The sequence below is a fragment of the Nerophis lumbriciformis genome, linkage group LG01 (genome assembly GCF_033978685.3).
Source record: "Nerophis lumbriciformis linkage group LG01, RoL_Nlum_v2.1, whole genome shotgun sequence".
NCBI lineage: Eukaryota > Metazoa > Chordata > Actinopteri > Syngnathiformes > Syngnathidae > Nerophis > Nerophis lumbriciformis.
In genome coordinates this window covers 48,186,062-48,258,150 of record NC_084548.2, presented here as the reverse complement: position 1 = coordinate 48,258,150, position 72,089 = coordinate 48,186,062, and the positions used below count along the sequence as shown (strand labels likewise).

General features: G+C 39.4%; 1 protein-coding gene and 1 non-coding gene across 3 annotated transcripts; both read left to right on the top strand.

The window, feature by feature from the left end:
* Nucleotides 1–16,869: 16,869 nt before the first annotated feature.
* LOC133622420 (immunoglobulin-like and fibronectin type III domain-containing protein 1) lies at nucleotides 16,870–55,618 on the top strand. Of its 2 annotated transcripts, none has more exons than XM_061985172.1 (29): nucleotides 16,870–16,997; nucleotides 18,305–18,366; nucleotides 23,670–23,729; nucleotides 24,302–24,424; nucleotides 24,545–24,684; nucleotides 24,792–24,891; nucleotides 26,579–26,630; nucleotides 26,721–26,877; nucleotides 27,198–27,291; nucleotides 29,621–29,893; nucleotides 29,976–30,275; nucleotides 32,760–32,834; nucleotides 33,093–33,167; nucleotides 33,430–33,504; nucleotides 37,460–37,546; nucleotides 37,626–37,694; nucleotides 37,785–37,898; nucleotides 38,384–38,508; nucleotides 41,852–41,993; nucleotides 42,093–42,389; nucleotides 42,466–42,762; nucleotides 52,067–52,246; nucleotides 52,328–52,456; nucleotides 52,527–52,826; nucleotides 53,510–53,595; nucleotides 53,708–53,900; nucleotides 53,964–54,260; nucleotides 55,070–55,396; nucleotides 55,476–55,618. In XM_061985172.1, the coding sequence occupies exons 2-29, from the start codon at nucleotides 18,327–18,329 to the stop codon at nucleotides 55,478–55,480; spliced, it is 4,212 nt and encodes a 1,403-aa protein (XP_061841156.1). In that variant the 5' UTR covers nucleotides 16,870–16,997; nucleotides 18,305–18,326; the 3' UTR covers nucleotides 55,481–55,618. The 2 variants fall into 2 exon arrangements, with proteins under 2 accessions (XP_061841156.1, XP_061841145.1); XM_061985161.1 differs by having other exon boundaries at nucleotides 53,952–54,260.
* Nucleotides 51,489–51,561, top strand: trnam-cau (transfer RNA methionine (anticodon CAU)). Its single transcript has one exon. It is a non-coding gene; the product is annotated as a tRNA-Met (tRNA).
* Nucleotides 55,619–72,089: the final 16,471 nt, after the last annotated feature.

The following is a 72,089-nucleotide window of genomic DNA, read 5'->3' as shown; positions in this document are numbered from 1 at the left end:
TACTGTATAACAGTGCATAACAGGAACTTAACATCACAAAGAGGAAAGCCCATAAAAATAAGTTACAAAAGTTATTTAATAAGAAGCCAAAAAGTGCAAAAACAATAATGTTCATGTTGGAGGAGTTGTGAATTAGGTACACCTGCAGTCTGCAGGTGTACCTAATGTTGTGGCCCTGCAGTCATTCACAACTCCTCCAACACGAACATTATTGTTTTTGCACTTTTTGGCTTCTTATGAAATAACTTTTTTAAATAGATTCAATCTTGCACATGGAAAGTTTAAGTGTGGGCTTTAGTTGATATAACACTCCCGTCAGGGGTTGCCGTGCATTCTACGGCGGGGGTGCAGGAGGCGAGCCTCAGCCAGTGCGTCTTTTGCAGCCCTTTTATGATCGCTCAGCACAAGAAATACTTTACACACATACAGTTGTTGACAAAATACACTGTACATTATATACCTCAGCTAACTAAACTATGGAAATGTATAATATAGTTCATATAGCAATACGGTCTCACTGCACAGCAGGCCAGCAGTTAGCCGAGTCCGCAATCCATGTTGAGGCACTGAGTGACGTGCCTCAACTGGCTGCTGATCACCGCACCGTCTCTTCTCAGTATTTGAACGGCAAATGTGAAAATTCAGCGATTTTAAATAAAAATAATCTAAAACGGGTGAAGTTAAATGGAAAATAACTTTATAGTATAATCACTGGATACATATAACGATTTAATAAAAAAAAAATATTTTTACATTTTTTTCTTTCCATGATGGAAGGTGAGTCCCGGCCTCACCTGCCTCTAGTGACTGCACGTCACTGGTATACAGATACGAGGACACAACTTTGTTCTACTCACGTCTGTAATGACTGCAAGGAGGAAGTCAGGTGTCCTCTAGTATAGATCCCAGCACAACACACCCCCTGCTGGAGCCCTCCAGTACTACAATGGCTCTTATTAATGCTGGCATTACAATAACATTAGCTTCATATAATACAAATTATTGTGATTTACTGCTGCCATTAACAATACAAGAAATTTAAGATTGCAAATATAAAATGAAATAGAAATACAACCTAAGAGCTTACATACTATTTACAATCCCTGCATTCTACTAGTGCCTACATTTACATCCTGTCACACCAGCAAGCTTTTTTGTGAATTATGGATAAACACACTCCACGCCACCCTGAGAAAACTGATGTTTAAATTTATATGTAGACTGCAAGGGTCCGAGCAGGCACGTGCACACATAGGGCCCTATGGGTGCTTGAGCCTCTGCCCTTTTTTGCCTCGTCTTAAAAAGTGCCCTCTGCCTGTGTGTGTGTGTGTGTGTGTGTGTTTTTTTGTTTTTTGTTTTTTTTCTTTTCTTTAAATAACATTAATAAATTCCTGTCAGGGATGTAAAAAAAAACAGCGGTACAAAAACTCCACGTTTTCTTGTAATACCGGGTTGTTTGAGCCTGCCGCTTCAGCCAGAGAGGGAGAGAGAGGGCGAGTGAGTAAGTGAGAGGAGAGAGAGCCAACTGCGCCCCTGAGGAGACGTGACAGTGGAGCAACTTGAACCTGTGAGTTATGGTCTAGTCGCCGTCCACTTATTCAGCATCTAATATGGGTAATATTTTAGAAAAACGCTGTATTATTCTATTATTCAATGTGTCAGTTTCTGTTTTTGCCGGACGTCGGAGCACAGCGCATCAATTGAGCACGGCACATCAATTCCGCACAGAGCAGAGCGGATCGTGCGGGACAGAAAGTAGTGTACAAAATACAAAATAAAACACCAGGTTAATTTTCAAAATAAAATGCACTGTGTTTACGGCGGATCACATTTCTCTCACAGTAGAGGTTTAGATATAAAGTTTATTGTGACTTTGCTATTACTGTGTGGGTTAACAAAATAATAATAATAATAATAATAATGATAATAATAACAATAATAATAAGAAGAAGAATGATAATGATAATAATAATAATAATTATTATTATTATTATTAATAATAATAATAATAATTTCAGCATTCTGGGGATATAAGATGTAGGTTATCTGTTAGGAATATTACCATCTGTATTTAAACTTGATTCATGTTGATTATGCCTGCAGCACAATGCCAAAAAAAGAAAGGATACAGAAAAGGAAGGAGAAGGAGCGCCAGGAAGCAGCTAAGGGTAGCAAACCTCTTAATGCATGGCTAAAACCAAGTACTAGCATCATGGAAGCCCTGAATTTACATTGAGGAGCATATTTGGGTATGGGTGGCCTCCATCCTACAGCCCTCTACTGGCCCCTGGTCCATATTTTTGGGCCTGTATTGCGTTTCAGTTGTTTAGTCTGAGCATTAAGTGAGAAAGACCATAAGTTACAACTTGATGGTGTTTTCATCAAGTTAAGGGAAGAAGGACAGATTTTCTCATTGAATTTTTTTCCATTTGAGTATTTATTTTTGTATTTTTTTTCAAAGTTCATGTTGCACTGTTCAATGTTCAATATTAAAGTGCTTATCTTTAACAATAAATAGCCTAATAATAAACCAGTGTTTTGTTGCTTTTCATGTCTTCCAAGCCTATGATAATGTGAATTAACTCATTATGACAATAATTTGTTGACACAAAAGAAATGGCAATCACTTTTACCTACAAAGGACACACAGCTAAGTAGTTAGCTTCCTATTAGCAAATTTAATTTTACATTAATTTCCATATTGTGCAAAGGACCAAAAAAAATGTCCTGCCCTTTTCTGACTTTGAGCCCCTGCCCCTCTATAATCATGTGCAGGTCCCTGGGTCCGAGAATGATCTTATTATACAGATAACCAATCCTAGGTGTAGTTCTGTTAGGTCCCAATCCTATATATGGAAACATTGGTATCTGTGCCTTGTATAAAATGTGTCGACGCATTTTAAAAGTATATTTTTTATTGCAGCTTTTATTTATTTATTAGATGCCTTTTACTGAATATGCACAAGCACTGTTTTAATAATATATGATAATGCCTTTTATTCTTTGTTTTATGTACTGCATGTGTTTGTAAGTCTACTTGCTACTTGTGTGTGTGTTTTTTTTTTCTTTTTTTTTTTTTCTTTGAACAACATTAATAAATTCCTGTCAGGGATGTAAAAAAAAAACAGCGGTACAAAAACTCCACGTTTTCTTGTAATACCGGGTTGTTTGAGCCTGCCGCTTCCGCCAGAGAGAGAGAGAGAGAGAGGGCGAGTGAGTGAGTAAGTGAGAGGAGAGAGAGCCAACTGCGGCGCTGAGGAGACGTGACAGTGGAGCAACTTGAACCTGTGAGCAGTGCCGGCCCAAGCCTCCATGGGGCCCTAAGCAAAATTTGATTTTGGGGCCCTCTATTTCTGCCAATAATATTGATTGATCATTCACACACCTACTATAAACTCATTGCGGCTCTGGCAGTGTTGTTTACATTATCCTATTGTCAGCCTGGCATGTCTTTACAAATGACATGTCATTTATAAAGATATGGGGGTGGCCCAGTTTATAACATAAATAATACCAATGAATGAACGAATGATGTCCAGAGTGCCACATATGGTTCCTAATCTTAAAATGTAGAAAACATTCAGCTACAAGAGTGGCCTGGGGTTGAACAGTCCAAGTGATAAAGCTTTGCATTTACGGTAAAAGTGTCATCTTGTCTCATCAGTCTTGTACATATTAGTCTTTAATTACTAGTTTATATTTTTAGTTAATTGTTCATATCTAATGTTTACTTTGTACAAAGAGAGCGCAGTCTACTGAAGTTAAATTCTCAATAGTTTTCCCCTTTGAAAGACGCAAGGGAAATTCCTTCCATTTCACAATGTTGCTACAATGATCTTCACTGTTTTCATGCTGTTTCAGCAGTGCACCTATGTTGACCCAATCCAGCTGTCCCTCGGCTGCCAGTTTTTAGGACTTTTTGGAAAATAATTTGCAGCAAAAGCAATAGACTGCATCTTTACTTCTTGAATAAGTCAGCCAGCTACGCTTGACTTTTTCTCCATTGACTAGCTGTCTGTAGGTATAATGATAATGAAAACTTCGGCCATCATGCCGTTTGGGGAATGAAAAGTTCTCCTTAATAGACAGTGGTCCTCTGATCACCTGCTCAGTCCTGTCTGAATCTGAGAGGAAAGAAGGCCACTCAGCTGGGTCAACTGGCGGAGCTGATGATGGTCCATGGTGTGAAGGGGACGTTGTGGTGGAAGTTGCTGAGGAAGTGACCAAAGAAAGACAATGACTAAAAAAGAAGGACCTATAAGGTCATTAAATTGCACTGTTGGACATAATTATTAATCTCACAATGTTCTGCAGTACAATGAGCAATTACAAAGGGTGTTTTGCAGTTAACTTACTAGATAAATCAGCTGTGGTTTCAGACATGGAGGGGACAGTGGGCACAGAGGGTGCAGGTGTGTGAGAGAGCACTGTAGAGGATTCAGATGGACCTAAGATGAAATACATACATACATACATATAGGCACACATATTAATGAGATACTTTGACTATATTAATTTCCCTTCAAGTGTAATGTTTATACTAAGAAATTAAATGTATACCGTGACAGTCTTTTCCTCACCTGATTCATCACTCACAGTTGAGCCTGAGGATGTGGACTGGCTCCGGGCTGATTCTGTGCCTCCAAAGTATTTTAACAATGCTCCTGGGGAAGTTTCACATAACTTATGAGTTGATGTAAAAAATAATGTTTATTTTACTCAAATAAATTACCGTGCTCTGCTGCAAACAATTTGTGCAAACAACATATCTCACTAGTAACCTGATGCTAAAAACATATTGCTAGCACCTGATGCTAAAAACATATTGCTAGCTAGCTAACGTCACCTAGCTAAAGCTAATTACAGCTACAAATCTCTTTGATAAACTTTTTATTACCAAGTCATGCAAACATACCTTTATCATGGCATTTTTTCTCCTCTTCCACTTTCTTCTTCTTCCTTTTTTCTGCACCTGAAGGATATGTCCTTTTTTGTGACATTGTTTTGCCTCTATCTGCGCTTTTGATGCCCAGTGCGCACTGGCATTGCACGGCGGGCGGCAAACGTCACAGGTGCAGCAGAGGCAGTTTTACATTTAAAGAGAGGCAGGAAGAATCACTAGGCCTAGATCAGCAGCAGCACTCTGTTGACCTAAAATTGTGTTTTTGTACAATAATATATCTTTGATCATTTAGAAATCATCAGTCAGACTCGTACATGCAAAAAATAAAAAATAAGAAATTTTTGTTAATTGCTTTTGGGGGCCCCCTGGTGGCCGCGGGGCCCTAAGCAAGCGCTTAGTACGCTTATGCCTTGGGCCGGCTCTGCCTGTGAGTTATGGTCTAGTCGCCGTCCACTTATTCAGCATCTAATATGGGTAATATTTCAGAAAAACGCTGTATTATTCTATTATTCAATGTGTCAGCTTCTGTTTTTGCCGGACGTCGGAGCACGGCACATCAAATCCGCACAGAGCAGAGCGGATCGTGCGGGACAGGAAGTAGTGTACAAAATACAAAATAAAACACCGGGTTAATTTTCTAAATAAAATGCACTGTGTTTACGGCGGATCACATTTCTCTCACAGTAGAGGTTTAGATATAAAGTTTATAGTGAATTTGCTATTTCTGTGTGGGTTAACAAAATAATAATAATAATAACGATAATAAGAATAAGAATAATGATAATGATGATGATGATGATAATAATAATAATAATAATAATCCATCCATCCATCCATCCATCTTCTTCCGCTTATCCGAGGTCGGGTCGCGGGGGCAGCAGCCTAAGCAGGGAAGCCCAGACTTCCCCTCCCCAGCCACTTCGTCCAGCTCCTCCCGGGGGATCCCGAGGCGTTCCCAGGCCAGCCGGGAGACATAGTCTTCCCAACGTGTCCTGGGTGTTCCCCGTGGCCTCCTACCGGTCGGACGTGCCCTAAACACCTCCCGAGGGAGGCGATTGGGTGGCATCCTGACCAGATGCCCGAACCACCTCATCTGGCTCCTCTCGATGTGGAGGAGCAGCGGCTTTACTTTGAGCTCCCCCCGGATGACAGAGCTTCTCACCCTATCTCTAAGGGAGAGCCCTGCCACCCGGCGGAGGAAACTCATTTCGGCCGCTTGTACCCGTGATCTTGTCCTTTCGGTCATAACCCAAAGCTCATGACCATAGGTGAGGATGGGAACGTAGATCGACCGGTAAATTGAGAGCCAACGGATCGATACAGCGTCCGCATTACTGAAGATGCCGCACCGATCCGCCTGTCGATCTCACGATCCACTCTTCCCTCACTCGTGAACAAGACTCCGAGGTACTTGAACTCCTCCACTTGGGGCAGGGTCTCCTCCCCAACCCGAAGATGGCATTCCACCCTTTTCCGGGCAAGAACCATGGACTCGGACTTGGAGGTGATGATTCTCATCCCATTATTATCATTATTATTATTATTATTATTATTATTAATAATAATAATAATTTCAGCATTCTGGGGATATAAGATGTAGGTTATCTGTTAGGAATATTACCATCTGTATTTAAACTTGATTCATGTTGATTATGCCTGCAGCACAATGCCAAAAAAAGAAAGGATACAGAAAAGGAAGGAGAAGGAGCGCCAGGAAGCAGCTAAGGGTAGCAGACCTCTTAATGCATGGCTAAAACCAAGTACTAGCACCAGAATTGAAGAAAGACCACAGACCTCAGAAAGTGTCACACCTGAGAGAGAGGCAGAGACCTTAGAAGCAACACCTGAGAGAGAGGAGGTGGAGAGTGTAGAAGCAACACCTGAGAGAAAAGAGGCTTTAGATGCAACTCCTGACACAGAGGAAGCCATAGAAATCCCGGTAAATGTTGGGGAGGAAGAATCCACAGGAAGGGAGGCAGATGATACTACTGCAGAGGAAGCCATAGATGAGGGGGAAGTTGAAGGAGATACAAGTGATGTAGGAGAAGAGGTCTTATCAAATATTGCAGTATAGTATAGTTGTATAGTTAGCTTCCTATTAGCAAATTTAATTTTACATTAATTTCCATATTGTGTAAAGGACCAAAAAAAAATTTCCTGCCCTTTTCTGACTTTGAGCCCCTGCCCCTCTATAATCATGTGCACGTCCCTGTCTACTTGGACGTTGGAGTCTGCATTAAAGCTTGATTGATTGATTGAGTAGTGTAGAGAAGTTGTGTCTGGAGGTAGAACAGATTGTCCAGAAACCGGAGGTGCATGATATGGTTCAAACTCTGCACCCTGCATTCCAGTCACTGCTGTTCTGTCCATGGACAAGACACTTTACAGCCTCCAGTGCACACTGGGGTATAAATGTCTATAAATGTTTGGAGTGAGAAGTCATTGGCGCAAATTGGCAGCCACGATTGCATAAATCTAATCCAGGGCCGCTGTGGCTACAGATTGTAGTTTACCACCACCATTTGAGAATAATTAATGGCTTCTTGTTGTGAAGCGCTTTAGGTCTCTGGATTAAGGCACTATATAGAGCCAATCTTTTCTTATTACTATTATTTCCTAAAAAAAATAATAATAAAACACTCATGTCATACAGAAGAGCTTTGTGTCAGGAGGTGGAATGGTGCGTGACACCAAGATACAGGGACAGAGCCGAAGAGCAGGCAAAAAGAGTTATTCAATGCTAACCAAGCAGGTGCGGACATTTACAGCACAGAAATGAGGTCAAAAGGGGAACAAACAACACAACAACTTTAAGCAACGGCACAATTGAAAAAGCCAAAACAAATACAAAACGCCACAAAGCGTGCACACTGTGTATGCTTCTGCTGCATTGTGGTAAATCATGTTTGGTTTTAAAATGTAATCCTGGTAAGTAATCTGGTTTTATCAAATATACTGGTATTCAGTGTTGGGAAAATAATTTCCAAAAAAATAGTAAATTACTAGGGGTGTGGGGAAAAAAATCGATTCGAATTCAAATCGCGATTCTCACGCTGTATCGATTCTCATTTTTCAAAAATCGTTTTTTTTTTTGTTTTGTTTTTTTTAATTAATCAATCCAACAAAATAATACACAGAAATGCCATAACAATCCAATCCAATTCCAAAACCAAACCCGACCCAGCAACACTCAGAACTGCAATAAACAGAGCAATTGAGAGGAGACACAAACAATTCAGTCAAGTCAATTATCAACAACAGTATCAATATTAGTTACAATTTCAACATAGCAGTGATTAAAAATCCCTCATTTACATCATCATTAGACATTTATAAAAAATAAAAATAAAAAATTAGTAAAAATGAACAATAGTGTCACAGTGGCTTACACTTGCATCGCATCTCATAAGCTTGACAACACACTGTGTCCAATATTTTCACAAAGATAAAATAAGTCATATTTTTGGTTCATTTAATAGTTAAAACAAATTTACATTATTGCAATCAGTTGATAAAACATTGTCCTTTACAATTATAAAAGCTTTTTACAAAACTCTACTACTCTGCTTGCATATCAGCAGACTGGGGTAGATCCTGCTGAAATCCTATGTATTGAATGAATAGAGAATTGTTTTGAATCGGAAAAATATCTTTTTTGAATCGAGAATCGCGTTGAATCGAAAAAATCGAATTATAATCGAATCGTGACCCCCAAGAATCGATATCGAATCGAATCGTGGGACACCCAAAGATTCGCAGCCCTATTAATTACATTTATTTGTTACTTCTTAAAAAAGTAATTTCATTACTAATAGAATGAGGGGGCGACTTGTGCAAGGTGTACGCTGCCTTCCGCCTCCCTGTAGAAAATTGATGGATGGATGGATGGATTAATCTTTAATATATATGTAAGTGATTACTGCGAAAAGTTATTAATGTGTTACTTTTTTTAAACGTTCATACATCTGCTGTTGAGAGATGTTTCATGAGAGAAGAGCGTGTCAGTGTGTGTTTTTAAAAGGCGCTGTCTGTTGCCAAGTAAAGCGTGATGTCAGCAAAGGGACGCTTATTGGCTGTTTTAGCACAGCATTAGTCTGCAGACTGGAAGGAGATTGTTGATGTCAGCACCCATGGAATGTTTTCACTGATAGTTAATAAAGCGATTAAACTTGCGTCAATGGCTGTGTCTCTCCTTGTCCACAAACGGAATACGGTAGGATGATTATTGTTGATGATTGCCACTTTATTGAATGTTCATTATCCCCCTGTGCATGAGGTCGATGCCACTTGCACTAGTATAGAGCTACTTCCTGAAGTTAACTTGCTAGGATTCTAACGCTGAGCTGTCCCCGGCATTGTAATGTACATAATAGTAATTAATGAGATTTCCCGTTACTCGAAAATATAACAGCATTAATTGGTGATGCTGTTAGTTTTTCTGAACACAGCTGGCAATGACCAGTTACCCTATTTTTTTACCCTAATTACGTAACGCCGTAACATGTAATCAGTTACTCCCGAGGCCTGCCTGACTTTTCTATAAACATGTGGAGGAAATAGTCAGAATAGTTATTTCTGATCATTTAATGGTGGGGATTTATCCTTTATTGCTGGTGAAGGCTAGCTATGGCTATCTTTACTCCTTGTTTATGAGTGACTGACAAGGCCTCAGCTGATGCACTGATAAGGTTTCTCTTCTGAGAGCAATTTACACGAGAGAGATGCGGGCCAATCGAGTTAGCACCTCTCTGTAGTTCCCTTGAGCTGGAATGAAAGCAATGGGCCATGACATTTCATCAATATATGGAGGGCGAGCCAAAGAGGTTTAATTCTTAATACGGTGGGTTTATTTGGGATCAAGCACACTCATGAGGCTATTCAGATGAATTTCAGGTTTGCTGCACGTGGAAGGACAAGGATGACAGGACACTGGCATCCTTGGAGTCATGTGTTTGCAGATTCAACTGATGTGCAATGGAGATGGGGGTGAATATATTGACAACCAGCAATACGCTTAGCTTTCAGAATCCAGCAACCAACACATTATCTGTAAAGTGCATCTCAAAGCAAGTCCTGAACTGTCTTGGTGAATCACTTTCCAATGAGACACAAGAGCACATTGAAGCTTGTTTCCCAAAATTCCAAATGGTGAGCTTCTTAGCTGGCAGCATACTTTTGTTGACCCTAACCAAAGGCCGGGCAACGAGCAAAGATCACTATGAACACATTTAGTAAGTCTGATCAAAAATAATAATTAATTTCTACCCTTTTTCTTAATTTACACCCTTATTTTCTTTTTAGCATAGCACAAAACAGGTGTCTTGCAACAATCCAATGCATTAAAGTACCCTGACAAAAAAAAACTATTTTACTACAGATCTGACTGCACAACCCTTTCCAGCCAAGGTTTCAAAATGTAAAAATCATCGTTTTAACACAAGAACAAGAATACAATAATTAATTATTACACCATCTGAATTAATCATGCAAGCATATTTTTATGAGCAGTGTTAGGAATATTACTTTAAAGATGATCTATAGTTACTAGTTACTGTCCCCAAAAGGTCAATTAATTATATATTAGGCATATGCCATTGAGAGATATTTCATTAAGTCACCGAGTGTTAGTGTGTGCCAGTGCCTGTTCATGAGTGTGACGTCTGGGAGCGGTAGCAGCATTATAGAATAGGATAGGATAGCAATTTATTGTCCATCCATCCATCCATCCATTTTCTACCGCGTGTCCCTCTCGGGCTCTCGGGGGTGGCTGGAGCCTGTCCCAATTGCATTCAGGGGGAAGGTGGGGTACTACTTGGACAAGTCGCCACCTGATCGCAGGGCCAACACAGATAAACAGACAACATTCACACTCACATTCACACACTAGGGCCAGCTTGGTGTTGCCAACAACCTATCCCCAGGTGCATGTCTTTGTAGGGGAGAGGAAACCGGAGTACCCAGAGCGAACCCATGCAGTCACGGGGGAGAACATGCAAACTCCACACAGAAAGACCTAGAGCCCGGGGATCAAACCCAGGACCTTCTTACTGTGAGGCACACGCATTAACCCCTGTCCACCGTGCTGCCCCACTTTATTTTCATTGCACTTAAAAAGTGAAACAAAATTGAATTTTCAGCGCAGACCCAAGAGCAGACATACATTGTACAGAGCCTCACTACATCATCAACCCTCGCCGTTTGCCAGCAGTTACGTATTAAGGCAGATGCGTCAAATGTTTGCTTACTGTTCAGATGCCGTCACACGCGATGTTCTCCCTTTATTTTTTACGCCTGTCTTTAATAAGAAGAATATCGCCAGCCTTCCCAGGAAGGTCTATTCAGGTGTACTAAAGAGGAGGCTATGCCGGATAGTCGGACCTCGGATTCAGGAGGAACAATGTGGTTTTCGTCCTGGTCGTGGAACTGTGGACCAGCTCTATACTCTCGGCAGGGTCCTTGAGGGTGCATGGGAGTTTGCCCAACCAGTCTACATGTGCGTTGTGGACTTGGAGAAGGCATTTGACCGTGTCCCTCGAAAAGTCCTGTGGGGAGTGCTCAGAGAGTATGGGGTATCAGACTGTCTGATTGTGGCGGTCCACTCCCTGTACAATCAGTGTCAAAGTTTGTTCTGCATTGTCGGCAGTAAGTCGGACCCGTTTCATAACTTTTATGGACAGAATTTCTAGGCGAGTCAGGGCGTTGAGGGGATCCGGTTTGGTGGCTGCAGGATTAGGTCTCTGCTTTTTGCAGATGATGTGGTCCTGATGGCTTCATCTGGCCAGGATCTTCAGCTCTCACTGGAGCGGTTCGCAGCCAAGTGTGAAGCAACTAGGATGAGAATCAGCACCGCCAAGTCCGAGTCCATGGTTCTCGCCCGGGAAAGTGTGGAGTGCCATCTCCGGGTTAGGGAGGAGACCCTGCCCCATGTGGAGGAGTGAGGGAAGAGTGGATCGGGAGATCAACAGGCGGATCGGTGCAGCGTCTTCAGTAATGCGGATGCTGTATTGATCCGTTGTGGTGAAGAACGAGCTGAGCCAGAAGGCAAAGCTCTCAATTTACTGGGCGATCTACGTTCCCATCCTCACCTATGGTCATGAGCTTTGGGTTATGACCGAAAGGACAAGATCACGGGTACAAGCGGCCAAAATGAGTTTCCTCCGCCGGGTGGCGGGGCTCTCCCTTAGAGATAGGGTGAGAAGCTCTGCCATCCGGGGGGAGCTCAAAGTAAAGCCGCTTCTCCTCCACATCGAGACACACACGTACAGAGAACATACAAACTCTGCACAGAAAGGACAAAACCAGGATCCAAACTTTTTGGCTGTAAGGTGAAAGCAAAAACCAACAAAAACCATCCTGCCTGCAGTGCAGTGTACATGACTGCGGGATAGAACATAAAGCTAAAAAAAACACAGCAGATTATAATGAGAAAATAAGAGGGAATGTTTAAATTAAACTTAACAGTGATATCCACATGATGGCAGCACCTGTGGAGCATAAATATGTTGCCAATTGTCAGAGGATACTGGTGACAGCAGGTAATTGTAAGCATTATGCTAGTCCCAGTAAAGATTTACTAGTAACAAAATAAATGGATATAATTTGACTGGCCAATGGTGCTAAATGAGAGGTATAAGTGGGGTGGGGACGATGAGTGAATTGTACTAAAAATTCTTATGTAAATCACACTTGATGGAAAAGTGAGTTCAGCAGTTGTTCCTCAACACCAAAGTGGTGGGCGACCAACAAGCCGAGAGACAGCGCAGCCAATGTTGCTAATGCGTCAGAAAAACAAACACGTTTCCAAGCAGAGGACATACCAGGAATGAAATACAGTAGGCTCGCATGAAGAAATGTGATCGGCAACTGAGAAAACAAAGACTTTGAGTGGGCTGTCCGGATGCTATAAGTGGCACCTTACATTTTACAAGCATAACACACTGTATACACACACAGTGAATTAGTATGTGCTGAATTCTGACACATGACCTTGGGAAGACAAATGCCGCCTTGTTCTTCATTTGATCTTCCCTTCACAAAAAGACAAATGCCACAACCTTGATTATGTAATACATTGTAATACAAGACGAGGACCCAAGAGCTTTGTTCGCCATGTGTGATCTTCCCCTAGCAAGGGGGCCGATTCAGGCTCCAACTGTGAATTTGTTCGGACATCATTCCACCTTGAAGTTGAATGAGGTGCAAGACATACAGCTGCATTCTATTATGAGAGCCACACTCCATGCAAAATAAATAGCAGGGTTGGCTTGGGCCAAAGTACCTGAGAGTCACAAGTCAAGGTCACTGAAAACATTCCTAAAAAAAACTAACATGTGTTGGCGATAACAGCTTGACAAGATTGTTATATTTTTCTGTAAGCTCTCATTGATCGCTTCGAATTGGTCCCGGGGTTAACCGCGGTAAACTAATTTCCACAAAGTCATAATTTTTGTTTATAAACTACTGTATTTTACGAACTATTTAAACTACACCTACTAAATTTGAGAAGATAAAAAATGTTTTCCATAAATTAGCCGCAGCGAACTATAAGTTGTGAAGTGAGTTATTTACATTGAAGATTCGGTAAATGTTTATTTACATATTTTAATTGTTTCCAAATGATGTCTGTAACACGGCAGTAAAACGTCTGATAAAAAAAAAAACAGAAGTCATCATCATGAACCCACTAACTGCGGAAGCTAGTTCTCCAATCAGCTAAACAGACTCAATAACTCCATGGTGATGTTTTGGTGAATTATAGAGGATTTTGTAAAACTGAAACAATACAAAGAGAATGCCATTGTACGTTGAAAATACTAACAGACACTCCTAAATGCTAATGCTAACGACAATAGCTTGTAGCTGAGATAGGCTCCAGCGCCCCCGCGACCCCGAAGGGAATAAGTGGTAGAAAATGGATGGATGGATGGACACTCCTACAAACATAACACATGGGACGGTATAGTAGGCGTAAACAGTTTTAGTTATATTGTATAACTTACAAAAGTTGTTTGGAGTGGAATTGAGAATCCTTTTGAGTAAAAACGCTATGGATGACTAGTAGAGAGAACGGCCCTTGTACTTCCGGTTGAAAGCACTAAACAGAAGGTAATGCTGTAGACGTTCACCCTGCAGCACCTGCAGTGAGCAAACTCATCCAAAAGATGGCGCCATAGCACAATTAATAACACACCTTTTCAGTGTCTCTGCTTGTGTTTAATGAATACTATTTGCATTACGGCTGTTAGCGAAGAAAAATCCATAAATTACTGTAGCAAGGCTTGGATTTGGGTTCGTCTGGGACCACAGGAACTGGCACAACCATCCGATGCAGCGTTTACAATTCTTTTATTTTCTTTCTCCCAAAGTCTCTTTCCGCTTTTCAGCGTCTCTCTCGTGGTGTCGCTCTCGTCGTCTCCAGCCCACACCACCCCCTCATGGTCTCCGACGCTGCTAATAAAAGGAACAGGTGATTAGATAACTCGTTCCAGCTGAGATATCCACTCACCTGTCTGCCGCTTCATGGCCGGCCCCTGCACACACCCCACCCGCAGGGAACGCGTGAACCACGCCCCTCTCCACAATTACCCAAACCATTTCATAAGCCTCAGGCAAAAAGTAGCAGTTTATAATCCCGAATTTACAGTAATATTTCCATATCTAGAGCATGAAAAAACTCATTTATAACCTTAAAAATTTGTTTTTCCATTATTAGAGCCCTCTAAACCTGATCTAACATCCATATAGTCGCCTTTATACCAGTTTTACCCAAAAATAGTGGCCTTGAGTATGTTCTACTTGCCGGTAGCTGGAGGATGTTCTAAGCATCATTGCTCCGGTCAACTTGATCGTTGCGGCAAAGATGGTGCTGACATTAGTAGTGTCGTTAGCATTAAGTGCTAACGACTCTGCTCTCTATTTAAACACTATCTATTGTTATCACTACAACTTAAAATACATACTAAGACAAATACTGTACTGCAATACATATATGACATAAATAAGACTTAATTTAGACCAGAAATACGTAACATTTGCTTTTTCAAAAAGAAACGGGGGGAAACCTGTGATGATAGATGCAGCAAAATTTTAAGTGCGTTGTGGCGCGGGACGACTGTCCTGTGAAATGTATAGATGTTAATAGTAGGGATGTGTATCAACTTCCGTACTTTTATAGCTACCGACTGAAGTCCATTGGTAATACCAGTTACTGATTAATGAAAAATCAAACAATACCATATTTTGACAGCTTTGTTGCACGTGAGGTCACCTCGTCCTGTTGCAAACTTGGCACTGGCTAAAGCACGTGGCTGGTAAACAAGCAGTCAAGCACTCAGAGCAGACTCAGCTAGACTGCATCTAGGTAATGTTACAAATGTTATTGCCAACAAAGCAAGAATAAGGTGCTCAATAGTACGATAAGGCCTCACTTTTGAAAATGTGCTGGTTTGATGCAAAATTACATTGGATTTGCCATAAACATGCTAAAGATAAGCATTAGCAATTTTACATGGTGATTTCAACATCTCCAAATTTGGTAATCAAACCTAAACTAAGATGCACGTTACAATCAAACAGATGGTGTGTATTAAATGCAATACTTACAGTATTAACACTTTGTAGGGCTCAACAAAATAAAAAACTGGCACATTCAACTTTATGCCAAAGATTACTTCCTGGCTAAGTAAACAAACGACACTGCTATCTAATGTCTTGGAATTAAAACGGAATGCAAAAACTACTATGTAAAAGAGTACAGTAGAGTTCTTGCAAATGAGACACAAAAGTGTAAGAAATTAAGATAACTGGACAGCACAACTTAGTGTAAAACTAAAAAAAAAATTATTGGATTTTTTCTAAGTACTTTAACGAGAAAGGCTAAAAAGCACCTCCTTTTACCTTCTCGCGTTAAGGTACTTAGAAAAAAAAAACGGAAAAAAATAAATTATTGGATTTTTTCTAAGTACCTTAACGAGATAGGCTAAAAAGCACCTCCTTTTACCGTCTCTCGTTAAGGTACTTAGACAAAAAACTAAAAAAAAAAAATGATTGGATTTTTTCTAAGTACCTAAACGAGAGAGGCTAAAAAGCACCTCTTTTTACCTTCTCTCGTTAAGGTACTTAGAAAAAAAACGTTAAAAAAAAAATTATTGGATTTTTTCTAAGTACTTTAACGAGAAAGGCTAAAAAGCACCTCCTTTTACCTTCTCTCGTTAAGGTACTTAGAAAAAAAAAAACGGAAAAAAATAAATTATTGGATTTTTTCTAGGCTAAAAAGCACCTCCTTTTACCGTCTCTCGTTAAGGTACTTAGACAAAAAACTAAAAAAAAAAAATGATTGGATTTTTTCTAAGTACCTAAACGAGAGAGGCTAAAAAGCACCTCTTTTTACCTTCTCTCGTTAAGGTACTTAGAAAAAAAACGTTAAAAAAAAAAGTCTTGGATTTTTTCTAAGTACCTTAACGAGAGAGGCTAAAAAGCACCTCCTTTTACCTTCTCTCGTTAAGGTACTTAGAAAATAAACAACTCATCCATCCCATGTATTTGAATGGGATTACACATTTTTAATTATCATGTATTAACACATTTGAAGACTCACAAATGTACTGAAAAATGGTACCCAAAAACCAGGAATTGGAGCCGTGTCAATTCAAATGTGAACAGTAGCCAACACTCGTTAACGTTAGTGAATGCAATTATTGAGGAACCTGCCCATTGTACCACGAATTGTAGCAGAATCGGTATACTGTACACATAAATCAGATGAACACTCCTGTCAACATGAGTATGCTGAAAGATGAGCCCACTGTCATCAGCAACTGCAAACCATACCACTAAGTTGTAATTAGTAGCCCTTTCTTCTCCTCCTTAGGCATTTCATCCTTCCTTACCTCATCTGACGCCCCCACATACCCCCGCCCCTCTCGCCCTTAATAATAAGTCACCCGCTCGGAGCATCCCAGAGCCCAAACGGGGGAAGCTTCTATTTGACCAACTTGCAAAGTTGTTTTCCCAGAGGATTTAACATCCAGTAAGAGCCGAGAAGTAGAAGATCTTAACACCACCCCAGTCGGCAAGTGGATACATCTGTCATAAGGTAAAGCACCTGACTGACTGTGGTCAGCCTTCTCAAAGATGGCTTGGTAAATATTTTATGTTAAGAATAATATGTTAGGTGCATCCATGATGTAGGGGGGTTACACACATCAGTGATTTGATGCAAGAATTCATGGTGTGCTTTATCCTGTTGTTATGCTGAACTACATTATCTGTCAAGTCAATTCATCACTATAGAACTATACAAGTTGTATCAAACAGTTTACTTTTTAATTGATCTTTAACTGTTACATCAGATGTCAGCCCAAATCACCATATTTTCTGATCGTATTCCCAGTTTTGTGTCATCTAAATACATTTACGAATGTATAGACGTTGCCTCCGGTGTAGGAAAATACAGCAAAAAGATGAACAATAATATTTATTTTGATCAGTCCCTTGAAGCCATACAGTATGCTTCTCAGCATCTGACTTCTTAGAATGGAACTCTATAGGTGACAAACGTGTGCAGTCAGATGTGTGTCACCATAGTCACCACAGGGTCAAAGCTAACAATAGTTGCAAAGGTGTGTAAGACATTGCTGCTCAATGACTTCATTCCTGTTTTTTTTTAGTCTTGAATATGACAACTATGTTCACAAGTTTTATTTAAAACCTTAATACTTGGTGGTGTACAGCAATTAATTCCTCATTAGGCAAAAATTCTATCATTAACCGAGGACCAAACCTTTACGCATTTGTGAGCTGCCGTAAACATATGGCATATCTAAAGGTGAAGCCAATTGGAGGGAGATAGTCACAATAAATTATTATTCAGGTGATGTAATGACCTTGGGCCACAAGCTGCACACATACAGTATTGTTTTTATTTATTCTAAAGCTTATGGTATCCTACCCCATCATGGAAGCCATAGGCGCCGATCCCGTGGGTGCTTTGGGGCCCGAGCACCCACAGACAATGCCGAGCATGGCAAAAAACATGCTCAGAAAAGTAGCGTCAGATTGACCGCCCGTCCGAGCACCCACTGGCAGAAATGTAGATCGGTGCCTATGATGGAAGCTGTTTATGTGACATTTGTGATACAAAGCTAAATAAACGCAAGGTCTAAGTCAGCCTGTCCCTCCACCACTTCTATTCTAGGTGGAGCACTCGTAAAACAGAAACAGCTTATGGCCATTACAGTAGTTGTTAATAATGTATTTTTGTCTAGCACTCTGGAGGCCCGAAAAAAACAGGTTGCAGAACAGAAGTAAAAGCTTAGCGCAGTTAGAATGCCAATAATGCATCACCATGAAAGGACACATTTCAAGAATCTTTGGTACTCATGTTTGTGCTCTTTTTACAAGGTATTGGCAAACTCTCGGCAAGATGTCGAAAAGAACAAAGGGCTCGGGGCGCACGAAACACTGTAAGTATTAAAACTCTCAATGTTTTTTGGGGGGTGGTATATTGCTAGAGTAAGTGTCTCAGAGTCTATGACAAAGCGCTATTGTTGTTGATTAAACCACAAGTAGAGTAAGTAATAATAGTATGTTATTCAGTCGTCAACTCCTTAGTATAGTTCCTGATCTGAAGCTTTAAAATGAAACTGAAGTCAAAGTCAAAGTAATACTCTCTCTGTATTTTGCCATGATATAGCCTCGTAGCATCTGTGCTCCAATTGATGTGAGTGTTGCCAAAACTGGCAAGCCTTTTAGCCAGCTTGGGCCAGCTGAGTGGACACTTCTCTCTCAGGCTTTAACAATAAACCGATGATGAGAAGAAAACATCCCTGGATTAAGGATGCCTGCAAACTGCCCTTTACTGTGACCCCTCCACTGCCTCAATTTGTTTAGGCCTTGCTGAGCTTTTACACGCTATGCCTGACTGACTTCCACTTCCTGTCTTTCAACTCATGTACTTTATATATTTTTCTTCTGAGATTTTTCTCCGGCTGATTCCATGATCGTTCGCTCGTTTGGAAACAATGGCAACTGGTGCCACGTGCTTGGCAGCGGTGCTATAAATAGCCTCGCGCATGGCATTCGGAATGGCTTGATAGGAAGTTACGGGAAGCAGTGTCGATTGTCATTGTTGTTACGCGATTTCGTGAATAAAACTTTTAAAAAAATTATTTTTTTTAATTAATGAAAAACCGTATTTTTTATCACTGCAACCGTAACCCGGAATAGGTTGATGAAAACCGTACTAATTACGGGAAAACTGGAGTAGTTGGCAGGTATGAATTAACCACATACCGCTTGTCCCAATAATGATGTACTATTATGATTTATATTATCCATTTATGATAATCCTACATGAATCTCTACTTTATGTTATGTTCTGGTGGCCTGGAACCCCAAGATGCGGAGATAGCAGGCATAGAGCAGGTATACACATGTAATCATTATCAAAACAAAAAATGCATGAGAGTACAAAACATCATGTGCAAGGCAAAACTGAGTTGGCACAAAACAATGATCCCTCACTGACTGCAGGGCGGGCCGGCATATAAAGATGCCTCATTGGCAACAACAAACAAGTGTGTTTAGGCACACGCACCACTGCGAGAGCCAGACAGGAAATGGAAGCAGAATAAGAGCACTGACCAGGAAATAAATACAGAAACTAAGGAAACACAAGCTATTTAATCCCACCTTTATAAAGTCAAAAACCTAACAAAGGTTTTTACATTTGTTTTAAAAGGGACCAACTTGTTTTACCTGGTGGTAACTGCTTATGTGTATTTGGGATCTGCATTAGTTCCAGAAATTTGAAATCAAACCGTGTAGGCGTTGCAGAGATATTTATAAAACAATCTTGCCTTCCTTCGTACTTCCTCCAAACGGTCCATTTGTTTTTTTGTTCAAGGGTGACGTTTTGTGCAAGTGTGACGTCGGTGGAATATCAATAAATGGTAGACATTTAGCCAAAAATCCTTGCGTGACTCAGCCAAGTTAAATGTATGTAAGTCCGGCTTTGCCACAACGTCATGTTGTCGATGAGAGTAAAATGCTCTGTTATCTGTCACTACACTAAGTCACTGGACTCATCTGAAGTAAAAAAGTGCCTAACTTTTAACTTATATGATGTATGGCAATGTAACCTTCCACTGTGAGGAAGTCGCTTCAAGTGTGCAAAGATTAGCCATACTTCCACCACAGACCTTCACAAAAAGATGGATTAGAAAAAAAACCTTACCTTTAATAGCGGGCTTGGTGATTACTATTTAATGCAATGGAAGAGACAATGAAACGGTAAGTAATAACAGTAGGTAAGAAATGTGTGAAAGATACGTAACAATGTTAGCTTGAGTTGTTGTGTAACTAGCTTAGCCTTGGAATGTGTAGAATGGCATCAATGTCCACCGGCAGAATAAAGAATAATCTTCCTAAAAACTACTTTTAATTTGACCCATGTCTACTGTGTTTGGCAATTGACTAGTTTGTGTTATAATCCAGACCTCGCGAACTATTATGTAGCCTGTAGCATAGCTAACTGTCTTAACTGGCTGGAGGCCTCTATTGTTTAAAAATTATTCGAAACAGCAGTGCAGTAAAAGTATTACCATGATATAGAATAGAAAAATATTTTACTGTCAATATACACATGCATACATCCAGGATCTGTTATTGGAGAGATAATGACTCGGTAGAAATTTAACCTTGCGTTTTGTACCAGAAATTTTCGGCCATGCTTCCTTACTTTGTGTCTGCCGGGTCGTCTCATCATTCAGCAGACAAAAAAAAAACACAGTAAGCCACTGGTCATATATTATCCAAGATGTTGTGTTGTGGTGAATGTGAAGTAAAATTTAGATGGCTGGTGGCAGGGACGTGCACATGATTATAGAGGGGCAGGGGCTCAAAGTCAGAAAAGGGCAGGACATTTTTTTTTGGTCCTTTACACAATATGGAAATTAATGTAAAATTAAATTTGCTAATAGGAAGCTAACTACTTAGCTGTGTGTCATTTGTAGGTAAAAGTGATTGCCATTTCTTTTGTGTCAACAAATTATTGTCATAATGAGTTAATTCACATTATCATAGGCTTGGAAGACATGAAAAGCAACAAAAAACTGGTTTATTATTAGGCTATTTATTGTTAAAGATAAGTACTTTAATATTGAACATTGAACAGTGCAACATGAACTTTGAAAAAAAATACAAAAATAAATACCCAAAAGGAAAAAACTTCAATGTGAAAATCTGTCCTTCTTCCCTTAACTTGATGAAAACACCATCAAGTTGTAACTTATGGTCTTTCTCACATAATACTCAGACTAAACAACTGAAACGCAATACAGGCCCAAAAATATGGACCAGGGGCCAGTAGAGGGCTGTAGAATGGAGGCCACCTATACCCAAATATGCTCCTCAATGTAAATTCAGGGCTTCCATGATGCTAGTACTTGGTTTTAGCCATGCATTAAGAGGTCTGCTACCCTTAGCTGCTTCTCCTTCCTTTTCTCTATCCTTTCTTTTTTTGGCATTGTGCTGCAACATGAATCAAGTTTAAATACAGATGGTAATATTCCTAACAGATAACCTACATCTTATATCCCCAGAATTCTGAAATTATTATTATTAATTATAATAATAATAATAATAATTATTATTATTATTATAATCATTATTCTTCTTATTATTATTGTTATTATTATTATTTTGTTAACCCACACAGTAATAGCAAAGTCACAATAAACTTTATATCTAAACCTCTACTGTGAGAGAAATGTGATCCGCCTCCGCCGTAAAAACACAGTGCATTTTATTTTGAAAATTAACCCGGTGTTTTATTTTGTATTTTGTACACTACTTCCTGTCTCGCATGATCCGCTCTGCTCTGTTCTCAATTGATGCGCCGTGCTCCGACGTCCGGCAAAAACAGAAGCTGACACATTGAATAGACTAGACCATAACTCACAGGTTCAAGTTGCCCCACTGTCACGTGAGGTCTCCTCAGGGGCGCACTTGGCTCTCTCTCCTCTCACTTACTCACTCACTCGCCCTCTCTCTCTCTCTCTGGCGGAAGCGGCAGGCTCAAACAACCCGGTATTACAAGAAAACGTGGAGTTTTTGTACCGCTGTTTTTTTTCCATCCCTGACAGGAATTTATTAATGTTACTTAAACAAAAAACAAAAAAAAAAAAAACACACACACAGGCAGAGGGCACTTTTTAAGACGAGGCAAAAAAGGGCAGGGGCTCAAGCACCCATAGGGCCCTATGTGTGCACGTGCCTGGCTGGTGGCAATCACCGTTGTCCATATTCCATACGGTCTGAGCAAAACAAAAACAAAGGAAGAAAGGCTAGTCAGCGTGAGGGGCCTAGTAAAAAGGGCTTTATTTGCATCTAGCAACTGTGTCTCTCAAAACCAACCGTTTTTAAAGGAAGCCAAAAATGGGCATGAAGATAGATCTTTACAGCAAAATCTATTCCAATTTTGACCAAAAAAAATCATTACATGTTATTGTCCATCCATCCATCCATCCATCTTCTTCCGCTTATCCGAGGTCGGGTCGCGGGGGCAGCAGCCTAAGCAGGGAAGCCCAGACTTTCCTCTCCCCAGCCACTTCGTCCAGCTCCTCCCGGGGGATCCCGAGGCGTTCCCAGGCCAGCCGGGAGACATAGTCTTCCCAACGTGTCCTGGGTCTTCCCCGTGGCCTCCTACCGGTTGGATGTGCCCTAAACACCTCCCGAGGGAGGCGTTCGGGTGGCATCCTGACCAGATGCCCGAACCACCTCGTCTGGCTCCTCTCGATGTGGAGGAGCAGTGGCTTTACATTGAGCTCCCCCCGGATGGCAGAGCTTCTCACCCTATCTCTAAGGGAGAGCCCCGCCACCCGGCGGAGGAAACTCATTTCGGCCGCCTGTACCCGTGATCTTGTCCTTTCGGTCATAACCCAAAGCTCATGACCATAGGTAAGGATGGGAACGTAGATCGACCGGTAAATTGAGAGCTTTGCTCAGCTCCTTCTTCACCACAACGAATCGATACAGCGTCCGCATTACTGAAGATGCCGCACCGATCCGCCTGTCGATCTCACGATCCACTTTTCCCTCACTCGTGAACAAGACTCCTAGGTACTTGAACTCCTCCACTTGGGGCAGGGTCTCCTCCCCAACCCGGAGATGGCACTCCACCCTTTTCCGGGCGAGAACCATGGACTCGGACTTGGAGGTGCTGATTCTCATCCCAGTCGCTTCACACTCGGCTGCGAACCGATCCAGTGAGAGCTGAAGATCCTGGCCAGATGAAGCCATCAGGACCACATCATCTGCAAAAAAGCAGAGACCTAATCCTAATCCATCCATCCATCCATTTTCTACCGCTTATTCCCTTTGGGGTCGCGGGGGGCGCTGGAGCCTATCTCAGCTACAATCGGGCGGAAGGCGGGGTACACCCTGGACAAGTCGCCACCTCATCGCAGGGCCTAATCCTAATCATTACATGTTATTGTGTATAGACCAAAATGAATTGTTTTAAAGATAGAAAAAAACATATGATTTGACCCCTTTAAAAAGCTAGTTTCGATCAAATCCATACAATAATTACTTTCTTTACTGAATGTAAACATACTAAGTGTGTGTCAATGAGGCGGTGACATTGGATTTAGGGTTGGATGGAGGTCTCTTGAGAGTCTCGTGTATGGGGACCCAGGATTTGGTGGTATGCCCTTGATCGTACTGTTCTAATATATTTTTTTACTTTGTTGGTTCTTGTCAACAGGTTTTTCCCTCGTTCATCAGTACATTCAGCATTTTAATGAGAAAGCCGGCAGCAAATCAGGTAACTCTTTCTTTGTATCAGAAGAATATTCTTCTACAAGACCATAATCACACGTCTGATAATACATACTGAATATGGCTGTCAAAATGACCCAGGAAAAAGCACAGAGGCTATGTCATCCCGACAAGACTGTTTCGCAGGTTTCACTACGCCGGTATTGAGCACTGTATAACGGATAAACCACAGAAACCTCAACTATATATATATATATATATATATATATATATATATATATATATATATATATATATATATATATATAACATATATGACGCTATCGACCCATCAGCATCAAGTATAGGGACTACTGTTAACACATACACACCCCATCAACATTGGATTTCAAACCAACAGAAGTTGTTAAATAAAGAATAAAGGGGCCTTTAATTAATAATGTTATGAAGTTATGATGCTAATGTACAGTATTCATTAAACATTTTCACCTTCACTTTCACTTTTCACACACAAGCACACACACACTTTGTTAGACACATCATAGCTTTGATTGTTTTCTTGAATTTTTTTTGTTACTGTTGATATTCATATATTAATTCATTGTTGTTTTTGTTCAGCTTCTATTCGGAGAAGATCTAAAATCCCTGGGGTGGTCATCACACAATATACAGTGAACATACCAGAGGGAAAAAGCGTACCTGATTTCAAATGTAAACTAAATGAAGTAAATGTGCCAGAGGGTGAGTTGTTCAGACAACGTTGAGACAAACATGTTTCTCACAGCAATAGTCCAATTATAAATTGCAGTTACAATTTGTTGCAAAGAAAACAAAGAGTCAACACTTCTACCTGTTCTTTAGGGAAATTAGCTGTTTTCAAGGCATTGATTGTTGGAGAGCCAAAACCTGCGGTGACATGGAAAAGAGTAAGGGGCAGCATTTCAGAAGAGGGAAAATATGAGACTAGATATGATGAATCAACAAGAGAGCACATATTAGAGGTGAGTCAGTCAGCAAGTTGAAATGAAAAACCCCAATTATGAAAATCTGTTTAAATTCCATCTGTGTGCATCAGTAACTTGCAATGCAATGTTGTTTGTTCTTCTAGATTCAAGCAGTAATGGGTAGTGATGCAGATACGTACAAGTGCATTGCAGAGAATGAATATGGAAAGGCTCTCTGCTCTGCAGCATTATATGTGACAGACAGTAAGTGAATATTGTGATTATCAATTTCGTTTTGGAATTTTTTGGAATTACAAAAGTGTACACACTTTTTCCGTTATTCTCCAGCAACTTTATAGCTACACTTGAAACCAGGCATTGTCAAACTGGGGTCCGGTGATCTCCAGGGATTCTTAAGAAAGGCTTAAGCAAGTTAATTATGTTATTGTGTAATCCACCTGGTCCAGCCCATGCTTGTCTGCCCGGGGCTCAAACCTGAGCAAAAACAACAATTCTGAACCAAAAATGTCACTTCAATTAAGCTTATTTTTTATTCTTATAGGTTTTATTTAGAACAATGTAAAAAATGTGTCATGTGTCTTTTGGTGATTGCAAAATAATCAGTTAAGCCAATGCTTCTTTAATACTGTTACAATGCTTTGGCTTGTAATTTTAATAAGCATGTAATAATAACAATAGTGTTCATGTTAAAGTTTTTAAACAGTTTTTAAAACAAAATGGGTTGATTTGGACTGTCTTGCTGCTGTTCATTTTATTCAAGCTTCAAGATTTGTTACTTCAAAACATACTTGCCAACCTTGAGACCTCCAATTTCGGGGGGGGGGGTGGGTGGGTGTGGTTGGGGCGGGGGGCGTGGTTGGGGGCATGGTTAAGAGGGGAGGAGTATATTTACAGCTAGAATTCAATAATATATATATATATATATATAAGAAATACTTGATTTTCAGTGAATTCTAGCTATATATATATATATATATATATATATATATATATATATATATATATATATATATATATATATTTATTTATTTATTTTATATATATATATATATATATATATATATATATATATATATATATATATATATATATATATATATATATATAAATAAGAGAAATACTTGAATTTCAGTGTTCATTTATTTACACATTTACACACACATAACACTCATCTACTCATTGTTGAGTTAAGGGTTGAATTGTCCATCCTTGTTCTATTCTCTGTCACTATCTTTCTAACCATGCTGAACACCCTCTCTGATGATGCATTCTGCTTCGTCTCCTTGTTGTGTGCGCAGTTGTGCACTGCACTCTCTAAAAGCCGTAGATGTTATTGTCACATATGCATGTACAGTAGATGGCAGTATTGTCCTGTTTAAGAGTGTCACAACATTGCTGTTTACGGCAGACGAACTGCTTTACGGTAGACGAAAACGTGACCGCTGTTGTTGGGTGTTGTTACGCGCTGGGAGGACGTTAATGAAACTGCCTAACAATAAACCCACATAAGAAACCAAGAACTCGCCCTCGATCATTCTACAGTTATAATGTGATTGGGCAGGCACGCTGTTTATATTGTGGGAAAGCGGACGTGAAAACAGGCTGTCGACACGTCACTCAGGTCCGCATGAAGCTGGAAGGGGCGTGGCCTCCAGCTCCGCCTGAATTTCGGGAAATTTTCGGGAGAAAATTTGTCCCAGGACGTTTTCGGGAGAGGCGCTGAATTTGGGGAGTCTCCCGGAAAATCCGGGAGGGTTGGCAAGTATGCTTCAAAATTAGAACTTTTCTAAAGTTAATTTCTATGAAATAGGTTTGAAGTAACCACTTAGGTTGAAATGTTTAGAACTATAGTTAATTCCGAAAGCACTTTTTAAATCAGCTTGAGTATTACAACCCCTGCATAAAATTGTCTATTCTTCTGTGTCCCTAGTTGTAACCGACCCGTCAGATTTCAGGAAAATGCTGAGGAAGACCAATTCGAAGTAAGAACGATTTTGTATGCACATTCCTTTATGGCAATTAAGCGTCAGCGGTGCTAAATAATATACTCATTTAATTACAATACTTTTTAGTATTTTTGATGAAAAAAAAGCAGATAAATTCAAAGAACGAGATGAGCGATACCGGGACACCTTGCAGAGGGACTATGATGGACTAGGACCTGAAGACATGCATTTGATCATGCTGAAGAAAATGGAAGAAAAGAGGCAGCGAGCATTAAAGGATCAGGTATGAAATCAGACAAACTACATACATGTACTTTAAAACTTGTTGCCAGGGATTTTATATCGATGAGACCCCCCTCAGACACAAACTGATTTTCTGTACAATGTTTTGTTTTCTGATCAACCCAGACTATGTTCACTCACTCAGTGGAGGAACTAAACATTTTGCCTTGACACAACTGAAGTTAGCTGAGCAGGTTTAAAAAATATGCTTTTGGCAACGACTCTACAGTATGTGCCTTTACCAACCCTGCTGTTTGCTTCATGCTAATGCATTAGTATTTTTTTCTCAGGCTTATACATGATTTATTTTGTCTTAAACAGATTGAAGTAAGCACCTCCGAGAAAGATTTTCTGACGAAAAGTGGTTTTGTAAGAGATGGAAGTGCAAAGGCAAAAGACGCTGAAGACTTTGCAAGTACGTTTACACAACTTAACATGAGAATTTCTTGGACAATGTAATACTTTGGAACGGACTTAAGTAAAACATGATTGCACACTATTGTGTTAAAGCAGTGGTCCCCAACCTTTTTGTAGCTGCGGACCGGTCAACGCTTGAAAACTTTTATTTATTTATTTTTTATTTTTTTATAAAGAAATACAATCATGTGTGCTTACGGACTGTATCCCTGCAGACTGTATTGATCTATATTGATATATATTGTGTTTTTTATGTTGATTTAATAAAAAAATTAAAAAAAATATATATATATATATTTTTGTTTTTATTTCTTGTGCGGCCCGGTACAAATCGGTCCGCGGACCGGTAGATTGGTGGTTGGGCACCACTGTGTTAAAGGACACAACTTTTAAAGGCCTTGAATCAATGGGCTCAAAGTTCACATAGACAAAAATTTTAGGACAATTTTAGTAAATGTAAGATTCTCTAAATGGAGACCGAATACATGTAATGTATTGTTTATAAAAGCATGATCCTTAAACACTTAGGGCCAAATCCACAAAGAGGCCAAATAACATGTGCTCAATAGCATGTGCAAACTATAAAATTGTATGTAATATTAGTAGGCATGCTGAGGGTGATCTACTAATAAAAAGTGCAAAAGTGGTGCAGCACGCCCTGTTTAAATGAGAATTGTGCGTGTCACCATGGAGACAGTCATTTCCTGCATCATGCTCCAACCTGTGGTGCATTGCTATGTTGTTGACATGCAGCACACAAACATAATCTGTGCCACCTTTTCTGGGCAATATAGAAGCGCAATCTAGACAACAGAACCTATTTGTAGCACGCCGAAGGTGCATTATGGGAGACCGCACTGTTTTTGAAACAACACCGGCAGTAACTGGTGCGCTGGAATGACCCAAATGCAAGTAAAACGTCATTAAATGCAAGTAAAACGTCATTATATTGGCATTTATGTCATACATTAGTTCCAAAATGGAAACGCTGGACAAACGATACACCTAATACTATTTTTGATAGAAAAGTACTTTATGTCTACACGATTCTCTCCATCGTCTGTCACTGCATGTATGTATGTGTGTACCTTCAAACATACTAAATATAGATGGAAAACATCGGCCGCAACACAGTTTCAGGCTTGATAAATCATATTGTGATCACTAAATGATTGTATTAGCATCTCCTCCTCCTACTATTGCGGATGTTCTGATAATCTGCATATATTCTGCATATATTGTACATGAAAACAGGCATGCTAAAGTGACTACTATATTACACTGTTTTGCTCATTTAGGAGATGCAATCCTCTGCGCACGAACTACGCAGATCAGCTTTGTGTGGGTTATCAAATGTGCACGAGTTTTAACAACACACGAATCTTAAATGAATCAGGCCCTTTGTTTATAATATCTCGAGAACTCAAAAATGCAAGATTGATCATTTAAAATGTGTTAACTATTCCAATGTGTAATGTGCCATACATACATTCACGCTGGGTCATGTCAATAAGAGTAAAAACACATATAAATACAACAATTAAACAATAGAATACCATTAGTCAGTTTAGCTTTTTACTAGAGATGTCCGATAATATCGGCCTGCCGATATTAGCTGCCGATAAATGCGTTAAAATCTAATATCGGAAATTATCGGTATCGTTTTTTTTATTATCGGTTTCGCTTTTTTCTTTTTCTTTTTTATTAAATCAACATAAAAAACACAAGATACACTTACAATTAGTGCACCAACCCAAAATACCTTCCTCCCTCACTCATTCACAGTCATTCACACAAAAGGGTTGTTTCTTTCTGTTATTAATATTCTGGTTCCTACATTATATATCAATATATATCAAAACAGTCTGCAAGGGATACAGTCCGTAAGCACACATGATTGTGCGTGCTGCTGGTCCACTAATAGTACTAACCTTTAACAGTTAATTTTACACATTTTCATTAATTACTAGTTTCTATGTAACTATTTTTATATTGTTTTACTTTATTTTTTGTTTAATGTTTTTAATTTATTTATCTTATTTTATTTTATTAATTTTTTTAAAAGTACCTTATCTTCACCATACCTGGTTGTCCAAATTAGGCATAATAATGTGTTAATTCCACGACTGTATATATCGGTTGATATCAGTATCGGTTGATATCGGTATCGGTAATTAAAGAGTTGGACAATATCGGAATATCGGATATCGGCAAAAAGCCATTATCGGACATCCCTAGTAAAAACACATATAAATACAACAATTAAACAATAGAATACCATTAGTCAGTTTAGTTTTTTACTCATTTACTATGATGTGTGATTTCAGTTCCCAATCTGGACTTTCTTGTTAAACTTCAAGAAGCAGTAACAGAAGAACAAGACACTGCACTCTTTGAATGTGTCCTTACCAAGCCACTGCCCAAGATCACCTGGATGGGCAATGGCAACGTTCTTGAGGATGGTGAAAAATACAAAATCAGCGTGTCTGACCACAAAATGGTCCACAGGTTGTTGATCAAAGACTGCACCGGGGAAGACAAAGGTCTCTACTCAGCTGTGGCTGGCAGTACATCATGCAAGGCTGCCTTAGATGTGGAAGGTAACGGCATCAATATTTGAATGTGATCTGATCATTCTCCAGAAATAAGAGGAAATGTGAGTGTTGATGCTTGTGCCTTTAGCTGACCTTGAAGCGGTGGGCAAGAAGAAAACTGGAGGGGCAGGTATAGACCTTGAGCAAGTGGTCAGACAGCAGCAAATCAAAAATCGAGAGGAAATGGAGAAACTTTTGGAAGCTGTCAAAGCAAAACATGACGCAGGAGAACTGACAGAGCAGAAAACATTGTCCACTTATGGAAAAGATGGAGAGCTAATTTCTTTGACTGGACCTGTCAAATTCAGCAGGGGTGACAAAGACCTGCATGATGCAAACATGAATGGCAATATTCTCAAGTCAATGCTCACTGCATTCAGTGTCACTGGTAAGTACAATTGTATATTATGTACATGGCCGTCGTATAGGGGGGAAAGGTAATGACAATTCTAAGGGCCCACAGCCCGCTAGGGCCCACATACACTATGTTGCCAAAAGTATTTGGCCACCCATCCAAATGATGAGAATCAGGTGTCCTAATCACTTGGCCCTGTGTATAAAATCAAGCACTTAGGCATGGAGACTGTTTCTACAAACATTTGTGAAAGAATGGGCCGCTCTCAGTGATTCCCAGCGTGGAACTGTCATAGGATGCCACCTGTGCAACAAATCCAGTCGTGAAGTTTCCTCAGTCCTAAATATTCCAAAGTCAACTTTATTATAAGAAAAGTGAAGAGTTTGGGAACAACAGCAACTCAGCCACCAAGTGGTAGGCCACGTAAACTGACAGAGGGGTCAGGGGATGCTGAAGCGCATAGTGCAAAGACTTTCTGCACAGTCAGTTGCTACAGAGCTCCAAACTTGACCTTCCGATTAGCCCACGTACAGTACGCAGAGAGCTTCATGGAATGGGTTTCCATGGCCGAGCAGCTGCATCTAAGCCATACATCACCAAGTCCAATGCAAAGCGTCGGATGCAGTGGAGACACGTTCTCTGGAGTGATGAATCACGCTTTTCCATCTGGCAATCTGATGGACCAGTCTGGGTTTGGAGGTTGCCAGAAGAACGCTACATTTCGGACTGCATTGTGCCGAGTGTGACATTTGGTGGAGGAGGACTTATGGTGTGGGGTTGTTTTTCCAGGAGTTGGGCTTGGCCCCTTAGTTCCAGTGAAAGGAACTTCGAATGCTCCAGGATACACAACTCCATGGGATGGCACTTCAACTTCATATGTGAGTAAAGGCAGGTGGCCAAATACTTTTGGCAATATAGTGTATGAATAACCCCCAGCTGCCTCTATGACAAAATGATTATGCATAGACTGAACTAATGCATACTCATACTAATGAATCTGAATTAAAACAAAGACACAAGTCAAACAATATTCAAATTGTAATAATTGCAATAACCCCCTTGGCCCCTTCTTAAAAAATGGTTGTTCCACACCAATGTTCCCTCTAAGGTACCTGCCTGTGCAAATGCACACTTTTCCCATTGCGCACAAGAAATCTACACAGCGCACAAAATCCAAATCCAAAATCCAATTTAAACTCTCAACAAAATAAACACATATCACATTATTTTGTTCCATTTTCAACAAGTGGTCACAACACATAAAACAACGACGACGTTAGACATTTTAAGAAGGAAAGGAGGTGATCTGCATCAACAATCATTTTATAGAGCAAAACTGATTACTGACGGACGTAACCACACTAAAACAACATCAACAACAAAACTATTATCTAGCAAAACTGATCACTTTTTGCCTTAATCTTACCAAAACAAAATATGTTGTATTGAGAGCTGCCACACTCTTTCATTTGCGCCAAAAAAACACACACACTTGGCTCAGGCAGTGAAGCGTTCACAGCCACAAAAAAAGTTGGACAACTCCAACTTCTTCTCATGATTTTTTCTCATTGAAATTAAGTGAGAGCGAGCAAACCCCAGAAGGATTACGATGCCCCCCAAAAAGCACAAGTCCGGACACTAAATAATAATTAAAAAGAAGGCCAGGACATTAGAAATGTTTTTCTAAGAATGGTGAGAGAATAAAACTACTTAGAATGGTTAAAACAATTAGCCTACTTGTTAATTTATTTAATGTCTGTAACATTGCCTTTGATGGGGCGCAGACTGGACTCTGGAACCTACATTAGCTGTCATCTTGCCGCGCTACACTCTGGACAAGTTGGCAGTTCAATTAAAGAAAGTTGCCAGTTCATTAAAAAAAAAGTCACCACTTCATTGTAGAGCAATGGTGTTATTGTGTGTTTCACACAAATCACTGTTGGATAGTGCTCCAGTATACACACATCCAGAGGCTGCATTGAATTGTATTATGACACATTGAAGTTCTACTCAGTAATTAATAAACATTATTATTGATCATTAATAATTACTGAGTAACTTAATAATGGCCTTCGTCAGATGCTCATAATTACTAATTATTAGCATCTAATGAAGGTCAGGTACAATATCATGACATGCTCAATGGTGTCTTGTAAAATGTGTTATTAGTGGGACATTTGAATAGTCTGAATACAAAAAAGTTACATGTTCAAAGAATGGTTGTTTGTTATTTGTTTTTGTAGCAATACAAAATAAAATATACCATGATGACAGACAACAACAAAGTAAAAAGACTAGTTAGTATTTTGGACAGTTTACATTGACTTTTGGTTTAAAAAAAAACATGTGTTGTCTGGGAAACTGAAGCTGTCCCCCTGGGGTTATGGTGCTAAGAAGACCATTTAGATTTTGTCCAAGAATAGGTTAGTTTTTGCATACATTTTTCTATAAAACATAACATTTAATGCTTGCAATATATATAATGGAACAATAAACCTTTATGCTCTGCTGCTCCAGAATCAGCAGTGGCTGCTTCATCTGAGTTTGAACCCCCAACAGACGCTCACCAGCAGTCCATTGATGCCTTTAATGGTGAGTGAGTGATGTAGACACTGGTTGACTGTTTTGGTTTACAGTTTACATTGACTTTTGGTTTTAAAAACATTTGTTGTCTGCGAAACTGAAGCTGTCCACCAAGGCTTATGGTGCTAAGAAGCCCAGTTAGATTTAGTCCAAGAATAGGTTAGTTTTGCATCAGTTAGTTTTGCATCAGTTTTTCCATAAAACATAACATTTAATGCTTGCAATATATATAATGGAAAAATAAACATTTATGCTCTGCTGCTCCAGAATCCGCAGTGGCTGCTTCATCTGAGTTTGAACCCCCAAAAGACGCTCACCAGCAGTCCATTGATGCCTTTGATGGTGAGTGAGTGATGTAGACACTGGTTGGCTGTTTTGGTTTTTCAGTTTACATTGACTTTTGGTTTAAAAAACATTTGATGTCTGGGAAACTGAAGCTGTCCACCTAGGGTTATGGTGCTAAGAAGAAGCCCATTTAGATTTAGTCCAAGAATAGGTTGGTTTTGCATCAGTTAGTTTTGCATCAGTTTTTCCATAAAACATAACATTTAATGCTTGCAATATATATAATGGAAAAATGAACCTTTATGCTCTGCTGCTCCAGAATCAGCAGTGGCTGCTTCATCTGAGTTTGAACCCCCAACAGACGCTCACCAGCAGTCCATTGATGCCTTTGATGGTGAGTGAGTGATGTAGACGCTGGTTGGCTGTTTTGGTTTATTAGTGAACTACTGTAACACTGGCAGTGACTAAGACATTAATTAACACCTTGGCTATTTCAATTAAATGCTACATTTTGTATACCTTAATTTAAACTTGAATTGAGATTAGATGAGGCTTGATATTTGTTTTATAACAAAGTATTCCATGCTCTCTTTATTTCACTTGCACATTTAGGTTAAATGCTACGAATTTAAGTGTGGATTATCTTGAGCCAGGACACTTATCATATCCGTGCTTGATTGTTAAATACAATAAAATACCCACTACCTATTGGTTGAGTGGTTAATTGAAAATGCATTTGCAATCAGAGGTGCACTAATGTGTTGCAAATCAGTGAAATCAGAATAAGACAACTAATAATGCATAATTTACATAATATTACTCTGACTTGTTTAGTGGTTAATCCTAAAAAAGGAAATACATTAGGTATTATACACCACTGACACCAGGCACCGTCAAGAACACTAAAAAACAAGAACATTGAAGGTGGCATTGAATGGGGTAGAGGGGCCAACACAGATACTCTTTCAGTGGGCCCAGAGTTCCTAGTAACAGCCCTGATTACGCATATCATATTTTTCCACTCAATAAAAAAGATTTGCACATGAATTCTAAGGCCCCTTCTACACTAAGGTTATCCAGGGTAAATCCCACCTAACCTTATCCTTGTCCACACACACACAATGGTCATTTAAGACCCCCTCAATCTCCCTCCGTCCGCCGGTGCAATGTGACCTAGTACGCTTGCGCGGTAAATGTGCACGTCATAGTCCCCTCCAGTGTTGCTTTGTGTGCAAGTTCTTAAAATAAATGTAACTTATCTGAACAATATCCAGTGTTGTAGTATTTCAATTAACTGGAATCCAGTGTGCTGTGGGGTCCTATTGTAGTGAATTACACCTGAGACATCATGAATTAATCAAATGTTTAATGGACACGTGAAAGTAAACAATGTGATAAAGAACATTTTACATCAATCAATCTAGAGATCTAGTTATCTGGTCAGGGTACTCATTCTTTTGTATTCACCTTCATTGTCCATTTGTTTTTGGTGACTTTATATACTCTGGACCTAGACGTTGAGTCCGCGACATACATGGTGGACAATAACTGATACAGTCTGCTTTGCCAGTCCAAAAGCATTCGCTGTTTTCCGTAGTCTTTCCTCAACATCCAGGTAATACAAAGCACACGCTACCTTTCTTATCACAGCCTGCATTCTCGTTGTCTCTCCTTCGACAAATGGACAAAGTTTTTCGGTAAGTAGAATCACAGCTGACCTGGACATTCGAAAGTTCTCTTGCCGTCTGAGAAGTGTTGTATCTGAAATAGCTGCAATCGCTTTCTCTTAAGGTATTCATGTGTGATTTCCACAAGTGTCTGTACATGTAGAAGAAGGAGAAACACGGGCATGTCTGGATGACTCACCTTCATATTTCCAGTGGTTAGCTCCGTGCTACGAAACCACTTTATTATGAAGCTGGCTGTGGCGCGTTCTTTTTGGTGTCACTTCCTGTGTGGGCGCGGTCTTTCTGGCGTCACTTCCTCTCCGAACTCACTTCGTAAACGATCAGTGAGTCCATGCAAAGCTAAGTGCTGGAGATTCAAGAATTACACGGCTAACTTACCCGTGTAAAAAATTGTCCCAGGAGGGGAACCTTAAACGATGCTTTAGTGTGGCTGAAACGGGGCTTATGCTAAATAATTATTTGTTTAATGAGTTATCCGGCTTAATGTAGACAGGGTCTAAGACACAATTTCACTGAGCCTGGTCAATACATTACAATATATCCTAGTAATCCTTAATACCAAAAAATACTGTCCTTTATGAATGAGCAGTCTTGGGATGACATTAAACCAATTTGATTGGACATTTATTAAGTGTGAGGCTATCGAGCCGTCCATTTTCTATACATCTTGTCCACATTAGTGTCAATCAATCACAGGGCACATTTATCATTCTCACTCACATTCACGCCTATTAACAAGTTAGTCTCAAATGACCCTAACATGCTCCAAAACTCCAAGCTCTGCAGAGACAAAGATATGAACCTGAATCTTATGTGGTTATGAGACAATGTTAGGGCGTAACTGCATTCTAGTTTATAAACTTTTGATCTTCTTGGAAAAAAGTTATAACGGACTGAACCAACTAGCATTTGGCTAAAGAAAATATGTTGGCCTGAACTAAGGCCATGTCTACACTAAGTCGTTTAACCCCTTAAACGAATAATTATTTAGCCTAAGCCCTGTTTCAGCCACACTAAACTAGCGTTTAAAGTCCTCTCCTCAGACAAATTTATACACGGGTAAGTCAGCCGCGTAATTCTTGAATCTCCGACACTTAGCTTTGAATGGACTCATTGATCGTTTACAGAGTGAGTTCGGAGAGGAAGTGATGCCAGAAAGACCTCGCCCACACAGGAAGTGACGTCAGAAAGAATGTGCCACAGCCAGCTTCATAATAAAGCGGTTTCGTAACACGGAGCTAACCACTGGGAGTCATCCAGACATGCCCGTGTTTCTCCTTCTTCTACATGTACAGACGCTTGTTGAAATCACACATGAATACCTTAAGAGAAAGCGATTGTAGTTATTTCAGATACAACACTTCTCAGACGGCAAGAGAACTTTCAAATGATGAGGTCAGCTGTGTTTCTACTTAGCGAAAAACTTTGTCCATTTGTCGAAGGAGAGACAACGAGAATGCGGGCTTCCGTGGATGTGATAAAAAAGGTAGCGTGTGCTTTGTATTACCTGGCCGTCGAGGAAAACGGCAATGAGGGTGAAGGCAAAAGAGTGAGGAGTGTCCTGACCAGATATCTAGATCCCGAGTTTGTCATGTCTGTGTGATCATGTTTTGTTTTAGTTATGTTCGGTTTTGTTTTTGGACTATTTGTGCACTCTTGTTTTGTCACCATGACGACCGATTAGTTGCACCTGTTTTCACGTTCGGTCTCACACACCTGTTGTCAATCATGTCTGTAGTATTTAAGTCCATTGTTTTCAGTTAGTCTGCCTGGCAACATCACATGTTATCATCACTCTGCTTCATGCCTTGTTCACAGTCCCATGCCAAGTAAGTTTTTGTTTCATGTTTATAGTTTTTTGCCTTTGTGCAAGTCTTTTGTTTTCATTAGCCAAGTTTTGTACCTCCGCCATTGTGCGCGCCTTTCGTTTGTTCTTTTTTGATAGTGTTAAATAAAATCATGTACTCACATTCCCGTCTTGCCCGCGCCGACTTTCCGTTGCCTTCCGGGAAAACAAACCCCAAGGACCAAGTCGTGACAGAGTTTGATTGATGTTAAATGTTCTTTATCACATTGTTTACATGTCTAATAAAGATTTGGTTAATTTATGATGGCTCAGGTGTGATTCACTACAATAGGGCCCTACAGCACACTGGATTCCAGTTAATTGAAATACCACAACACTGGATATTGTTCAGATAAGTTACATTTAAGAACTTGCACACAAAGCAACACTAGAGGTGACTATGACCTGTGCATTTTCCGCGCATGCGTACTAGGTCGCTTTGCGCCGGCGGACGGAGGGGGTGAGGGGGTCTTAAACGGTGGCATTGTTGTGTGTGGACACAGATAAGATTAGGTGGGATCTACCCTGGATAACCTTAGTGTAAACGGGGCCTAAAGTAATTATCGTATTTTTCGGACTATAAGTCACAATTTTTTTCATAGTTTGCGACTTATGTATGTTTTTTTCCTTTTTTATTATGCATTTTTGGCAGGTGCGACTTATACTCCGGTGCAACTTATACTCCGAAAAATACGGTAGTGTGAACGTTGGTTTTTCAGCATTCACACTATCCATTTTTGGCACCAAGTCGGTTAAGTGTCAATGCTCCTCTCTGGGTCTTCCCACCATTAAGCTAACAACCTGTCGTTGCACAGATGGTTTTAAAGCAGGAAAATCTGAGGGAAATGAGGGCGGCGATGCAGCAAACAAGCATGATGAAGAGACGGAGCAGGACGCACAAGGTACACGCAGACAATATCACCGCTCTTATCGCGGGCCGGTTCATGTCTTGTGGATCGACTACTTATTTCGTCTGTACAGAGTGGAGCGACGCACGTGATGGAAAGTTAAATGCGATCAATGCAAAGCTCACGGAAAGAAAGAAAAGACGTATGTTTTAAGAAAAAAAATCAGAGAGCTTAATAACTTGTTCACCATTTAACTGTTTGTGGATATAATATGCCATTTATTCCTTTATAGTTGAGAATTTATTTAACGAAGACAGCGAGTCTACGGAGGCTGAAGAAGCGATTGGCATTGCCACACAACCCAGACGTAAAAGAATTGGCCCACTGATAGAAAATGTGGTAATTGGTAAGTACTTAAAAGGCTACCATAGAAGACATAGTCAACAAAGGAAGAATGAATGCACTGATTTGGATTAATTGACCTCCTTAATTGTGATTAGATATACACTCACACGTGCAATCCAGCTGTGTTGTATGTTGATTGTACCAACAAAAGACAATCACAGTGGCATTATTCTCTTGTTCTAGAAGTAATGAATGTTTACAATCAAGCCTGAAATGATGCTTATCCCTGGCAAATGTTGACTTGAAGTTACTTTTATTTAACTGGCATTTTTTTTTATCTTTCAGAAGATAAAAATGTAATGTACAGGAAGCATCATTGTGGAAAAAAATAATTTATTGGATTTTGTTGACATTCGGACAAAAACTTCAAGTCGAAATTTGCCAAGGGTATGAATAATTTTAGGCTTGACTATAATAGGACATTAGCCACTCTTCAGTTAACGAATAGAGTGGAAATCTACTTCACTAACTTCTCACTGTTGTTAGATCCCGGTGTTCAATTTATCTGGGGCTTGTCTGACATCAATGCCATCATCGGTGAGAATGCAGAGCTAACGTGTAAACTCAGCAAAGAGGACTTCGAAGGAGTCTGGTTCAGAGACGACGAAAAGGTCAGTCATGGGGTCACTTTTCACAATAAATATTTTTGTGTGTTAGAGTAGCAAACAGGAAAACAATATATTACATTATTCTCGGTCTCCAATCACATTGACATTTGATATGTTTAGACCGGAAAAGGAGGTAATTACCAAAGACTTATACTGAATAATCACAATATCTAAACAGAGGGGTCCCCAAACTACGGATCCTGCCTGCTACCATGCCAGGGGACGTCCATGCATCCATTGTTCTACCGCTTGTCCCTTTCAGGGTCATGGGGGAGCTGGAGCCTTTTCCAGCTGCACTCCAAAGTAAAAAAAAATGATAATAATAAATAAATAAAAATAGATATAAATATCTTAGGGCTGTCAAGTGATTACTTTTGTAATCATATTAATTACACTCTAAACCTGTGATTAATTATGATTAATCACTGGTTATTTGCTTGCATAAATAACATTTGCTGAAGAAAATACCCCAATATTTGGGTACAAATGCAACTTTGTCGTCAGAATGTCACACAGGAACGCAACTGCAAGTCATTGATTTGCTCAAAACTTGTTGAAAATAAGTAAAGGAAAATTGTGCACATTATAAAAGTCTTTGCAGTTTGCAATAACTTGCACCACCTCTTAAAAGACACACATGTCACAGATATTACACTATTGTCTTGTGGCGTTTGTGTTTGTTGTGACTTTTCTCGACCACCGTTGATATCCGCCATTTTTGTTTTATTGACGGCGCAGATGGGGAAATAGACTTAACGTTTAAAATCATTATTGTTAAAAGTGCTAAACTTCATATAAAGTCTGCCGTTCTTAAATCCAATGTTTTCCTTTTTCTAGTATAAATAAAATTGATCGATACCATTTTAAAACGATCTTTGATAGATACCTATCTCTTGGAAGGCAAAAGAACACAGATTGATTGAGGAATAAAAATGGTTTTATCGATGTAGCGATCAATTGTTACACCCCTATGTATATATATATATATATGTATATGTATATAAATATATAAAGTTGGGACAAGCGGTAGAAAATGGATGGATTGATGGACGGCTATATACTGTATATACATATATATATAAATATATATATATACATATATATATATATATATATATATATATATATATATATATATATATATATATATATATATATATAAAACCGTATATATATACAGATATAAATGTGTGTGTGTATGTATCCATCCATCTTCTCTCTCTTTCTCCCTATACATGCATACATATATATGTATTAATACTATATATATATATATACATATATATATATATATATATATATATATATATATATATATATATATATATATATATATATATATATATATATATATATAAAGTTGTGACTAGCGGTAGAAAATGGATGGATTGATGGACGGCTATATATACATATATTCATATATATATATATATATATATATATATATATATATATATATATATATATATATGTATACATACATATATATATATATATATGTATATATATATATATATATATATATATATATATATACATATATATATATATATATACATATATATACATATATATATATATACATATATATAGATATATATGTGTGTGTATATATGTATCCATCTATCTTCTCTCTCTTTCTCTCTATACATATGCATATATATATATATATATATATATATATAAATATATATATATATATATATATATATATATATATATATATATATATATATATATATATATATATATATATATATACATATATATACACATATATTACCATATATATATATAGCTATATATGTGTGTGTATATATGTATCCTGTCATGGCGTGGACTGTGAGGGTGTTGTTTTCCCGAGATGCAAGAATTGGGAGCGGACGTGGCGTGAAGGTAAAAACATCATTTAATTTTACTATAACAAAAAGAACAAACTAAAGGCGCGCAAGTACAAACTTGGCTAAGAAAACAAAACTAGCACTTGGGCAAAAACCATGAACATGAAATAAATAACACTTGCTAACTGTGACATGAATAAACAAACACTTACTTGAAAAGCATGGCACTATGGCATGGAACACATAATCAGTGGAGTAACAGGCAGGGCCGGCCCGTGGCATAGGCCGTATAGGCAAATGCTAAGGGCGCCGTCCATCAGGGGGCGCCACGCCAGTGCCACAAATGTTGGAGAAAAAAAAAAAAAGAAAGAAAGTTGGTACTATTATTTCTAAATACAAAAAAATAATCCCACGTTAATTAAAATGCAAAGTAAAGCCTATTTAATAGAAATATTATTTGTTACAACATTACGCCCCCCCCAACCCCCCTCCTTGTATCATGACTCTTTTTGGACGTCACCACATCAAAAAATCAACACAAGATGTCAAAACGGCCAAAACTGTCAGGTGCCCAAGGAAGAAAAAAGAAAAGAAGAGGAGTAGAAACGAGAAAAGACAGAGGTAGCAGGTAGGTAACGTTAGCCTACATGAAATTATTTGTCTGTTACAGAATGTGATAGTAACCTGGCTTGTTAGCATTAAGCTAATGTTACATGATTCGGCAATTGCTAATCAATAAATAGCTAGTTCTGTTTTAACGTCGGGTTAATATTGTGGAGGGGGCTACATTGTTATGGAAAATAATAATGTAATGTTAGGTAATTACTGTACTCCCACCTTACATTCCTCAGGTATTATCTTTTAAGCAGGTGTTTTTGTTTACATTGTTATTGCCTTCTGGTTAGCTAATGTTTGCCCTGCAGTTAATAGTCACTTGTCCACCCCTTTATATATTAGGTATAGTTGTAAGTAAAAAAAAAAGGTCAAAGATAAAGCTATTCGGTTTCTTGTGAGGGGGGGGGGGGGGGGCACCTAAAATCTTGCCTAGGGCGCCAGATTGGTTAGGGCCGGGCCTGGTAACAGGGATAACAGAGTTAATGTTGCCAGGCTGACTTCCTGGCAACTATCGGCTTAAATAGTCTTGGACATGTTTAATGATAGGTGTGTGAGTGCAAATGAATCAGGTGCGTGACATGAGGACAGGTGAAAACTAATGGGTTGTCATGGAAACAAAACAAACAAGAGTGCACAGAGTCCAAAAACCAACCGAACATAACCAAAACAAAACATGATCACGCAGACATAACATATCCATCCATCTTCTCTCTCTTTTTCTCTACACACACACACACACACACACATATATATATATATATATATATATATATATATATATATATATATATATATATATATATATATATATATATGGCGATTTGTGTGTAGAATAAGTGTGGCTGTCAGTGTTTTATCCATTTATTTTCATCTGCCACTTTTCCTATCAGATCACTCCAGATGACACTTTTACAATCTCTACAGAGGGTGCAATCCATAAATTACTTATAATAAAATGCCAAGAGGATCACTCTGGGAAATATCGTTTTGAGGCCGACAATCGAAAAACAGAGGCAGTGGTGAACGTCAAAGGTTTGAATGTTCGCTCTGACAACAATTATTAAATTTGAAATCACACAGTGTTAGCTGAAACACTTTACAGTGGCATAAACTACAATGTTCCCATTTCAGATCCTCCAAGATTTGACCCCGACGACCTCAGTGCCTTCACGGAGCCCTTGAGAATTAAAATAGGGCACAACGCCATCTTTAAACTGAATTTTCTCGGCTTTGAGCCTATTAAGATCCAGTGGTACAGAGAGGGAGAGAAAGTTTATGACGACGCCAGCAGCACCAGGGTAGAAAAATCAACCAATCACAGCCGCCTGGTGTTGAGCAGATGCCAGAGGAGGGACTCGGGAGAAATCAAGATCAAGCTCAAAAATGAACATGGCACAGCTGAAGCAATTACACAGCTGATTGTACTCGGTGAGCCAATGAACACCATTTCAGTCAAACACAGGATTTCTCTGAAACATTCAAATTGACATTCCATGTCTTTCAGACAAACCCACTTCTCCACTGGGCCCCGCAGAGATCACACTGAGCTCGGCTACATGCATTGAATTCAAGTGGAGGCCTCCAAAGGATGACGGCGGCTCGCTGGTGATGAACTACATCATGGAGCGACAACAGGTTGGGCGAAACACTTGGAAAAAAATAGGAGAGATCCCCGGTGTACCTTTTTACCGCGACACAGACGTGGACCGTGGACGCAAATACTGTTACAGAATCCGAGCTCTGACCTCAGAGGGCGTGAGTGAGGTGATGGAGACTGAAGACCTGCAAGCTGGTATACTAGGTGAGGGGATGCATTACTACAGACTAAGTTGTACGGTATACCGGTATTAGTATAGGACCGTGATACTAATGAATAATTTTCGGTACTATACCGCCTCTGAAACGTACCGGTCCCGCACCCCCCGCACCCGCGTCGAAGTCACGTCGTGTCATTGCTGGTTTACGAGCAGAGGAGCATGTTCGGTAGCACACAATCACGGAGTACTTACAAGCAGACACAGTGTGTAGACAGAAAAGGGAGAACGGACACATTTTGGCTTAAAAACTAAAGATAAGTGTGAAGTTATAACACTGAAACACCCTCAGAAAGAGATGCTTTAAGACATGGCTAGCAAGCTAGCGGCTAACGTCCGTCCGCCGTCGGCAGTGTTTTAGCTACTTCTAAATCACTAATTCTGGTCTCCATGGCGACAAATAAAGTATGTTTTTTACAAGTATCATCCCTGCAGGACGAGGAATAGCTAAACATGTTTCACTACACACCGTAGCTCACCGGCGTCAAAATGTAAACAAACGCCATTGGTGGATCTACACCTAACATCCACTGTAATGATACCAAGTACAGTAGCGTATCTAGCCGATACTACTATGATTACGTTGAGATTTTTTGGCATCACGACATCTTCTTTCGTATTTTTTTAAATGCATATTATGTTTTTAAAGTCAGGAAATATGTCCCTGGACACATGAGGACTTTGAATAAGACCAATGAATGATCCTGTAACCACTTGGTATCCGATTGATACCCAAATTTGTGTTATCATCCAAAACTAATGTAAAGTATCAAACAACAGAAGAATAAGTGATTATTACATTTTAACAGATGTGTAGATAGAACATGTTAAAAGAGAAAGTAAGCAGATATTAACAGTAAATGAACAACTAGATTAATAATTCATTTTCTACCACTTGTCCTTAATAATGTTGACAAAATAATAGAATGATAAATGACACAATATGTTACTGCATACGTCAGCAGACTAATTAGGAGCCTCTGTTTGTTTACTTACTACTAAAAGACAAGTTGTCTTGTATGTTCACTATTTTATTTAAGGACTTAACTGCAATAAGAAAAATATGTTTAATGTGTGATTTTTTTGTTAAAATAAAGCCAGTAATGCAGTTTTTTGTGGTCCCCTTTATTTAGAAAAGTACCGAAAAGTATCGAAATAATTTTAGTACCGGTACCAAAATATTGGTATTGTTACAACACTAGAACAGACTGTGACTGTGCACCAACCACTGGTACATAAGATACTGTACAGCAGGAAGGGGATTCATATAATAAATGATAAATCCGCTCGGGATGGTGTCCTGCTGGCCCCACTATGGACTGGACTCTTACTATTATGTTGGATCCACTATGGACTGGACTCTCACAATATTATGTCAGACCCACTCGACATCCATTGCTTTCGGTCTCCCCTAGAGGGGGGCGGTTACCCACATATGCGGTCCTCTCCAAGGTTTCTCATAGTCATTCACATCGACGTCCCACTGGGGTGAGTTTTTCCTTGCCCGTATGTGGGCTTTGTACCGAGGATGTCGTTGTGGCTTGTGCCTTTGAGACACTTGTGATTTAGGGCTATATAAATAAAGATTGATTGATTGATTGATTGATAAATGGGTTGTACTTGTATAGCGCTTTTCTACCTTCAAGGTACTCAAAGCGCTTTGACACTACTTCCACATTTACCCATTCACACACACATTCACACACTGATGGAGGGAGCTGCCATGCAAGGCGCTAACCAGCACCCATCAGGAGCAAGGGTGAAGTGTCTTGCTCAGGACACAACGGACATGACGAGGTTGGTACTAGGTGGGGATTGAACCAGGGACCCTCGGGTCGCGCACGGCCATTCTTCCACTGCGCCACGCCGTCCCTAATATGGCCACATTCGTTGCCTTTTACCTGACACATGAAACATGACGAATGGGGGGGTGCACTATCCACTTTGGTTTTGAATATCTTAAAATGTATTTTGTGGCATTTCCAACTTTGACCACTGTTGCTATGGAGAGTGACGCTTTCCATCATTTTCAGCAGACTACATAGCAAAATTATTAACCAACCCTCTTCGTCTCGTACGAGATCCACCCAGGAATGGGGTCATATAAATCACTTCCCTACTGTAGTTTGCAATCTATGACTAACTTACAATGTTAAAAAAAAACTGAGCAAACATACAGCTGGATCCGAACTGTCGAGCTATCAGTCTTAACCTGAGGGGCACACGGTTAATTCAATTCAAATAAACACGGAAGACATTACAGAGTAAGGATGTCTCACGTGCCTCTTTACAGCCAAGTAGGGACGCTGTTCTACAGTACCAGTCAGAGTATATGTGACCAATCATGATATCCTCTGGCCATACTCTCTCTGATTGGTCAAAAGCCCCTCACGTGACCACAGGGCGCCATATTTGCTTCCAACTTTGAAACTGAGTTGGTCATACCCCTTCTATACAGGGCCCTGGTACCAGCGGCAGCTTTTTCCACCATTGCGTTCCACCTCTCAGTTATTTAAAGTTAAAAACTGCATAATGTTTATAGTATTTTTTTTCAATATAGCAAATAGTCCTGAGCAATGTCAAATCGGGAATGTATGATAATTTTCTGACATCCATTTTCTACCGCTTGTCCCTCTCGGGGTCACGGGGGTGGCTGGAGTCTATCCCAGCTGCAATTGAGCGGAAGGCGGAGTATATATATATATATATATATATATATATATATATATATATAGAGGTTTATTTGAAATAGGGACATATACAAAAACATAGACATCTGAAACAGTTATCCAATGTATGCATCATAGTGTTTGTAGCCAAAGCTAATTTACAACACTTGTCCCCAACAACAACAACACAGATCCAACATCATTAAAATAGGAAAATTAAAAATAGAATGAGTCGATAATAGTAATAATACAGACAAAGTGCAAACTAGATAAAAGCCAATAATAATAATAACACAGACAAAGTGCAGACTATATAAAAACCAATTAGTAAAAATGAGTAAAAACTAAACATGGGAACACGATTGTTGCTCAACTAGCTATAATTTTGTTTGTTTTTTTAAAAGTGACAAGTGCAGGTATACTTTTCAAAGTGTCCGGTAAAGAGTCCCATTGTTGTGGTACTTTTATTGAAAAGGCGGTCTGGGCAAAAGATGTTCTACGGAATGAAACACAACAGTTGCCTTTTGACATTGCTTGGGTGGTAGATCTGGTACCACTTTGCAGTCTTGTAATTGCCTTGCAGAGCAATTGGGGAGCAGAGTTATTCAAGCATTTAAAAACCAATTTGACTGTGTGTAACAAAATAAAATTGGTAAACTTAAAATATTGTATTTGGTTAAAATTTGGCAATGATGATATCGTATACTCTTCCTTTCTAGAACTTTCAAGGTGCGGTTATAAAGACACTCAATGGTCTTGATCATACTTGCCAACCCTCCCGAATTTTCCGGGAGACTCCCGAAATTCAGCGTCTCTCCCGAAAACCTCCCGGGACAAATATTCTCCCGGAAATCTCCCGATTTTCAGCAGGAGCTGGAAGCCACGCCCCCTCCAGCTCCATGCGGACCTGAGTGAGGACAGCCTTTTTTCATGACAGGAGGACAACAGGGTGACAAGAACTAAATCATCCAGACTAGAGATACATTGTATTATTATGTTTATCTTACCTAAAAAAAAATATATTTATTAATTTACAAAAAAAATAAATAAATACATGTTTACTATATTTTGCTAAAAACATCAAAATTAATTGTATTTTTATTTGTATTTTTTCCTGACTCCTTATTACATCCAGCCATAGAATTATACATTAAAATAAACATATTTGAAATAATTGATTTTAAATTATCATAATAATTCATTTAAAATGACCATATTTAATTATTAAAATAATTGCTTGTTTATCAACAACTTTAGCATTTTATTCATTACATTTTGAAACTCTCAGAAGCCAAATTATGTTATATTCCTTAATATTTATTTATGCAAGTTTGAAGTATCAATTATCTAAACACAGTTTTGTTTGCATATTTTCAGGATGTAAATATCTATCTATATATATATATGTATGTATATATATATATATATATATATATATATATATATATATATATATATATATATATATGTATGTGTGGGGAAAAAAAAAATCACAAGACTATTTCATCTCTACAGGCCTGTTTCATGAGGGGGGGTACCCTCAATCGTCAGGAGATTTTAATGGGAGCATTCGCATACCATGGTTTATATAGGGCACAGAGTGGGTGGGTACAGGCTGGCCTAGGGGCGTGGTGATTGGCTCATGTGTTACCTAGGAGGTGTTTCCGTCTATGGCGGCATGTTGTTACAATTTCGCTGCGCTTGTTGAGGGATGACAGGTCTGGACGGTAAATAATAAACAGTTTCTCTTTCAAGCATAGGTTGCATCTTTTATTACCACTATTGTAAGGTGTGCTGGATGCAAGAATTTGCCATGTTATTGAATATTCAACATTATTGTCTTTGAGGTCCCAAATGTGTTTGCTGAGTTCTGTGGTATTTCGCAGATTTTTGTTCCTGAAAGAAGCCTTGTGATTGTTCCATCTGGTTTTGAATTCACCCTCGGTTAATCCTACATATGTGTCGGATGTGTTAATGTCCTTGCGTATTACCTTAGATTGGTAGACAACTGATGTTTGTAAGCACCCCCCGTTGAGGGGGCAATCAGGTTTCTTTCGACAGTTGCATGCTTTGTTGGTTTTGGAGTCGCTCTGACTGGGGGTCGACGGCTCATTTGCAATTGTTTTGTTGTGGTTTGAGATGATTTGTCGTATATTGTTCATGCAGCTGTAGCTCAATTTAATGTTGTTCTTGTTGAATACTTTTCTTAGGTTGTTGTCTTTGGGAAAGTGTTTGTCAATCAGATTGAGGAATTTGTGTCCAATGTTCGTTGAGACGTTTTTGCTGTATGGGGGGTTGTACCAGATGATGTTGTTTCGTTTTCTGTTCTTTTTTGGCTGGTTTCCTGGCGTGGGTTCATAGGTGAGGGTGAAATTGTATCCGCTTTCATCAAGGGCTTTTTGGTACGGGGGGGTTGCTTGGTCAAATTCAGCTTTGCTACATGACAGCATCGATAGCCTTTTATTGATTCCGGTAGGTATTCTTTTCGTGGTGGTGGGTGGGTGGTTGTTGTCATGGTGCACGTATTGGAGTGTTGTGTTGGGTTTCGTGAATGGTTGGTAGCTGTTATTTCTCAGGTTGAAAGTGACGTCAAGGAAGTTGACGGTTTGCTTGTTGGCTTCAATCGTGATCCGTAGGCCGTTCTCTTTGAAAATTTGGCATATGCGCTTCTTGGTATTCTCGCTGCTCCTTGGCGAGGCGCGACACACTGCCAGTCCGTCATCACGGTAAATACCAAGGTTCAGATTGAGGCTAGCGAGCTGGGAGAGGAGGAAACTCCCAACGAGTGTATATATATATATATATATACACATATATATATATATATATGTACTGTATATGTATGAAATACTTGACTTGGTGAATTCTAGCTGTCAATATACTCCTCCCCTCTTAACCACGCCCCCAACCACGCTCCACCCCGCCCCCGACCACGCCCCCACCCCCCTCCTCCCGAAATCGGAGGGCTCAAGGTTGGCAAGTATGGTCTTGATTGATGACTGGTGTGCCTGGGACCATATAGTAAGTTAAGCCATAAGATGTGTGAAAGAATCATTGCATTCATAAAAGTAAAAGCACAGCTAAGAGTTAAGCAGTTTCTTATAATCTTAAAACAGCCTAGGTTTGCCTTCAGGGTTTTATACATTTTCTTAATGTGACTTTTAAAATTCAACTGATAGTCTACGATTATGCCCAAATATTTGACTTCATGTACTTGTTCAATGAGCTCCTCATTAAATTGTATATTCAGGTTTGTTTGAGGTAGCTTTTTTATGGAGAAGCAGACAGAGTTTAGTCTTTTTAGTGTTTAGGGTTAAACAGGATGATGCCAGCCAAGATGCTATTTTGTCTAATTTAGCATTTAACTTCTCAGCAACTAGAGTACAGGTCTTACCTGATGTACATACCACTGTGTCATCCGCATACATCTGTAAATCTATATCTGTGCATACATCTGGTAGGTCATTGATGTATAGACTGAATAGTATCGGTCCCAAGACACTACCCTGAGGTATCCCTGTTTCTATTTTGCGGAAGGAAGATCTCACATTATTAATGGTGACACATTGTTCATGTCCAGTACACCCTGGACAAGTCGCCACTTCATCGTAGGGGCAACACAGATAGACAACATTCGCTAATCGGGGCCATATTATCCGAATATTGAATATGAATATTGAAAATGTTGACAAATGTTGTAGTGTAAAAACAAAATAATTCCCATCTTTACAAGTTACTTCTTGCTTTCCTGTTCTGTCTCAGACTGGATCTAAGTCAGACAATGCTGCTGGGTCTAACTCAGACTATACAGGCAACACCGCCACTGCCCTCTGCAGCAAACATGGTGAATCACAGTTCACAACACATCACAGCAGTGGTTCTTAACCTTGTTGGAGGTACCGAACCCCACCAGTTTCATATGCACATTCACCGAACCCTTCTTTTGTGAAAAATAAAATGTTTTTTTTCAAATTCAAGACAAAGTTATATGTTTTTGGTAACACTTTAGTATGGGGAACATATTCTAAGTAACAAAGACTTAATTTAGAGTTATTTGGTTAGGGTTAGAGGGTTAGGGTTATAATAAGGCCATGTCGAATAAGGCATTAATAAGTACTTAATAATGACTAGTTAAGAGCCAATATATTACTAATTTGCATGTTAATAAGCAACTAATTAATGGTGAATATGTTCCCCATACTAAAGTGTTACCATGTTTTTTTACTGGTGCATAAAATGAACCGTGCATGAACATCACCTTGTTCAAAGAACAAAACCAACACAGTGCATAAACTCACAACAAATTACACACCTGCAAATCAGTGTGACTTCTGCTGTTGCCGTATTCATAATACGCCGATAGGGAGAAGTTAATATTTACACGATGAGTTGAGTGTGTCTTGACCTCCGCCGAACCCCTGAGCCCGACTCACCGAACCCCTAGGGTTCCATCGAACCCAGGTTAAGAACCGCTGCTCTAATAACAAAAGCTGCCATGCAGGCTCTTTTCGCCATTGCTCAATAAATGATAATGAATCAAAATCAGGGCATCATGGTGATACAGGGGTTAGTGCATGTGCCTCACAATACGAAGGTCCTGAGTAGTCGTGAGTTCAATCCCGGGCTCGGTATCTTTCTATGTGGAGTTTGTATGTTCTCCCCGTGACTGCCTGGGTTCCCTCCGGGTACTCCGGCTTCCTCCCACCTCCAAAGACATGCACCTGGGAATAGGTTGATTGGCAGCACTGAATGGGCCCTAGTGTGTGAATGTGAGTGTGAATGTTGTCTGTCTATCTGTGTTGGCCCGGCGATGAGGTGGCGACTTGTCCAGGGTGTACCCCGCCTTCCGCCCGAATGCAGCTGAGATATGCTCCAGATATGTTCCGCGACCCCGAAAAGGGACAAGCGGTAAAACATGGATGGATGGATGGATGGAATCAAAATCAATGGTGTTATAAATGATTGACCTATTCAGGGCTCCAATTACTTCACATCAAATATTCCACTTTGAAATATTTTTGGGGGGGAAATATTGCATATTTTGTGGCCTTGCCATACAAAAGTTTTCTTTGGAAAAAAGGCTTTAAACAAACAGATAAAAAGAATAATAAAAATATATAGTTGAGGGACATATCTGAAGTTGATTTTAGAGCAGTGGTTCTTAACCTTGTTGGGGGTACCGAACCCCACCAGTTTCATATGCGCATTCACCGAACCCTTCTTTAGTGAAAAATAAAATGTTGTTTTTTTTCAAATTCAAGAAAAGGTTTTATGTTTTTTTACTGGTGCACAAAATGAACCGTGCATGAACATCACCTTGTTCAAAGAACAAAACCAACACAGTGCATGAACTCACAACAAATTACACACCTTACACACATTACCATGAATTGATTAACGTGGACCCCGACTTAAACAAGTTGAAAAACGTATTTGGGTGTTACCATTTAGTGGTCAATTGTACGGAATATGTACTGTACTGTGTAAACTGTACTGTTTCACATAATATATTCTCTTCCTTTGCAATCTGCTAGTAAAAGTTTCAATCGATCAATCAAACAACCTGCAAATCAAATGGAACATTAGAGGGAACATTGTTTGGGACTATCCATAATACGCCGTTAGGGAGAAGTTTTTATTTACACGATAAGTCGGATGTGTCTTTACCTCCGTGGCGAAGGCTCCGCCGAACCCCTGAGGCCGACTCACCGAACCCCTATGGTTCGATCGAACTCAGGTTAAGAACCGCTGCACCACAGCCACTATATTGTATCACATATCCTCAGACATATTCACTTATAGATATCATCGTGAAGCGTATTTACGTCGTACCTCAGATCACATCTCTCGCACGACGCAGTTGAAAATGCAGCAGGGTGCACTTTCATTGGCCACATGTTGGTGATTTTGGAGGATGTTAAACAAAAAGCCGACTTTTCGTTTTCAGGTGTAGAAAAAGATGAGTGGACAGCAAGCTCATACCTATGGTAATGCTAAACCTGCTAGAAAGTTTGTATAACCATTGTAGCACCTCTTTTTCTCAGGCCTCGTTGGCGCAGTAGGCAGCGCGTCAGTCTCATAATCTGAAGGTCGTGAGTTCGAGCCTCACACGGGGCAGATATTTTTCTCTCCCAGCTAATTTTTTTTAAATGGAATTTTAAGTTTAGCTCTACCATTTTTTTATCCACAAAATAAATTGAGGATTATAACAACATTTTTACAGCAGCGACCTCTGCCGCCACAAAATACAATACATTATTTTGTGGCCACTTTGAGCAGGACATTCAGTATTTCTCCTGTCCAATGTAATAATCAGCACACTCTTAGACTTAGACTTCCTTTTTATTGTCATTCAAATTTGAGCTTTACAGTACAGATAAGAACGAAATTTCGTTGCATTAGCTCATTGTAGTGCAGGATAAAAGAGCAATAAGGTGCAGATATAAATAAATAGATTGCTGTACAGATAAATATATTGCACTTTTTCATATGCATCCACGTTTATGGATTTATGTTATATTGTATTTATATTCCAGCAAATTAATCCGTTTTTGGGGGGGAATTGAGGGGATTATTTTGTGTGTGTATTTTATTATGTTGTGTGTGCCTCTGTATATTTCAGCCTTCCCTAGTGCCCCTGCACCTCCAAAGGTGGTCAGTACTTTTGACGACTGCATAAACCTCTCTTGGACAGCGCCAAGTAATACCGGAGGCTCACAAATTCTGGGCTACATTTTGGAGAAACGCAAAAAGGGAAGTAACCTCTGGACTGCAGTGAACGCTTCAAATGAGCCAGTTAAAGGTGTGTTACATTTTTATCAGTCCTCAAGTGATTTTAATGTGCACAAGAGCAGTGACATAATTTAGTTTCATGTATTTTCAGTGAAGAAATGTGCAGTGAAGGATGTAGTAGCAGGTCTGGAATATGAATTCAGAGTTTTGGCCGTGAACCTTTCGGGACCTGGTGAATTTAGCAATCCGTGTGATTTTGTTTTCGCACGGGATCCTAAAAGTAAGTGTTGCAACTGCACTCAATCCGTATGTATCTCATTTCTAACTATCATATTCTTCTCTCTCTCCAGAACCGCCTGGCAAAGTAATCGGCTTAAAAGTGACAGAAACGTCATACAACCACTTTGTCTTGACCTGGACCAAACCCGAGGACAAACCTAACATGCAGGATGAAGCCAAAAGCTTTATTATCGAGATAAGGAATGCACAGTGCCTTGAATGGTCCCGAAGCACCACCATCACCACCACCTACACGGCAAAAGGACTAAGGGCAATGGACATGTACTGGGTCAGAGTCATTGCAAGCAATGATGGCGGAGAGAGTGAACCTGAGGAGCTTCCCAACTATGTCCTTGCAATGCCACCCCTTGGTTTGTCAAAATATTATTTATTTGAGTTAAATGTTAACACCATAGGAGCCGATCCTGTGTATGCTTCGGGGCTAGAGAACCCACGTGGGATTGATGGCAACTTTCAATCTTTAAAATAATTTTTGAAAAATGTATTTTGTTGTAGTTAATTTTGTGGCGAGTTTGGTGCGTTTTACAAAATAATAAAGCCACAAATCATATGGGATATTAACTTCGCTGAACGTCAATTTTTTTTTAATACACACACATCCAGCAGTAATGTAGATCGGCGCCTATGGTTAACACTACTACTGTGCTATCACTAATTTTAGTTGTGTTTTTCAACAATGATGGTTGCAGATCTTTGGTTTTATATTTTCCTTAATAATTAAGTGGCATCTACAGATTGTCGAGTAGAGCATTTGAAATATTACACAAAATAAATGAAACATGTATGAATATATGAAACAGATTACACATATAACTTGTTCTCATAGTCAAAATGATTGACCAAATCCTTTAGGTTTATTTCAGTGAACAGTAAATATTATTTGTTCTGTTTTTACAACAATTTAATTACCACAAAATCTTCTTTTCATTAAAATGTATAAATATAACCCTGAAAATGCTTTTTTTTTTCTGACAAACATTAATGAGATACTGATATATTAAACCACTGAGGCATTTTGTTTTCATCTTTTCAGTGAGACCAAAGTTCACAAACAAAAAGATGAAGACGTTCATGGTGGTCAGGGCTGGTAACACCGTCAGGGTTACTATAAACTTTGAGGTAAGATTTACAATTCTAACGCTGCTTTCATTTTGAAATGCTATATCTAGTGCAAAATGCATATTTTGGCATGCGAGTTCGACAAAATGACAGGGTCTTTTTGTTTTCCTAGGCTTCGCCACCACCAGAGATCACATGGCTCAAGGACAACGGGCCGGTGCCAAAGCGAGTTACTGTGAGTAACTCAGACGGCGCATCACAGATATTGATCCCTTCGTCCGAGCGCTTTGATTCTGGCATCTACTCCATTTTGGTGAAAAATTTGGCAGGACAGGAAACCTTTAGTACAGAAGTCAGGGTCACAGGTAACAAGTGCTGCAAAATCTGCTTTTTACCTTCCAAGTTTATACATCTAGCTCTGCTCACAGACGATCCCAAGCCACCGGGACCGGTGGAGCTGGAGGAAAACGTGCCTGGCACAGTAACGGTGACGTGGCAACCTTCTCCTGATGAGAAGCTTGATGACCGGCTACACTACACGGTTTCCAAACTGGACTCGACCAAACGCACTTGGGCCACAGTGGCTGACAGACTCTTCAATAACAAGTTCACAGTGTGCAACGTCATGCACGGCAGGGAATATCATTTTCGGATCTACGCCAAAAACGACATGGGCGTATCTGCACCCTCCGAGTCACCCACCTGGGGGGTAGAGAGAAAGAAAGGTTTGTGGGTAACACAAAACTTTGACATTTTAGATGACGGTGTACGAAGCACTGGTACATAAGATACTGTAGAGAAGGAAGGAGATTCATATGGTTGCAGTTTACCTGACACATGAAACGTGACTAATGGAGGGTTGGGGGGTGTACTATCCACCTTACCTGCCAGGTGGCAGTTGAGTGTTGAATATCTTAAAATGTGTTTTGTTGCAATTCCAACTTTGACCACAGCATCAGTTGCTATGTAGAGGGGCGCTTTCCATCATTTTCAGTAGACTACTTTGCAAAATGAATAACTCATCCTTTTCCTCTAACGCGAGGTCCAACCAGAAATGGGGCCATATGAATTCCTTCCTTACTATATGAACTTATTTCTCTGAACTTGCTGCTTGTGGAAATTAGTGCGGTACCACAATGTATTTCTCTACATTTCTATTGACACATGACAGCTAATGACATAGATTTTTTGTTTTTTTACAAGTTTTTCAGTAAACTTTGAAGGCCTTGTCTCTTCTGACTGCGAGTCGCACACCATCATATCTTTTTTTGTTAGACCACACATGTGACTGCCAGGATTCATTTGATTAGTGAAATGAAGTCAAATTAGTGCTTACGTTGGATTAGTGAAGCAGAGTCATGTGACAAGAAGTCTCTCTGACAAACCATACCAATTAGTCTTTACAAGCAGTAATTAGTCAATTGTAAAAAAATACAATGATCCAAAAAAGACTTAAGTAAATGTAGCACAGAACAAGCTTGAGGCGTAAACTGTCGCTATTGTAATTACTATACCTAAAACTCCTCTTTTGCAGAAAAAGTGTCATTGAACTCATCTTGCAGAGAAGAACGTGACCTGCGATGTGCTCCGGACTTCATCGTACCTTTAAAAGTTCACACGGCGCCAAAAGGCTACGAATGTTACATTAGCTGTGCCGTGACAGGAACCCCCAAACCTCGCATCACGTGGTACAGGAATCATGTCAGTCTAAACACTAATACCAACTATCACATCTCAAATACCTGTGGAGTCTGCTCCTTGTTGATCCTCAGCGTTGGTCCTAAAGATGTAGGAAAGTACACAGTCACAGCAGAGAACGCTTTGGGCCGATCCGAATGTTCCACCATGCTCAGTGTTCGAGGTGAGGAGGGAGGACACATGCACCTTTAACACAAAGCTTTGATTGCATAATAAATGACAACATTTTGTTTCCCTTTCAGATTAAAGAAGAAGAAAAAACAATTTTTAATTATTGTTACTTTTTTAGATCTCTCTGACACATGTATTGTGTGGTTGTGCTGCTTGGATGTGACACACACGTTGCATGACATGTGTTGGTCTGTTACGTAAACTAAAATAAATATTTTCCTCATACTGATTTTTTTGTGTTGTACACAACATATTGTGTGGCATTAGCAAAACAGTCATCCATCATTTATTGGTGTTAATTGGTTACATGTATGACCACAAAAAATGAATTTCTGGAGAGTAGGAATCATTTATAACTCAACTATTTTCATAGCTAGAGCATTAAAAAACTGTATATGCCCTTCTGAATACATTTTTCAACATTATGAGCGCCCTCTAGACATGAAATAACATACAAACCCCGTTTCCATATGAGTTGGGAAATTGTGTTAGATGTAAATATAAACGGAATACAATGATTTGCAAATCCTTTTCAACCCATAATCAATTGAATGCACTACAAAGACAAGATATTTGATGTTCAAACTCATAAACTTTTTTTTTTTTTTTTTGCAAATAATAATTAACTTAGAATTTCATGGCTGCAACACGTGCCAAAGTAGTTGGGAAAGGGCATGTTCACCACTGTGTTACATGGCCTTTCCTTTTAACAACACTCAGTAAACGTTTGGGAACTGAGGAGACACATTTTTTAAGCTTCTCAGGTGGAATTCTTTCCCATTCTTGCTTGATGTACAGCTTAAGTTGTTCAACAGTCCGGGGGTCTCCGTTGTGGTATTTTAGGCTTCATAATGCGCCACACATTTTCAATGGGAGACAGGTCTGGACTACAGGCACGCCAGTCTAGTACCCGCACTCTTTTACTATGAAGCCACGTTGATGTAACACGAGGCTTGGCATTGTCTTGCTGAAATAAGCAGGGGCGTCCATGGTAACGTTGCTTGGATGGCAACATATGTTGCTCTAAAACCTGTATGTACCTTTCAGCATTAATGGCGCCTTCACAGATGTGTAAGTTACCCATGTCTTGGGCACTAATACACCCCCATACCATCACAGATGCTGGCTTTTCAAGTTTGCGCCTATAACAATCCGGATGGTTATTTTCCTCTTTGGTCCGGAGGACACGACGTCCACAGTTTCCAAAAACAATTTGAAATGTGGACTCGTTTACATTCAAACATACAGTAAGTCCTCTTATAGTGTGTTTAAAGGCAGCAAGGCAGTGTTGTTGAGCTTGGAAATGACACAACTGTGACGTCATCACAAGTCTCCATTTGTACCGTGTACACGCATACGCTAAGCAGAGTTTTGATCGACACTTTGGCCAGCGTTTGCAAAAGTCTGCGTTTTTAAAGACAAAAGTATGCGTCTGCGTGCCGACTCATCGTGTGAATAAAAACTTCTCCCTATCGGCGTATTATGAATACGGCAACAGCAGAAGTCAGACTGATTTGCAGGTGTGTAATTTGTTGTGAGTTTATGCACTGTGTTGGTTTTGTTGTTTGAACAAGGTGATGTTCATGCACGGTTCATTTTGTGCACCAGTAAAAAAACATGGTAACACTTTAGTATGGGGAACATATTCACCATTAATTAGTTGCTTATTAACATGCAAATTAGTAACATATTGTCTCTTAACTAGTCATTATTAAGTACTTATTAATGCCTTCGGCATGGCCTTATTATAAGCCTAACCCTCTAACCCTGGCCCTAACCCTCTAACCCTAACGAAATAACTCTAAATTATGTCTTTGTTACTTAGAATATGTTCCCCTCGTGTCCAAAAAACTCTAAATTCAGTCTTTGTTACTTAGAATATGTTCCCCATACTAAAGTGTTACCAAAAACATATAACTTCGTCTTGAATATGAAAAAAAAAAACATTTTATTTTTCACTAAAGGGTTCGGTGAATGCGCATATGAAACTGGTGGGGTTCGGTACCTCCAACATGGTTGAGAACCACTGGGTTAAGGACATAAGAGCATTCGACTGCAGCCTTAAATTAAGGAGAGCTTAATTTGTCATTGCATGGATGAGGGATAAGAAAAGCACAGAAGTGAAACTACAACACCAATGAGCGACGCCCACACTAATAGTAAGGATCAAACCAACAACTCGACCTATCTTCAATGGAAATGAGTCTGAAAAATATTGTAGAGATTGAGTGGCAGGAAATGGTCAGAGGCAAACTTCAAAATGGTTTAAGGAAGTGCTCTTTCATTTTCTAACAACATCTTAACAAACAATACAAAAAACAGATGGTCATCAACTCAAATCTCTATCTCAATACACGCACAATACATGCTCAGAGTGCCAAAAGGGGGTCTCAAACCCAAACATGCAGGGATGTGCAAATAGCATAAAGAGAACTTGTAAATACTTGTACAGTCCATAAAATTTAAAATATGCTTCCCACCTAAAAATATACATTATACATAAATTATGTTTGTTTAAATACTTGCACTCATTCAGCTTCTCAGTAGGTGTACTGTGGAGGCAGCGGTAGTTTTATATTTGTGGAATTCCTTGTTGGGAAAGCAAAACTGGTGGAACAAGAACTTTTGGCTGTCAAATTATGATGAATTGAATGAACAGCTGGTGGTGTTTTACTAGTCTACTACCAGAAGTATTTGACAAAAGAACCACCGCCAGTCCCAGCGTCATGGGCGTGCCGTGCCCACCCAAAGAGTAAGCAGTGCCTGCTCTGGTCTGGAAGGCTATTTATTTTATTTTATTTTATTTTATAGGCACGTTGACTAAGTTCATAACACAATTAACTGACAATTTAGTTAAGTATTGGCAACATTAAATTGGCCCTAGTGTGTGAATGTGAGTCTGAATGTTGTCTGTCTATCTGTGTTGGACCTGTGGCGACTTGTCCAGGGTGTACCCCGCCTTCCGCCCGATTGTAGCTGAGATAGGCTCCAGCGCCCCCCGCGACCCCGAAGGGAATAAGCGGTAGATAATGGATGGATGGATGGATGGACTCGTCAGACCACAGAACACTTTTCCACTTTGTATCAGTCCATCTTAGATGAGCTCAGGCCCAGCGAAGCCGACGGCGTTTCTGGGTGTTGTTGATAAACGGTTTTCGCCTTGCATAGGAGAGTTTTAACTTGCACTTACAGATGTAGCGACCAACTGTAGTTACCGACAGTGGGTTTCTGAAGTGTTCCTGAGCCCATGTGGTGATATCCTTTACACCCTGATGTCGCTTGTTGATGCAGTACAGCCTGAGGGATCGAAGGTCACGGGCTTAGCTGCTTACGTGCAGTGATTTCTCCAGATTCTCTGAACCCTTTGATGATAGTACGGACCGTAGATGGTGAAATCCCTAAATTCCTTGCAATAGCTGGTTGAGAAAGGTTTTTCTTAAACTGTTCAACAGTTTGCTCATGCATTTGTTGACAAAGTGGTGACCCTCGCCCCACCCTTGTTTGTGAATGACTGAGCATTTCATGGAATCTACTTTTATACCCAATCATGGCGAGTGGGATGTTCCAAATAAACCTTTCCCAACTTCTTTGTCACGTGTTGCTGGCATCAAATTCTAAAGTTAATGATTATTTGCAAAAAAAAAATGTATCAGTTTGAACATCAAATATGTTGTCTTTGTAGCATATTCAATTGAATATGGGTTGAAAATGATTTGCAAATCATTGTATTCCGTTTATATTTACATCTAACACAATTTCCCAACTCATATGGAAACGGGTTTTGTAATTCAGTCACCTCTACAATCTTTTAATGCAATATAGTAATGCTGTCTGAGGCTGAGCCAATCAGTGGCCATAATACTGAACAGCACGCTCTGATTTGGTTTGATCTTCTCTTGTGGCCAATACCACTGTAGTATTGATATTTTTAGTTTATTCAGTCACTTGTATGCTTAAAATGCGTAATATGAGACCAAAAATTGTGTAGAATGTACTTTGAAAATATTCTCCAAAAATCTGCAATGTGGTGAAGTTGCACATTTTGAAACGTGATGTAGCAAGGGACAACTGCAGGTTAATGTAAATATAATAGAGTTGGGCTGTCAAAAATACAAAGTCAACATGTCATTATGTCGTTGTGGCTTGTGCAGCCTTTTGAGACACTCGTCATTTATAGCTATATAAATAAACTTTGATTGATGATTGATGGATAATCGGCATAAAGTATTGAATTAATCATGCATATAAATAGATATATGCAGATTAACCATGCATTTTATTTTGACCGTACATGCTTCTTTACTTTAAATGGGAACGACACTTTTGTTTTTAATTTTGCCTATCATTCACAATCGTTACAAGAGACAAGAAAACAAGTATATTATTTTATTTTTTAGGATTTTAAAGATTTAAAAAAAACGCCTGTCAGATGTGGCTAATGGCAGTCAGCCTTCAAAGCTCTCTAAAACAACTTCACAACCTTCCATCGACATTGTATTTACACACTGCAAGTATACAGGTAAAAGCCAGTAAATTAGAATATTTTGAAAAACTTGATTTATTTCAGTAATTGCATTCAAAAGGTGTAACTTGTACATTATATTTATTCATTGCACACAGACTGATGCATTCAAATGTTTATTTCATTTAATTTTGATGATTTGAAGTGGCAACAAATGAAAATCCAAAATTCCGTGTGTCACAAAATTAGAATATTACTTAAGGCTAATACAAAAAAGGGATTTTTAGAAATGTTGGCCAACTGAAAAGTATGAAAATGAAAAATATGAGCATGTACAATACTCAATACTTGGTTGGAGCTTCTTTTGCCTCAATTACTGCGTTAATGCGGCGTGGCATGGAGTCGATGAGTTTCTGGCACTGCTCAGGTGTTATGAGAGCCCAGGTTGCTCTGATAGTGGCCTTCAACTCTTCTGCGTTTTTGGGTCTGGCATTCTGCATCTTCCTTTTCACAATACCCCACAGATTTTCTATGGGGCTAAGGTCAGGGGAGTTGGCGGGCCAATTTAGAACAGAAATACCATGGTCCGTAAACCAGGCACGGGTAGATTTTGCGCTGTGTGCAGGCGCCAAGTCCTGTTGGAACTTGAAATCTCCATCTCCATAGAGCAGGTCAGCAGCAGGAAGCATGAAGTGCTCTAAAACTTGCTGGTAGACGGCTGCGTTGACCCTGGATCTCAGGAAACAGAGTGGACCGACACCAGCAGATGACATGGCACCCCAAACCATCACTGATGGTTTGGGTTGGTTTGGTTTGCATTTTCTTTGGAAATCGAGGTCCCAGAGTCTGGAGGAAGACAGGAGAGGCACAGGATCCACTGAAGTCAAGTGTAAAGTTTCCACCATCAGTGATGGTTTGGGGTGCCATGTCATCTGCTGGTGTCGGTCCACTCTGTTTCCTGAGATCCAGGGTCAACGCAGCCGTCTACCAGCAAGTTTTAGAGCACTTCATGCTTCCTGCTGCTGACCTGCTCTATGGAGATGGAGATTTCAAGTTCCAACAGGACTTGGCGCCTGCACACAGCGCAAAATCTACCCGTGCCTGGTTTACGGACCATGGTATTTCTGTTCTAAATTGGCCCGCCAACTCCCCTGACCTTAGCCCCATAGAAAATCTGTGGGGTATTGTGAAAAGGAAGATGCAGAATGCCAGACCCAAAAATGCAGAAGAGTTGAAGGCCACTATCAGAGCAACCTGGGCTCTCATAACACCTGAGCAGTGCCAGAAACTCATCGACTCCATGCCACGCCGCATTAACGCAGTAATTGAGGCAAAAGGAGCTCCAACCAAGTATTGAGTATTGTACATGCTCATATTTTTCATTTTCATACTTTTCAGTTGGCCAACATTTCTAAAAATCCCTTTTTTGTATTAGCCTTAAGTAATATTCTAATTTTGTGACACACGGAATTTTGGATTTTCATTTGTTGCCACTTCAAATCATCAAAATTAAATGAAATAAACATTTGAATGCATCAGTCTGTGTGCAATGAATAAATATAATGTACAAGTTACACCTTTTGAATGCAATTACTAAAATAAATCAAGTTTTTCAAAATATTCTAATTTACTGGCTTTTACCTGTATGTATAAATATATATAATGTAGTAACAGACATGTTCATAACAATATGTAATGTATACAATATTTACAGTATTTTGCTCATTTTAAGCATTACCGGAACTTCTTTCTTGGGCGCATTTATTTTAGTGCCCAAAGCTTCGCACTTCCTACTATCAGGAACAAAAGCCTGTGTTTTCTAATAATGGCAGACTTTATAAAAGACGACAAAGATGACTATTGTTGGACAAATGAGGATTCACAACTATATCTTTTTTAAACTACGTTGTGGCTTGTCCAGCCCTTTGAGACACTCGTGATTTAGGGCTATATAAGTAAACTTTGATTGATTGATTGACATATGTAACTCTTGGGGTAAACTAATCATGTATGCACAGATGAGATGTGTCAATATCAAAATATTACATTGAATCCCTTTTTGGCACCCAAGAATACATTGATTTAATTAATACATCCAAACTAGGGCTGCCAGGATTAGTCAACATTTGTCGACAATGTCGCAGCCAATTACATTTGTTGACAATAATCGTGACATCATTACTTGTATTTTTCCAGGCAGAAGTGGGTCACTTGCAAAACAATGCCAGTGATAACGTGTAAAGTTTGAGGATATTTCCTCTTATTCCTGTTAAAAATAACAATACCTCATTTTGCAAAGCGGGTCTTGTTTTTAAGGCAGTACATTTGTGATACGCGAGCATTTAAAGCAGAGACATGATGTCAGAAATTTGAGGGAGGATGCGGTCTCAACCTCGGTAAGAGATGGCTAACAAGAGTGAGACGAAGTTGTGTGAAAAATAACTATCTATCATTTGAGCCAAAGTCATCCAGCTAAACTTTGTCTACATCAATTCAAGAAAGTTTTAAAGCAGCGTCAATTTGTAATGCGGAAAAAAAGGGCAGTTTAACAAACGCAAACCGCGCGCACGAGTGCACACATGCACAAACATTACACACTGAGTCTTTTAGAGTGCTAAAACTGCCAAGAGTTAATCAATAGTCAATATACCCGTGTGCAGCTATTTAAACACAAAATGCTTTTCATTTTGAGGTAGTTAGATATTGTGTTTTGTTGTCGGTTTTCATTCCTGCTATTTAACTGTTTTTTAAAAAGATAAACAAGGTTAATTGTGTTTTTAGCACTTCGCCTTTTTCCTTTCTTTTAAATGGACAACATTTTATTAGTCATTTTGATTTTTATAACAGCTGAATGAGCAACACAGTTACAGTATAAATAAAGATTTATGAATTAATTATTCATCTTTGTTGTTCGTAAGCACAAGTCGAGGAAAAAATTAGATGATTAAATACATGTACGAGTTATTATCTTATTAGTTGACTAATTGCTAAGATAATCGTTGACTAACCGACTATCAAAATAAGTGTTCGTTACAGCCCTAACACTTAATTAATATTTATTATGTGCATGAACAAAGATAATTTATTATTGTATATAGCTTAAAAATGGCCAATTATTTTATTTTTGAACAAGATAAATGCTTAAATAATTTCAAACACATATCGTTACAATAACAATGAATATAAGTGTTTGTCAGATCTTACATGTCGTAATCAGTTGTTGACAGACCAAGCCCCAGCAGTAAATGTTTAGCGATCGATGCACGCTCACGCAGTGGGAATAATAGATTGAATTTACAGTTGTGATGTCATGATCGATGACTGCTGCTGATGGCATCATAGGAGTAAAAATCAAATGAGTCCTCTTCACTTTATCCAAGTTGTACACAAAATACGATGTGAAAAATGTTGAAGCCACACATTTTGGTTTCGTTTTTGGCGGGGACTACTGACTTCCTCTACGGAAGAGGAAATAATTTGATTGGCTGTCAATCGTAACGAACCCACACCCCTCTTTCAATGTACGCTGTTAGAGAGCTGTGATTGGATATACTCCGAACTTGTCCCACCCATCGACAAGACAAAATTAAATACGATTGGATTTTGTTTCTGTCAACCTTTTCGGCTTTTGTTTATCCATCCATCCATTTTCTACCGCTTATTCCCTTCGGGTCGCGGGGGGCGCTGGAGCCTATCTCAGCTACAATCGGGCGGAAGGCGGGGTACACCCTGGACAAGTCGCCACTTCATCACAGGGCCAACACAGATAGACAGACAACATTCAGACTCACATTCACACACTAGGGCCAATTTAGTGTTGCCAATACTTATCTTAATTGTCAGTTAATTGTGTTATCAACTTAGTCAACGTGCCTATAAAATAAAATAAAATAAACAGCCTTCCAGCCCAGAGCAGGCACGGCTTACTCTTTGGGTGGGCACGGCACTCCCATGACGCTGGGACTGGCGGTGGTTCTTTTGTCAAAAACTTCTGGTAGTAGACTAGTAAAACACATTCACGTTCATTCAATTCATCATAATTTGACAGCCGAAAGTTCTTGTTCCACCAGTTTTGCTTTTCCAACAAGGAATTCCACAAATATAAAACTACCGCTGCCTCCACAGTACACCCACTGAGAAGCTGAATGAGTGCAAGTATTTAAACAAACATAATTTATGTATAATGTATATTTTTAGATGGGCAGCATATTTTAAATTTTATGGACTGTACGAGTATTTACAAGTTCTCTTTATGCTATTTGCACATCCCTGCATGTTTGGGTTTGAGACCCCCTTTTGGCACTCTGAGCATGCATTGTGCGTGTATTGAGATAGAGATTTGAGTTGATGACCATCTGTTTTTTGTATTGTTTTTTAAGATGTTGTTAGAAAATGAAAGAGCACTTCCTTAAACCATTTTGAAGTTTGCCTCTGTCTATTTCCTGCCACTCAATCTCTACAATATTTTTCAGATTCATTTCCATTGAAGATAGGTTGAGTTGTTGGTTTGATCCTTACTATTAGTGTGGGCGTCGCTCATTGGTGTTGTAGTTTCACTTCTGTGCTTTTCTTATCCCTCATCCATGCAATGACAAATTAAGCTCACCTTAATTTAAGGCTGCAGTCGAATGCTCTTATGTCCTTAACCCAGTGGTTCTCAACCTTGTTGGAGGTACCGAACCCCACCAATTTCATATGCACATTCACCGAACCCTTCTTTAGTGAAAAATAAAATGTTTTTTTTTTCAAATTCAAGACGAAGTTATGTGTTTTTGGTAACACTTTAGTATGGGGAACATATTCTAAGTAACAAAGACTGAATTTAGAGTTTTCTGGACACTAGGGGAACATATTCTAAGTAACAAAGACTTAATTTAGAGTTATTTGGTTAGGCTTAGGGTTAGAGGGTTAGGGCCAGGGTTAGAGGGTTAGGCTTATAATAAGGCCATGCCGAATAAGGCATTAATAAGTACTTAATAATGACCAGTTAAGAGACAATATGTTATTAATTTGCATGTTAATAAGCAACTAATTAATGGTGAATATGTTCCCCATACTAAAGTGTTACCATGTTTTTTTTACTGGTGCACAAAATGAACCGTGCATGAACATCACCTTGTTCAAACAACAAAACCAACACAGTGCATAAACTCACAACAAATTAGACACCTGCAAATCAGTCTGACTTCTGCTGTTGCCGTATTCCTAATACGCCGATAGGGAGAAGTTTTTATTCACACGATGAGTCGGCACGCAAACGCATACTTTTGTCTTTAAAAACGCAGACTTTTGCAAACGCTGGCCAAAGTGTAGATCAAAACTCTCTGCTTAGCGTATGCGTGTACACGGTACAAACGGAGACTTGTGATGACGTCACAGTTGTGTCATTTCCAGTGTTGGGTTAGTTACTGAAAAGCAGTAACTAGTTACAGTTACTAGTTACTTCATTTCAAAAGTAACTCAGTTACTAACTCAGTTACTTACACCAAAAAGTAATGCGTTACTGTGAAAAGTAACTATTTAGTTACTTTTTTTTTCTTTTCTTTTTAAAGCTCCAATTAATGCCCTTTTAGCCTTAATTTCAGTACTGTTATTGCACTGGAGAATAATACAATCTGTTGATCAACTTGACATGCATTTGCATCACTCAACTCTGCTAAGCCATGTGGTCTACATACAACACACAAAGACAAAGATATGTTACAAAGGCCAATTTGTTTCTGGCCAGAACAAATTGACAAAACTATTTTAAATAGCTGCAACATAACATACATAAGTAACAAACAGCATAATAACAGCATAGATGTAAACCAAGAAAGGCACACACTACATACACAAAGTCTAACCAGGCATTTTCTTCCTCAAGTAATTCTTATACAAAATCATGTCTGAAACCCAGAACACTACACATTTCCCTAGTTTTAGTTTAGAGATAAGGAAAGATTGGCCTGGCCCACTAGGATCCCTCTTTATGTTTGTGAACTTTATAGTCTATACATTTAGAGTGATGTGATAATCAAACACTCTAGAAGTCTAGAATGAAAGAGTATATAAGAGAATTGACAGCAACGTTCCCTCTCAGGAGCGCGCATGTGCAATTGCGCACTGCTCAAGCGTCCTCTGCGCACGGCAAATCTATACCATGCACAAAATCAAATAAAAAAATAAGCGCATAACAATTTTCGACACGACACGGACACGACAGAGAAAACCGTTTTCGTCATCATTGTTCAAATATTGTAACGTCTGTCGAGACGCTTTGAGGACATGAATTCCATCCATCACTTTACTGAGCAAAACTCTTTACTGTCGGCCATAAACACATCACCAAAACATTAGTAAAAAAAATGATATCTAGCAAAACTGGTCATTTTCTGCAGTACAAACCAGACCAAAAGCAACTTTGTTATATCAACAGCAGCCGCTCGCTCTCTCACGTGCGCCAACACTTGCACATATGGCACTTAGCCAGTGATGCGTTTACAGCCACACAAAAAGTCGGACAACTCCAACACCACACATAAAGTGTCATTCCAGGTCGTTACACTACGATTTACCAATCAAATGTGTGCTTATTCTAGTGTCATTTATTAGGAATCCATCCATCCATCCATCCATTTTCTACCGCTTATTCCCTTTGGGGTCGCGGGGGGCGCTGGAGCCTATCTCAGCTACAATCGGGCGGAAGGCGGGGTACACCCTGGACAAGTCGCCACCTCATCGCAGGAATCTTAATTTATAAATATTAATCATTAAATGCTGTTAGTATATTAAATAAATACTAATAAAAATATATTTTTTACAAACAGGAAGTTGCAGGAATGTACACATGATCCCCTGCTTACATCTCATTGTGCAACATGTGAATGTTTTAATGGGAACTAAATGCAATGTCTGAAAGGGGTACAAATTATTTCCAAAGCAGGACCTCCACCCAGACAAACAATACAAGTACACAGTTCATGAAAAACAATATTTTTTGTTATTGTCATTATAAGTGGGCCTAAACACTTATATTAGAAATGGAAATGACTGCTGTCATTTGATTCTAATAATAAGAGAATGTTGTCTGTCTATCTGTGTTGGCCCTGTGATGAGGTGGGGACTTGTCCAGGGTGTACACTGCCTTCCGCCCGAATGCAGCTGAGATAGGCTCCAGCGACCCCGAAAGGGACAAGCGGTAGAAAATGGATGGATGGATGGAGATGTAAGTTGTTATTTAGTGAGGTTTGGGACAGGTGTGCTGCTGGTGTAGCCACAGTGTGCACGTCTAAAGTTGCTCACATGGACTCCACTCAATGCTCAGGGACTTTTTGCATTTGCTCACACATGAACAATTAGAGGGAACATTGATTGACAGAGTGTGTACCTTCAGCGGTGAATGGTGGTGGTGGTGGAGGTGAAGTGGCATCAGAGTCTCTGTCTCTCTTTACTAGCTTCGTCGAAGCATGTTGCTATGTAGCTTGTTTCAGCAGATTTGAATTGCTGTTTTGGGCAGTAGATGGCATCTTTGATCCAAAGCACAATTTACATTTAACTAAAATGTTATTTTCTTTGTGCTCGACAAAAGAAAAGTAGTGAAAATATCTCCATGTTAGCAAACTCGACTTCTGGCTCCGCCATGATCAGACACCCCCCCCCCCCCCCCCCCCTCGCTCCCCACACTCACACTCAGACACACCCACACAGAGCGCATGTCTCTCTCTCTTCTCCGGCTTGTGACACAAGAAGAATCAGAACGACAGAGCAGCCCTCCGATAAAACACACTTTATACTACATAAAAAGTAACGTAAAATAACGCAGTAACGCATCATGTAGTAACGGTAACGGAGTTACTGAATATAAAAAAATAACGCGTTAGATTACTAGTTACCGCCGAAACTAACGGCGTTACAGTAAACCAGGCACGGGTAGATTTTGCGCTGTGTGCAGGCGCCAAGTCCTGTTGGAACTTGAAATCTCCATCTCCATAGAGCAGGTCAGCAGCAGGAAGCATGAAGTGCTCTAAAACTTGCTGGTAGACGGCTGCGTTGACCCTGGATCTCAGGAAACAGAGTGGACCGACACCAGCAGATGACATGGCACCCCAAACCATCACCCAACCATGCAAATTTTGCATTTCCTTTGGAAATCGAGGTCCCAGAGTCTGGAGGAAGACAGGAGAGGCACAGGATCCACGTTGCCTGAAGTCTAGTGTAAAGTTTCCACCATCAGTGATGGTTTGGGGTGCCATGTCATCTGCTGGTGTCGGTCCACTCTGTTTCCTGAGATCCAGGGTCAACGCAGCCGTCTACCAGCAAGTTTTAGAGCACTTCATGCTTCCTGCTGCTGACCTGCTCTATGGAGATGGAGATTTCAAGTTCCAACAGGACTTGGCGCCTGCACACAGCGCAAAATCTACCCGTGCCTGGTTTACGGACCATGGTATTTCTGTTCTAAATTAGCCCGCCAACTCCCCTGACCTTAGCCCCATAGAAAATCTGTGGGGTATTGTGAAAAGGAAGATGCAGAATGCCAGACCCAAAAACGCAGAAGAGTTGAAGGCCACTATCAGAGCAACCTGGGCTCTCATAACACCTGAGCAGTGCCAGAAACTCATCGACTCCATGCCACGCCGCATTAACGCAGTAATTGAGGCAAAAGAAGCTCCAACCAAGTATTGAGTATTGTACATGCTCATATTTTTCATTTTCATACTTTTCAGTTGGCCAACATTTCTAAAAATCCCTTTTTTGTATTAGCCTTAAGTAATATTCTAATTTTGTGACACACGGAATTTTGGATTTTCATTTGTTGCCACTTCAAATCATCAAAATTAAATGAAATAAACATTTGAATGCATCAGTCTGTGTGCAATGAATAAATATAATGTACAAGTTACACCTTTTGAATGCAATTACTGAAATAAATCAAGTTTTTCAAAATATTCTAATTTACTGGCTTTTACCTGTATATGCATATGTATGGATATGTGCATGTGTGTGGATATATACATATATATGTATATAGATACATATCTTCTTTTTTTATCTTTTTTTATCTGTTTTTACTATTTATTAGGGCTGTGAATCTTTGGGTGTCCCACGGTTCGATTCAACATCGATTCTTAGGGTCACGATTCGATTCAAAATCGATTTTTTTTTTCAATTCAACACAATTCTCGATTCAAAAACGATTTTTTTTCCCGTTTCAAAAAGATTCTTTATTCATTCAATACATAGGATTTCAGCAGGATCTACCCCAGTCTGCTGACATGCAAGCAGAGTAGTAGATTTTTGTAAAAAGCTTTTATAATTGTAAAGGACAATGTTTTATCAACTGATTGCAATAATGTAAATTTGTTTTAACTATTAAATGAACCAAAAATATGACTTAATTTATCTTTGTGAAAATATTGGACACAGTGTGTTGTCAAGCTTATGAGATGCAATGCAAGTGTAACACTATTGTTCTTTTTTTTAATTTTTATAAATGTCTAATGATAATGTCAATGAGGGATTTTTAATCACTGCTATGTTGAAATTGTTACTAATATTGATACTGTTGTTGATAATATTCATTTTTGTTTCACTACTTTTGGTTTGTTCTGTGTCATGTTTGTGTCTTCTCTCAATTGCTCTGTTTATTGCAGTTCTGAGTGTTGCTGGGTCGGGTTTGGTTTTGGAATTGGATTGCATTGTTATGGTATTGCTGTGTATTGTTTTGTTGGATTGATTAATAAAAATAAATAAATTAAAACATTTTTTTTATAAAAAAAAATCAAAAAATCGATTTTTTAAAAATGAGAATCGATTCTGAATCGCACAACGTGAGAATCGCGAATCAAATTCGAATCGATTTTTTCCCACACCCCTACTATTTATATTACCAAATGATTGTGTATGCACCTTAAGGGATCTGCTCCAATTTCGTTGTTCTTTGAACCTGTTCCTGTTATAATGACAATAAAACTCTATTCTATTCTATTCTATTTGACAAGTAAGACTTTTTGCTCTGTCATAAGAAAGGTGCAACATTATCTTATGTTTTTAGTCCTTGTTTAACGACAAATCATGAAGTTAACTTGCGTGTGTTGCTTCCATTTTTGTAGATGGACCTGCTCGCGCGTAAAAAGCGACCAAGCAACTAAAAAAAACAATGTAGCGTCCTCCTTGTAGTGTGTACTGATGTTAAAGACAATTTACACCTCATTACACATGTACAATATCACTTAAGTGCTTTATAATTCTACGAGGGTTTTGCAGCCATACACGCACGTCTGTGTACTTTATATCGGCACTTAAACATGCAAAATGGTTTCCTTGGCTCGTTCGTGCGGGCTGATTTTAGAAATAATGCACACTTCACTGCACATGTAATACATCACCATGTTGCTGAACATGTTTTAATTCTATGATTGTTGGGTGTCAGCAGCACAGGTGTGCATTCACTCTTTAATAATGTTCCCAGGGCTCTGTGTAAGGTTTTAAAGATAATGTACATGTCATTGTATGTCTAAAGTATATCAAAATAAACATAGTAGGAGTTGTAATACCACCAAGTCAGCTATTGCTGCTTTTTTTCAGGCTTCTGATTGAACAAAATGTGCATGACAGCAGGTGTATGCGTTTGTGTGTAGACATAGACACTTTCGAAACTACACTTGTGTGGATGGAGATTGGTTTGGTGTCCTGCTGGCCCCACTATGGACTGGACTCTTACTATTATGTTGGATCCACTATGGACTGGACTCTCACAATATGATGTCAGACCCACTCGACATCCATTGCTTTCGGTCTCCCCTAGAGGGGGGGGGGTTACCCACATATGCGGTCCTCTCCAAGGTTTCTCATAGTCATTCACATCGACGTCCCACTGGGGTGAGTTTTTCCTTGCCCTTATGTGGGCTTTGTACCGAGGATGTCGTTGTGGCTTGTGCAGCCCTTTGAGACACTTGTGATTTAGGGCTATATAAATAAACATTGATTGATGATTGATTGATTGATGGTTTAACCCCAAATATGTGTTTTTAAAACGCCCCATGTTCGTGTGGACATGGCCGAAGAGTAAAAAACAATAGAGTGCAACCATACAGGATAAGGGTTGGATCTTATGCCACTAGCTTAATGCTATCAAGATAACACAAATTAGCATTGCAATCGTTACGATGCAGCACATCACTTGGAAGTGAAAAAGCAAAATATTGAAAACATTTTTGTTTGTACCAGATCTTTTTACTTAGTACAAAGTAGGGTTGTACGGTATACCGGTATTAGTATAGTACCGCGATACTAATGAATCATATTCGGTACTATACCGCCTCTGAAATGTAACAGTCCACAACCCCCCCGCCCCCTCGTCGTGTCATTGCTGGTTTACGAGCAGACGAGCATGTTCGGTAGCGCACAAACACGGAGTACTTACAAGCAGACACAGTGTGTAGACAGAAAAGGGAGAACGGACACATTTTGGCTTAAAAACTAACGATAAAGGTGAAGTTATAACACTGAAACGCCCACCAGAAGAGGTGCTTTAAGACATGGCTAGCTAGCTAGCGGTGAACATCCATTCACAGTTTTAGCTACTTCCAAATCACTAATCTTCGCCTCCATGGCAACAAATAAAGTAAGTTTCTTACAAGTATCATCCCTGCAGGACAAGGAATACCTAAACATGTTTCACTACACACCGTAGCTCACCGGCGTCAAAATGTAAACACGCCATTGGTGGATCTACACCTAACATCCACTGTCAGGATACCAAATACAGGGGCGTATCTCGTCGATACTACTATGATTACGTCGATATTTTTTGACATCACAACATCTTATTTTGTTTTTTTTAAATTTATATTATGTTTATAAACTCAGGAGATATGTCCCTGGACACATGAGGACTTTGAATATGACCAATGTATGATCCTGTAACTACTTGGTATCGGATTGATACTCAAATTTGTGGTATGATCCAAAACAAATGTTTTACATTTTAACAGATGTGTAGATAGAACATGCTAAAAAGAGAAAGTAAGCAAATATTAACAGTAAATGAACAAGTAGATTAATAATTCATTTGTCCTTGTATTTTTTTTTTAATAATGTTGACAAAATAATAGGATGGAAAATGACCCAATATGTTACTGCATATGTCAGCAGACTAAATTAGGAGCCTTTGTTTGCTTACTTACTAATAAAAGACAAGTTGTCTCGTATGTTCACTATTTTATTTAAGGACAAACTTGCA

What these genes read in the sequence shown, in the direction of transcription:
- LOC133622420 (XM_061985161.1), top strand. Translation starts at nt 18,327, where the DNA reads ATGTCGAAAAGAACAAAGGGCTCGGGGCGCACGAAACACT. An exon ending in GGTTCAGAGACGACGAAAAG is followed by an intron (nt 38,509 to 41,851) that starts GTCAGTCATGGG and finishes TTTTCCTATCAG; the next exon opens with ATCACTCCAGATGACACTTT. An exon ending in TACACAGCTGATTGTACTCG is followed by an intron (nt 42,390 to 42,465) that starts GTGAGCCAATGA and finishes CATGTCTTTCAG; the next exon opens with ACAAACCCACTTCTCCACTG.